This window comes from Mizuhopecten yessoensis, unplaced genomic scaffold (genome assembly GCF_002113885.1).
Source record: "Mizuhopecten yessoensis strain PY_sf001 unplaced genomic scaffold, ASM211388v2 scaffold2711.2, whole genome shotgun sequence".
NCBI lineage: Eukaryota > Metazoa > Mollusca > Bivalvia > Pectinida > Pectinidae > Mizuhopecten > Mizuhopecten yessoensis.
The window spans coordinates 258,164-330,252 of NW_018485984.1; the positions used below are offsets into that span (position 1 = coordinate 258,164).

General features: G+C 34.9%; 1 protein-coding gene across 1 annotated transcript; it reads right to left on the bottom strand.

The window, feature by feature from the left end:
• Positions 1–3,013: 3,013 nt before the first annotated feature.
• On the bottom strand, positions 3,014–43,434 carry LOC110445098 (uncharacterized protein DDB_G0283357-like). Its single transcript, XM_021489490.1, has 2 exons — positions 42,480–43,434; positions 3,014–6,295 (listed from the first exon to the last, which is right to left on the bottom strand). Exons 1-2 carry the CDS (start codon positions 42,844–42,846, stop codon positions 4,341–4,343), a joined length of 2,322 nt encoding a protein of 773 aa, XP_021345165.1. The 5' UTR covers positions 42,847–43,434; the 3' UTR covers positions 3,014–4,340.
• Between the last annotated feature and the right edge of the window lie 28,655 nt (positions 43,435–72,089).

Below are 72,089 nucleotides of genomic sequence, written 5' to 3' on the forward strand. Positions count from 1 at the left end.
TTTAAATGATCATTAAATGTTTTTGCAATTAAATTGAGCAATCATGACATATTGATGATTTATGTTGGGATGCATTTATCAATTCCAAAAATAAAACAATATTTGTTATCTAATTAAAGTATATTATCTTATAGTATGCAGTATGACGACACATTATCACTCTTAGTATCTGTATAATGCTAAACCTGAAACATTTACGAAGTCAAACACAGAACGTGTCTTGCACCTATTGCATCACTAAACAAGAAGTTGACGAAAGTCCACAACACCTTTATAAATGTTCTCGAATTTAAAAAAGTTTTGGTTGAACCTATAGTATCGGGTTCCATTACATGACAGTGAGTTTCTGAAATATTCGTTCCTTTGTAGATTTTGACACAAATTACATTCACAACAAACAAATGTGTTTCTTTGACGTAGTAATTGTCTATGGCGTAACGGCCATTCTGTACAAAAGTTGCTCAAACAAATCCAAAAATAATTCTCCATCGTTTCAAAACTCAAAAGCATTTAACTTTAAGGTCACAATTATCGTTGGCGTTACGACCACTTGCTTACCAAATAATCAAATATCAAACAGACTAAAATGGTGGAGAGGTCATGGGTCGAGGGTCCAGTAAACTACACGGTCTATGAAATGGTTACAAACAATCCTCATATTACAATAAGAAATGTGATATTTGTGAATAGCTTGGTCCGGGAGGGAGTTCAGAGTGCGTGATTTATGAACGAAGAGTAATGTTCTTATTGTATAACAATGGTGGTATCATGGTACCCGTCACACGCGTCAGCCACGTCTTTACCTGTGTGACCAGTACTGAGTGGCTTGAATATTACGTGCCGTACTTGTGTGGCCGGTATCCGACTTTATTATTACGTGCCGAGTGTTTTCGTACTCGGTACTTTTGAAATATGTACCCACATTCCACCAATTACATGCAATTACACGATCATAAGTAACCATTGGAACGCCACGTGTTTAGTCTAAAGCCACTTTCAACAGATTTTCCATTTATAAACAACAGTTAACGTCAGTCGTTGATATGAAAGTTTTGTCATGTTTTATATTTTACTAAACAGCATCGTATATTACCAAGTGATTTAAAATTTAAAACTGCTTCAAGGTGTTGTTCTACAGTTAAATAAATGGTTGCATTTATGTAGTCTTCGTCGCATCATGTTAATGCACTTATGTTTGTTATCTTAAAATTTCAGATTGTTAAAGAAGTGTACTGTGAAGCGGTTATCAAAAACTAGTTTTTCGTTCACTTAAATTATAATTTCATTCTATAACACCTAATACGAATAATTGTGTTAGCAAACATTCGTAATAGAATCATATGCATACATCCAACGTTGATACAGTGAATGATAAATGATTATCAAAGGAAAATTCCGGGGAAAGAAGCATGCATGGAAAATCATTGTTAGGTCCTCACCGGCAATACATGTAACTTACATCTGTAGAAAATATTATATATGGACTATATGAATTTATAAAAGCATGCGTTGTCTATTAGCGGAGGTTGTGTTGCAAATTTAACAACCCGACCATCATTATATAACATAAAACTTATTTTAATAAAAATATAACTATACTCAAATACAAAAAAGCCGTGCGCACTACAATATCGGGTTTCGGATCCAATTATAAAATGAATTTAAGAACGAATTATGGAAAATTAAAGATACTGGCATAAATATCTAGTTTTCCTAAAATTGCATTTATAGTAAAGAAGTGTTGTTCTAATCTAGAAGTGATATTGTGCTGATAAAGAAGTTGTTTTAAATAAGATTTTATGTTTAAAATTGAGAAATTTACTCAACTGTTTATTTATTTTTTTAAATATATTTTAGGAAGTCGTTGTATTTGAGGTTTTCTGTTAATAGAAATATATTATTATTTTACTGACGATTTTATATTTGCAATATATATAGAGTTGTATTACTGGTGGTAACAAGATAAATTATAATGGCGTGTCGATGGAACGCATATGAGCCATTCAAATATATATTCAAATATAAATATATTCCAACGTCATGTAATTGCAAGTATGTAGATTCCCCCAAGCTGTGTGTGTATCTATCATTCTCCTACTTCGACGAAAACTACGTGTGATGTGAGCACTTCAATGACACATATCAGTTATGTTCTCATTCTTAAATCTCATTCACCGATACAATCTAAAATGGAAAACGACATTTTTATTTAAAGGCAAGAATTGCATGAAAGCTGACACCCACAGTTTCTATGAATCTATATTTTAAATTGTTGAATAGCCAGTACCAAGCAAGTGACTGCGTTTTTTTTCTGTAAAACATAAAATTCCTGCTCAGTAGCAGTGAATATAACAATGAAAATAATACAAACATCGACGAATTATTTGTGTTATCCATAACTATTATCACACTTGATATTTGTTATCGTGGTGTAAAATCATAAAACGAAAATTTTCGTTTAATTATTTCAACCAATTTTTGATATCGGTATCCTTTTTGTATTAATGACATAATTAAATGGTTGCTTAAATTTTGCGTTTTACAGAGCATGGAAATGTCGTTTTTTTTAGCTCGAAACTATATTTCAAAAAAGATCGCATATTTTGATATATTTCTTTCGTTTTCATTATTACTTTAATATTTTTTGTCGCTATATTTTTTTTCATTAAAAATTGTTGCATTTAAAGTTAACCATATGTGCAGCATTTTCTTATTTTCTTTTCTTTCTCTAGTATATATTATTTCATTTATATTTACTCAACTAATATCGCCATAGCTAATCTGCGATATGTGGAACCCATAGGCAAAACTTGTAATACAAAAATAATAGTAAAGACAATTTTTATCAAAAATGTTTGATATCATTATATTTTGTAAATACTCCATATCCTTACTTTTACTACAAGTAGTTTTTATATTTATGGCATCAACAAAAAATAACATAAAATTCGAAATAATTTTGTTAAAAGGGTTTTAACGCCGGTATGGCTCAATCTTTTTTGCATCTCAAGAAATTCAAAATAATATTCATAATATATGAATAAGAACTAATTGAATAAATATTAGGATATAAAAGAAGTTACCTTATATGGAAGTGAACAAACGGTGTAGTCACATGATAAATATGCGTTTATCCTATCATAGCGCACTACAGAATATCAAGCAGAAGTTGTTATGAAGTCAGGTCAGGTGCACCCTCACTAATTCGATATATAATACATAATACGGCATTAATGTTTGGAACATTTATTCTTTTGTTGTATGATTCACTCAGCTGTTACTAGCAGTTAACGCTTTACTTCTATGGTTGTTTTAATATCTGATAAAATAAAAACACTGTAGAAAAGCTAAACCTATCAAACTTTATCATTTGTTTCTATAAAACATAAACTGTGCAGAAAAAAATAATGTATTTCTTCAATTTATCACTTTTTTGAAATTAATATCAGCTTACAATATTTGTTTTATCACGTTTTATAGAATTTATTTAGTTCAAGAGTGAACAAATTGTATGGCTTGAAAATTAATAGCCCAGCATTTGCCATACAAACCAATATTTCAAAATATAATTGCGGTTTTTCATTACGTGTTTTAAAAGCTGTGTATATTTGTATGGGCAACTAATTAACGAATCGATAATAAATAAACTGTTATTTCGTTTCCATCTCAAGTCGCGAAAGTATTTATATAACGCCGGAAAAAATGTTTTCATAATTCCGCGTTTACCTGGATTTCACATTTTTTATTAAGATATTTTTTTTGGAAATAACAACGAATATGACTTTTTCATCAGAACTTAATTTATATATGTACCATTAAATAACAAAGATTTTCAGCGACAGAATGAAAATGATTTACGACATATCGAAATATACATAAACGAATATCTCAACCGTTCCTATTACATCTGTATCAACGAAAATATCTCCACTTTAACAATAAAATAAAAAATGTAATTGAATGTAAATCAATATCACTGTCGGGCATGTAGGCTGTAAAGACACGATAAATACCTATATATTTTTTCACGATGAGGTGGTACATTGGCGATACACAACACAAAACCGCATTATACTACTTGAGCGTCAATACGAGATCTGTAATTGGCCATAGACATTGCTTTATTGCCTTTTTCGACAGTATACCACTTCTCAGGCCATCTTAATTATCACTGACAAATATTTACTGCCACCCGTTTTTGTCCAATTTCTCATAAACTTGAGTGGCAAAGGCGACTAAGTGTGCTGTTTTACGACAGAAAAACATAAAATTTGTCAAAGATTATTGAGCGTCAAGAACGTGAACTCAAGATCAAATTTCATGACCACTACACGGCCATTTTATATGGTCTGATATTCTGTTTGTTGGGTATTAAAATACTCATTAAATATACCACTCAGGTCCGAGGATCCCGGGTCGTTACACACCATATTAGCAGAGTATTGTTCCGAAGGGTAATCAGAGTCAGAGCTGTGGTGGCCGGCTAACGTTCGTATTGACGTTTCGGTCGAGAGTTGGCGAGAGTTCATTACGTGATTAACGTCCTGCGAGTAACCCTCACCATAATTGATACCATAAAGTGAATTTGATGAATTCTGTTCCATACGATGAGACAGCTGGGGATATGTCGGTTGCTTTGCCATATAACCGCCGTTATGGCTACCATGTCGGGTTGCTATGCTATTGTTCTCAGATGGCGCTACATGGTTATATCGAGATGGCGGCTGCGTGTAGGAAGTCTGACAGTGCATTCCGGTGTTAACTCTGTATTGGTATAATGGACTAATGGATGCACTGTGCTCGTTGTTACCGAAACCGTCACTGGCTACTGGAGAATGTGCTGTCTCATTATTCCATGAATCTGCTGCAGCCAAACCACTGGTACGAAACTGAATGCTGGGAAATGAATACACAGAGGACGAACCACGCATGCTCCGTTTCATGTTGTTACCATAGTTATTGTTGTTTAGGGAATCAAATTGTCCGGAATTGTAGTTACCCATATGTTGCTGTTGCTGAAGTGAAGAACGACCAGAATCGGTTTGCTTGACTTCAGTTTGTCCCATTCTTGTTGTTTGGTACGGGTATGGAGACATATTAGCCATATCATGGGGTTTTGTTGGAGGAAATCCTGAGTTGTAGTGTAATGGGGCCGTCGTGTATCGTGTTTGATCCATGTATGTATTACCGTAAGACCCAAAGTGTTGAGACATCGTGGACAAATTTTCCGTTCCTGGACAAGCATCAAGGCGACCCTTGTTATTTGTATAGCCATTCTCATGTCTATTTCTACTCGCACAAACATCTCGCTGAACCGGGCTAGACTTAAGAGACGACGATGAGTATTGGGGAGTTCCGTGACTCATATCAGGATTAGAATTAGTTGGGTTAAAATCAACACAATTAGAGACCAGAGATTTAATAGAGCTAGGAGGCGTACTACACGGTAATAATACAGGCGAATACTCTAATCCCGTCCTACCTGTCAAAACTTCACTTGACACCTCCGTAACGTCATCAAGCACATGCATCTTCGAATCGTCCAAGCTATCTTTACTATTCGAGATATTGCACGCACAGGCTGAATCAGGACTGTTAAGTGTTTGGAAGTCAAACGATTGAGCCGAGTGTTGATTTCCGTTGGGGTCGGCGGTGTCCTTTGATGTATGAGTTTTCTCTAAATCAATGACCTCGTCTGTCTCATTCACATTTCGATCATCAGCAATGTCTATTCCATTTGTTATGGTAGCATCTCTGTTGTTATCGTTACCCGGGGGTTCACTGTTTCCCTCGTCACTACTTCCAGGGGAGCTAGCCTTTAGAATATGTTCTAGTGTTTTTGTTTCGTTTCCATCAGAAGAATACTGTCCGTTGTTTTCCATGTTTTCGTGTTTACTTTCAGCATTCTCCAATCTCTCACAACTTTCTTCAGATGATGTAGGACTATCCATACCACAATCCATCGAAAATGATTTTGCGCCATTTTCCACTTTCTGCCTTTGTGACTGGGTTTGTCGTTTGTATTTCATCCGCCTGTTTTGAAACCAAACTTTGACCTGTCTTTCCGTGAGATCCAAAGAGGCTGCTATCTCAATCCTCCGTGGTCTACACAAATACTTGTTAAAATGGAACTCCTTTTCCAATTCCAATAGTTGAGTGTTTGTATAAGCCGTTCGTAGTCTACGTGTGCCGCCACTACCACTACTTCCGTTACTATTTCCACTTCCGGTTCCACCATTACCATTACTTGTTGGCGTCGTGGCATTTTGTGGATGGATCGGGACAAACTCGGAAGCTACAACGTAAAACAGAAAACGATATGATATTTTCAATCGAATTTAAAATCATGACTTAAATTGTGATCAAAATGATTCACCCTTCGTTTAACCCAGTAAAAGTATTTACGTAAACACTACATTTTTTGAATAAAAATGGCATGACCATGGCGAATTATTGTAATCACGGGATATTTATTCATCTACATTGCTCACAAATTACATACAGTACATACTGATAAAATGAACTCATAATAACAATTATATAAACTACTCTTTACCTCAGGCTTTGAAAGGTTAATACACTATATTTCGATTGCAAGATTTAATACATATGTTTATGCCATTAAATTTACATAATTGCTTTAGATATTCAATCAAGAAAAAAGGAAAGTAATGATAAAGTAATTAATCAAATGACAAATAAAACATATACTTTATATATTATATTTGTAATTTTGGGCGATTTTGCTATATTCTATCTTGTTTACCAAAAATGAAGAAGATGATTCAAACGATATAATTACAGTCAATGATAAAAACGATATAATAACAGTCAATGATAAAAACTTAAAAACCATTAAATAAATAAAACGTTGACTGGATAATGAATGCATTAATGTATTGATAAACATATTTACAGACTAACAAGGAACTAGATTGTATTTAGATGATAGAACCGATGGTCAACCACGACAAGTAGTTACATAGATACAATATTAATTTGAACTGATAACCAGTTATAACCAATACCACCTGGATATCGCGTATGTAAGTTTACTGTCACACCCTAGCTGAGACAAACGCGTGTGTAACCACATGTCAATCGCGTGTGTAGTTTTAATGTAACATCCTAGCTGGGACACACGTGTGTGTAACCACATGTCAATCACGTGTGTAGTTTTACTGTCACACCCTAGCTGAGACAACCGCGTGTGTAACCATATGTCATCCATGTGTGTAATTCTACTGTCACACCCTAGCTGAGACAACCGCGTACTGTGGCGTTATAAATAAACATAAATAATATGACGTCATATAAAAACAACACACTATTTGGAAACTATACAACTAATCACTACATGCGTATGAGATGAAACATCTCGATCCAAAGGTTTAAATAGTGCATCCACCACTTGGCAAGCTTGCCAATGATCAATAACTATTATAAACCGTCAGATTGGAGATTTCTGCTCCAATGCATTGACTAGCGACAGTATATATTCTTTTATCAAAAATACAGTGATCGTAGGTGAAATATACATACGGTCAAATACATAATCATCTTTACATCAGCTACTTCTTTCATACTGAATCTTATTGCCAAATATCTAAGTTTGGATAACAGCTCTACTCCTTGTTGTGAATATATATATAATATGGATACGGTTGAATATTTCTTGATAGTTTGTTAAAAACGCGTTTTGCTAATGAAGCATTTAGAAAATTGCACAAAACATATACAGGTCCTGTAGTGGTCAGCATTTCTGGCCTTATAGTTTGATATTTACATTGACCATCTATTGTAGTTCAATTGTTTTTGATATTAACGTAAGTGCCTTTCCATTCACACGGAAACTTTATAAAACAATTCTAGACGTTTTCATTTTAGCATCGATCTGCCGAGCTGCAAACAAAACGTCGAGACTTGATGAATAATTCTCATATGTCTTGGAAATGAATATCTATTTATGCACATACTCAAAACTTAACCCGAATATTCTCGAAAAAAGTCTATTGTCTTTATTCTGACGTCTACATAAATGCTACCATATAAGGTAATATGCTACATTATATGACAAGTTGCTTTCACTTAATGCAAAAGCTGCAAGATTTGACTATGTAACAAAACTATGGATAGAGTACTCATTTCAATAATGTTCTATAGATTCGTACCGAAACAGTCGTGATAAACCTAGAATAACTATGTTTTTTCTCAATAAAACTGTATTTATGAATACCTAATTTTATTAATAAGGATACTTTTGTAAATGTTAACATAAATATATTGTTATAGATATCAGATAATCAACATGTAACTAAACGCCTCGTTATATCGGCATCAATTACCAAGATAATATTGGCGTTTTTTGGCGAATGTGTAGCAATACACCGAAAAAGCCTTTAATAACAATAGTTGTTAAGAAAACAAGAAAACAGGACAATGGAATCTGTTTGCGATTATCGCGATTGAAAAAAAAAATCGTACTTGTACAAACTGTACAAGACGCGCACGCGGTTATAGATAAAAAGAAAGATGTATGTTAATTATGAAAAAGTAGCACAGTCCGTACATGTAAGTTTAAAGTATGACTCGTGATTTGAAAAACAACTAGATAGATTAATTCTTTATTCAGCATTAATATATATGATCCCACAGGTATTAAAAAAGGACGAATTAATCGTTCAAACTTTAAAATAAATCCGTTTTCATTACCATTTATCCAGTTTATTACATAGTCAATGATACATAACAATTATAATATGTATTAAAGATGAAAGATACTGTTATCGTAGATTCTCGATATTTTAGTATTATTGATAACTTAGACCGTATAGATAAACATATACCTAACCTAACAAACTGACTGTGTGGTACTGTGAAAAACATCTCATTATTTTTTTACGTCCCATCCCGACAGGCTTAAGACTACCTGAAAACACATAACTATGTGTCTGGTAGCAAAAGATGAGAATCCTTGGATTTGAATGGAGACCGGTTATCTATCAGAGAAATAATTATGTGTTTTCAGTTAGTCTACTCTTTAGATATTACTGATCTCCTTTCAAATCCAAGGATTCTCATCTTTTGCTAGCAGCCAATATGTGCCACCTCTACCATTCCTTTAATATTTCCTTTCATTTAATTAAGATAACCGTATTAAAAGTAAACAAATAAAAAATAACATTTGAATAAATATAATATAAATATGTTTTTGTCCATAATCTAATATCTTTTATTTTTCAAGCTGTAGAATAGTTTGCTACAGGTAGCCTCTGCGGAAGCTCTGTGTTTTTTTTAATACTGGGAAAATCTCTATCTTCTTTTTTAAAATGATGAAATATCATGAAATTGTCGCAGAACAAAAATATCTTGCTTTAAAGTTATTTAAAACCATTGAGCTCCTTCATTAACAGTTGTAAGCAAATAAAACAAGGTTAGACGCGTGCTTAGAATATTTGTGTTTCGTGCTGCTATATGTATGACGTCACACAGGAAATTGGCACCAGTTCGCGTGACATCTGTCAATGAGAATATATGATATTAATATATTAATATCTCGCACATAATTGAGATCGGTAAATCTACCAGGAATCTGTTGGTTTCTATATTTGGTCTTCAATTGTTGAAACATGGTAAAATAAACACAATGCTCGATGCAACAGTAACACAACATGTAATGCTGTGTATTGATTCAGATGGTCATTCGTTGAATAAATAGGTCAAATGATAACCTGAGGATGTGCGTGTGCTACAGAGTGTATGAGCTATCATCACTGCGGATATACAGTACGGCACAGGTGATACTTCTCGCTGATCAGGCATCGTACGTTGACCTATATATATATACTGTAAACCAAGTCGATATGGTACGGGCAAAGTACGCTGGAAACCTGCGTTATAGGTTCAAATACATATTTATACTTTACTTATCTGACTTACTACAAATCGCCAATGCACTTCGGTGCGAATATGATGTCTTTTTCAAACAGCTTTTCTTGCAAAAGCTTATAATTGTATAATATTTATGTATAGCGGTTATTAGTCAACAATGATGCAACAATCAAATAAAAAACTAATTTTGTATCTAAAAAAAAAATAATTGTTCTGAAGTTACGAAAAATTTGAATTTGGGAAATGTGAGTGAAAAGTTAAAAAAAACCACAGTTTTATAGTAAATCTCAGAATATATGGACAACACAAATAATGTTTACAAAATATGTTACTTCAAATTATATGCGCAAAATATTCATACTATTCGAGGCAGCGTTAACTTGTGTAGGCCAGTGATTGAACTGTTTATCGCGTTGCTGTGATATACAGTGCCAACTATGAAATGTTATCGCAATTAAAGCGCGATTCCGAAAATAACTGATATCAGGATATTATTGATAAGTAAACAAAGGTAAGTGGACGCGAGGTGTTGAGAAGTATGATCAGGAAAGGAAGTCAGATAGGCAGCGCTAGGTAACAACTGTTGACAGAAACAAAGGTGATATCTAAAGAAAAAGAGAAGGATGAGAGAGTCAATGAGAACGTCCACGACAGACAAAGGTTATAGGCGGTGTGATTGTCAATTTATATTGGCCAAGCTTTGACTTAAGGGCGTTGAGTATATGTGAATAAAAAAATAAATCAATTTCTGGTTTAAAATATAGAAAAACGTGTTGGATATATCGATATGAGTGATAGAGGTTAAAATATGTTTTGGCGGGGACAGACTTAGAGATAGCTTATCTATAAAAAGTACATAACACAAAAAGGCACGTGTAATCGAAATCAGGTTCGTATTTCCACATCTGATGCGTTTCCCACTTACACGTTTGCTATATGTAATCGCATCTGTAACCAGAGGCCACACAGGCGTTTAGGTAGCAACGTTCAATTACTCGTATGTATCAGTATTTTTGAAATGATCAGGTTATGAAATCCGAACTTAAATATTATTACGCGAAAGATTAGGTGTATATTTACTTAAATTCCTCCCATGTATCCCCGATAGACACACACGTTTAGTTGGCTGGGCGTCGAATCTATGGCCCGCTGAGTTACTCTTAGGTAGTATGTATCGGTAGCAGACCCTCCAGAAATATCCGAATGATAAATGCGTACTAGATCATATCGTTGTATTTCATTTGTGATAAAAAGAGTGCTGAGAAGAATTTCCTATTAATGATAAAAATGTAAATATAATCACAAAGCTCTGTCGAGTGTACGCCTGCGGTCTGACTGGTGTGAGCGCGTTACACAGCATCGCCCTTTTACTCATATAGGCTACCACACAAAGGCACAAAATCGAATACATTTCACTTCTAGAATTGAAATTGACAAAATTCATATTTCAGCTGACTCAGAGATACAGGGGTTCAAAAGGGGATATTTCTATACGACAGTTTATTTTGATATTGTATGTGTTCAAATTAAATAATTCAGTTCACCTGCTGCCTGACATCTTTCCTATTCACCGAATTGTAGATGATTTGTTCTTGAAATCAAAGTGAAATTTTGATTGATATTATAATTACTATTTACGCACTCGATGCGAAAGTTTCACATTTACATTATTTATGACATTTCATAATATATTGTCATTCATAAAACGATCTTCAAATCTTCAAATGCATATTGCGCTAAGCTAAAATTATACCCACGATTTGTGTTATAAACGTTTTAGTCATATGTATTATACAGCACATGGCGGTAATGTTGGAGCGAGACAAACCGCGGATTCATTTCTATCAATGGTTTAAAAAAACTAGAAATGTTCTGCTGAACAGAGAGGGTTTTAATTACAAACCTTCTTTGTTTGCAAAACATCTAGGTTACAGAGTGTTTTCTGCATCAGTGGTGCCCTGTTCACTTTCATGGTGGGGTACAATTAAGGGCAACTGATGACGGACCATGTGGTAGCTCTCACAGTCAATAAGTCTCGAATCCATTTGTTGCTTTTTCATATGAGGTACAGATTTTATACTAAAAATAGCTTATCAATCCATATAACTATCATATTAACTCACCTATCATGTTTTTGAATATACATTACCAGTTAAAGAAATTATTTTAATTAAGTCCTTGTCAATATTGTATAAATGCTACGCAGTCATTTGCTATGAGAAACAACATATCAATGCGATTATGCTATCTAGAAGGTTTCAATCCAATTGACACATATTTAATTATGAAATGTGTAGTTATAATTTCATAATTAATGACTATAGTTAATAACACTATCGGGTATATAAAGCTATTTAACAAGCTTGGTATCAATTATTGTAGTTATCTATAGTTTTGATCTTCATTCCACTAAACGGACGTACAACACGTATAGTAAACTGTTAAATATTAGAAAGTGAAGGCAATTGTTCAAATCCCCTGAGCTCCCCTTCTAATTTTCAAATCTTGCATCGGTGATCGTATCTTAGGTTTTGATCAGCAGCAGAGGTACACGTGCATGTGACGTCACACCATGACGTCCAGGTTAATTGTGCTACAGCATCACCATCTGCACCACAAAGACATCCTATGTGCAAAGTAAACATTCCTACCTCTTAGTGTGGTAGAACCTCCCCTCGGATTTCCTGTTACATAGTACAATGCTATTTGAACTATTCTTTAACGAAGTATTGTTGTACATGTATATATAACGATTTTCGTAGAGTTAGTGTTCTTTTTCAAATTAAATTAGTCTAATTATAAGTAATTTCTCAATATGATATTTTAAGGGATTTCTTCTTTTCCACTATTTGCATTCCGTAGTTTTATGATCCGTCGCAATATATCATGCATGATTCGATCTGTAAACCAATCATAATTTACACCAATACCTTTCTAAGTTACCTAGTAACATCTTCAACAAATCAAGGAGAAAACACCCTCAAAGACGATAGGACAAAACCGTAACTTAGAAGACACCGAAACCAGAAACCCCAGAAGAGTTCGCGTGTCCGATATGGCATGTCATACCGGTCCTTGTGTCTTTTTAATACATGCAAACATTTAGGTCACCAACGATCCAGGATATACTCAACAACAATATGATTCGGACAGAGTCAAAAAGTTCATAGCAAGATATCAGGTCATACCGACGACCATAAAATGTAGCCGCGTGTATCGAACCTCTCCCGGTAGAAAACCCTGTGTGCATAAAACAGTACATAACTACTCAAATATCAACCTAAATCTATTTTAAAATGGGTGTTTCTCTTTCTTTAAACACTTGTCTTATTGAATACCACAGGTAATATGCTCATATTTACACGTACCAGTATAATGGAATGGAAAATGAAGGACATAAAAGAACGCTCAAAACACCACGACACGAAGAATATTTTTGCAACTAAATGGCCCAATATTTTTTTTTAAATTCCATACTTTGCTTTTCTAATCGAACATACCTAGAACATTGTATTTCTGCTGTCTGATGACGTAATTTCTTGTATGTGATTTGAAAACTACCTGACAAGTTCTTCCATTGCACTTATAATCTCCAAATCCCGCCTGTCAGGGGACTTCATTTTGACACGTAACACAAGTAAATGGGGATTCAAAATCCCCGGAGAAAGGTTTATATCACAATAAAAGATGGTCGATAAGACCCATCACTCTTCATGTATAAAGTTTATTGTTTTCAGAACCTAATCTTCTGCATTTTCAATCAATTTTTTTCAGCATATTATTGTCTTATCTAGAATCATCGCTTATCAACGGATATCGATGGGTAACAATGAATGCATTGGAATCAAAGTTTTAATATAACTTATTAGTAACCGAATTCATGCACATGCACTAATAAGGTCACGCACAAAAGGAAAGTAGATGAAGAACAGGTCTAACATTTTTGGAAGGATACTTTAATCTTAAAGCACATTGGTCGCCTTCATCAACGGGCAATCGTCCAAATAAGCATTTTCTGCAGCACAATTGTAACATTTTGTGATCTGGGCTAAATATTTCAGCCTATAAACACTATGATTATTTATCCCACAACAGGATAGAGTCAAGAGTAGTTCATCCAAACATAAACGTTCCTAGAAGCGAAATATAGGAAAGTATGAATATAAAAAAAACGAAAAACAAATAAAGACATGCCTTCTGGCAGAGACAGCCGTAGTACTATTTGTTGATAGATAGTTTAAATTGTGAACAACAAACAGTCGTTTTATGTGAACAAATTGCAATTATCAGAACATTGCACAGCTATTGGGGAGACGTCTCTTGCGAAATAAATTGTTAATAAAACAAGGTATATAGGCAATAAATCTGCTAACGGGAGCGAAGGGGACGTATAACTGTACTAAAACACTACTTATCCTCATTGTTACAAGTCAGCTATCTACACAGTAAATCTCAATGTATTTCTAAAAATCATAGCAGCTTGACGTCGCCAATTGTGTCCCTCGGAGCGTGTAGAAAAACCAAGAGGTGTTCCACGGAGGTGGTCTCAGTGTTGGGTATCATACACTGTTCCAGGTGCTTGGGGCAAAGATAGTTTTACTAGATAGAATCGTTGTCGTTTTTTTCACGGGCTAAATATTTGTGTTTCAGACAACTTCTATGTACCTGGGCAACTTGACACTGAGAGCACGTCAGTTGTCATAGACGACGATACTAACAATCAAACAGTAATTTATACTTATCTAAAAATATACAGACAGTAACAAATACTACAAAGTCACACAGTTGCTTAGAACACAATGGTTGATCAAAAGGAACAGCAAAAACGAAACCAATTGACAATATGTTTCAACAAAAAATACGCTTCAGTAATTGCAAGCGATGAGCAAGTCGATGTACTATATTTGAACTCTTTCGCAGTTACTGCCAATTTTCAAAACATGAATTAAAACGCGACATTTAACCTGTTTATTTTCAACCCATAAATATGGGTTGATTATTCTTTTCCTGCATTTTTTTCATTGAAACAAAGGAAACGAATAGATTATAGTTAGTTATTGCCTTTCATTGGTACAGTCAATAGTATTTGAGCTGAGGTGCTTGTAGCTGACTATGTGTTATATTGTACCAAGCAAAATAAAACATAAGGTCAACTACAAGCACCGAGGAACGAACTATTTTATCCCATAGTAAGCAATGATATAACATACTCAAAATAATAAAACATAATATATCGATAATACACATATCTATACAAATGATATGAACAGATTGGAAGTGTATACCTAAATGGTAAAAAAATATATGTAATTTTATGGAAGAAATCATTTCGAAAGCGAATCTTCGTTTTTTATCAATAATATTTTGCACACTGGTAATACCTGTCTCTACATACCCATCATGCATTCCCTATTCATACACGATCATAATTGGGGGAGAGTTATTTTGATGAGCAGTATTTAGATTCCTTAAAATTACATTTAGGAGTAAAAAATGCCGATTAGCATGAAGATTACGGTTAATTATCATGGATGTGAAATGATATTGGTCAACAACGTAACAAACTTCTGATCTTAAATGTAACAATAAAACATATTTCGAAAGCATGTACTGTATAAAATGTATCATATCGTAATGATTGTTTTTCTGAAATTGCGTTTTAACAACCAGGACACAGTGACGTCGTCATGACAACCACATCACCGTAACAATTCAAAAAGTGACAATATTTTTATCATTTTTGGTTTCAACATTGATTAGGGTGAAGCAACCAATAATTTCTAACCAGAAAAGAATTCCTATTGGATAATGCATTAAAAATGTGTGTGCTACTAGATAATATATATAGGAAAAATGAATGCATCAATGTAATTATATTACCAGGTACAACATATGTGCTTAGACATCCGAGCGGACAACTCTGATGTTTTGCCCATTCGTTGATTATCTAAACAACTACACGGGACAGTTTAGTATGAAACATAAGTAGGGTGTTTGTAATAGATACATGTAAAACATGCTAAAACTGTTTGTTGTAGGTTTCTGTCAAATATGTAAAGGATATATGGTTAAATGCAGGACAAAAGATGCAAAGGATATTTGGTTAGGTGCAGGACAGAATATGTACAGGATATTTGGATGAGAGTAGGACAATACACGTACATGCTATTTGGTTTAATACAGGACAAAATATGTAAAGGATGTTTGATTAAGCACAAGACAACATGTAAAGGATGATAGATGTAGTTAAGAGTGAAACGTGAAAAGGTTGTTGTCATAGTTCAATGTAACGGTGGTTTAGTGACTATTTGTTTATTAATAATAATGTTTGTCCTTTGACTTCCAATTCAAGAACCTGCCAATCAAAGTTATAAATGGACCTCGGCCATACCTAATTAACATTCGCATTCGTTAGCTTCATAGTGATGGTATTATGTAGCCATGTTTCAATTGATCTATATCGTTGCATTTCATCTGAACCAGATCAGGTATAGGTGATATCAGGTGCAAGTTTCTTGTATTGAACGGATGTTTGTAAATTTCAGGAGCAAACTAATTTTGGAGTTTGTATAGGGTACTCTCTGTTTAATCAACTAGTTTTTACTGTTGTCGTTTAGAAATATTGCAGTTTCGTTGTAGAGTTCGTTCTTTTCTGATGTTGTTATGGAGCCATGAATTCCAAATATTTTGTTGCAGTTACGTTGTCCAGTTGCGTATGAGCTATTCAGCTCTGCTTTACTTTAAAATAAAATACTTTAATGTCAACACACAAGGACGATGTACGACTTTTGCACCTCTCCTTCTGTTTTAGCAGTAGTAAAGGCCTATTTGGATGTCTAACCTTTCGGCTGCTAGCTTCATCGATGAGTCCAAGATGGATGAAACAGCTGCACGGTGCAATAGAATTAATTTCGTTTTGTATACTGTATTTACAACCTATGTTAAAGGCGTTGTCCCATGTGTGTTTTTTAGTTTAATCTTTTAATACAGCAAGACAAAGACCATTCCCTGTGTTGCAGGTTCTGTTTTCTTATTAAAACAATTGAAAATAATGATTTAACGTCAACAAAGAAAAACGAAATGCGAACTGAATACGAAAAGACAAAGAGAACCAAGGACACACCAAGCCAGGCAGAAATACATGAACTTCTAAACCAAAAGCGCAAACGGTGTTGCATAGGTGTATATCTGAACCACATGTGGTTCTGTATCCGAATACTGTTGTCTATCAAATCAGTGGAGTTGTGCTGTCAGATGCTAACATTAATAATTTTTTCGTGTTTGTCACTTTTTCGTTTCTTTCATTTGTTATGAATACGTACTGCAGTTGCTTTATTTTCAGTAGTAGAGACCTTTGTTCTCTGAAGTACTACGCACATCATGGCGATCACACTATTGTGTACGTAGCTATAAACTAAAGAAGATGCGCTAAGCCGATGTTCTGTCGAGGAAAACATTTACCTACGGTAGACGACCTGGGTCTGTATTCATGAAACCGTTTTCATGCAAAAGCATACATTCTGGGCTCAAACCAACTTTCTTTTAACTCGCTTATAAAATCATATGTGTAACATTTAATCGGCATTCAAATTGAAATCTCTTTAAAATTCTTCCAAATCATAGACCAGATATTATGTTTAGATCTATTAATCACCGAAACAAGAAATTGGGCTTGAGCACGGTTCTGAGTGTGATCATGAGTGTGATCATGAGAACGGTTCTCTAAATACGGGCCCAGGTCAAATTCAACAGAAAATAATTAAACAGACGGCAGACATGTAATTGCGTTATTTATGATATTGTCTAAACATAATGATTTGAATCGGGTTTATGTACATATTACAGTGAGAGCTTGAACGCGCAGTTTAATCTACAAATTACATTGATTAAAGTTTATACTCTGCACACTTCTTGATGAAAGAAAGTGTTTAAATTTGACGTCATTAAATGATATGCAATTCAGTTTTTGGCACTCAAGATTAAATCGAATTTTCACATTACCGTTTCATATTTCTGCTTAATACATACAGAATCAAATCTGTCGACGAGTGGACCGTATCTAGCATCTCTTTGGATATCCAATATCTTCCACACAAACAGTTGTACATCACATATGGTTATCTCTGATAATTAGTAATACAATATTAAGCTACGTCCTTCCCTTGTTTAGTATGTATATTACGGAGAGGTTACAGCAGGCATCATTATACCAATTGAGCAACAAATGGTCTGATATAAGATACAGTTCCAGCATCGGCCTATCTACAATTTGTTACAGCCAAGGTTATACTTTTTAAAATTGATATCGATAACGATAATCATTAAATGATATGCAAATTTTCACATTTCCGTTTCATATTTCTGCTCAATATATACAGAATCAAATCTGTCGACGAGTGGACCGTATCTAGTATCAGTGAAGGTTATCCTGTTTAAAGATGATATCGATAACGAAACGTCGATAGTTAATATATAATTACCATGCCTTATATGTTGTATGATGTTGTCATATTATATGAATAACAGTCTTGGTTATTTTTTATATATAATTCGGAAAAAATCGTTTCACAATACTTGATAAAATATAATTACAATTATTTTAAGATGCATTCAACCCCAACCTGAATTAAGTTGAAAAATTATATAAATGCAATGCATTCAAATATATCGTATAAGCAATAAAATTAGATTTCATTATAAGACGTAAAGAAATATTTCAAATTTCGTACAGAAGCACTATCCACATATCACATAAACTGTATACTAGTTTTCTGTTCCTTCTTTGATTGTCCGATGAAATACTTGAAATACGGTCCCGACCAGAAATTACATAATTCGTTCACAAAAACAGATTCACCAATGAATAACATACAAACGTATGCAATTATACATAACATAAAAAAAGCAAAGGCTCGAATAACGGTCTATTCATCGTTCATTAAAATACTTGTGGTGAATTGATAAAAATGGAATCCCGAATCCTTCAGCATGTTGTTCGGCCCCACTAGAGAACTCCTGGCACACCTGTCCGAGGCCGACAGACGATGTGCTAGCACTGTCAGGATCACTTGTCTGTTGTATATAAATATGTATGCTCTATTACAAAATAATCCGTGCGTGCAAACATAGAAAAGGGAATACACATGGCTTTGTTTTGCAGAATTGCCTCGTAAAGATGGTGCAGACCTGCGAAATAACTTCCGCTAGGTGACGCCAACCCATGGGGAGTTACCCGCAGTTCTCATGGCTATGATAAGTAAGGCAATCTATACGAGTCAGAAGCATACATTTCAGTTTCTTGAGAAGACAACCATCTCTGTCGAATTATCTACTTTCAATATCATACGATATCGGTTCTCTGTTTTAATTAGTATTTGATTTTAAATAATTATAAAAATATCAAGTATGTTAGGAATTACATATCGCAACTAATCTAGTGAATGTGTTACTCAACTCCCATATAAATGTTTCAGTTTATGTCTTACTAATATTTTTTTCTGATTAGAAAACTTTTACACGAATTTCAATACAATTATTATAATTGCATTCAACTGTCCAAGTCACAAGAACATCAAAAACTATAAAACTAAAAGCAACAAAAACAGAGAGCATAAGCCTATAGATGACTTATGATTGACTACTAAATACTTTGGCAGTCACCTGGGTTTTGAGTTAGAAGGGTTTGAAGGTATTTTACAAAATTTTACTGTAACTTTTAGCTCTAATTGTAGAACACACATATAATAACAATAAATAATATACAGCATTTGATATAGAGCCCTATTTAGCTAACATAACCCACTCTAAAGCGCTTAACAGTACATAGATATACAATTAATTCAATTAGCATATATATTAATCAATACAATTTTGAGGAATTCGCAGGAGCTGCCTTATCAGGCGCTAACTACTAGTCCTATGCCACCTGGCTAATATCTCCCTATGTGTGTATGCCTGCGTGTGTGCTGGAGATGTTATGTGTTCTGTGTTTGTAGTGGGACCGTTCTTCCAACGGCTTCATGTATAGTGCCACCTCAATTGAATGCTACAGCACAGATACCGCAATATTCACCCGAGACCAAATTTATACTCCACCTAGGTTGTTGGAGTTGTATATGAAATAAATATTTTCTTTGAATGTTGATTATTAAAGTGTAATTATTTAAACAGATTTCACTCAATCAGGTTAAATGTGGCTCATGACTACCAAGAGACTGCAATTTCAACAAATATGGATTTTGTATAAAGAACACCAGTTACAAATAAGACCAAGAGAGGTGGAAACTATTTCGGAATTAATTCATTAAACATTAGGAGTGTGTATCAAATTTTGCATTTTCATATCGGTATTTATCTGGTATTCAAATAATCATAAAAATGCACTAAAATGGTATAGACTTACAAACTACATATGTTCTGATGATATCAAATCAGTCATATGTAAAGCATAGTTAGCTTAACTGCAGTATATCAAGCAACATAGGTTATAGTAACCCGATGGCCATCAGCTGAATTTAACGTCTTAATCAGACTTGTGAAATTAAAAGAAGATTGCTTACACTTTAGATGTGTTTTGAGAAGTATAATGACTGTTAACAATGTACCCTGCACATTGACATAACATGTTCACCTAGCTATGAACCAACCATTTCGATAGTTCGGTCATATTGCTATAATTTCAATAATTTCGCTTCAAATAAGGTTGCATCTGGCTGTTCATGAATAGTTTAAATGACGATGGTTTTTAATGCTGCATCGTCAATATCGTTTCACTGACGGTACACATGACAAAACATAGTGAGCTTAATGTATAATGATGATGATTTTTTATAATACAAATATACAGATGGCCAGTATTGTATGTTAAACTGATATGCAGATGCGACCTGTCATGTCAGACATACATATATACAATGGAATGATGACTTTTATGTATAAAATTCACTATCTGAATATCAATTCGTATTCAGTGTTGATATGTCAGTACACTTAAACAAGTATAATTTCAAAAAAGAATCTTTACCATTTAACTTATTACATGAAAATATTTTCAAAAACACAGTGATTGAGTTTGAAAATTCTTGATTTCACAAATTTAAAAGATGATAGACGAATTAAAAGAAGAAAAGAGTTGGCGATCTACAAAAAAAACCATTCTACGTAAACTGGCTGATAATAAAGGAAACAGGTTTTAGTATTGTCTCAAATGAATCTGTAGATATGCAGTTAAATGTTTATTTAATTTTATGACTCACTTCCAGTAGAATATAACCTTGTGGTAAATTTTAAATATCAACACTGTTTGAAATCTACAAAACGTATGGGGAAATATGAATCGGAAGCGATGATCAAACACTTTTATGTATGCGATATTAATAATATAGTGGGACTGTTTTTCGTAATTGGGTACTTTGAAAGTAAAATGTGTTCGGGAAACCTAAAAAAGTATTGATCAATTGAAAATCATTGTAAAGGACTCACTGAATGACTCATAACGGACAGATGGACAGACGCACGGACGACGAAGGACACAAGAACGATTATATGCAACAACTATATCATAGACTGTGCAATATCAGAATATGCGCACTTATACAATTACATTCTGTTAAAAAAATCCTTGTTTTTTTCTCTCAATGTTTTGCAAGATTTTCTTTATAAAGCCAACATTGCTAAGGACAGCCAGTGCCATTAAAATGAGCTTTTATTCTTTGTATATATGTAATGACTAAACAGCATTCATGATGCGATTAGAACCAGTATTCATTTGTCTTGAGGTAAAAGGTTAAGGTTTAGTTTGCAATAATGCACAGATTTGTCTACCATATAAACATGCATATTTAAATAAGCTATTTGCATATTTCATGAATGTGTTACGTGTCTAGTTAAGTCAATGCCATGTCATAGAGGTGACCTATCAAGGTAAACAACTTCCCGCTCATTTATCTTTAGGAGGATAAATTTGAAATGCACAAGAAGATGACATAATTATATATGGTAATGCTTTTAGACTAAAACTTAGCCAAGGTAGTAAACAAGATGATTTGTGTTGCGTTGTGAAAAAAATACATATAAGAAACGTAACAACGATCTAGTTATTGGATAATTTCGAGTACCTACCTGCGATTCTTCTATTATAATACATGTCATTAGTAAAATTATCATGCCGAAAGTCATGAATATTGAGTCTTTTAAACAAATTGTGAATAAGCAAAACTATGTTAAACTTATCATTCAATAAGAATTGCTCAAGCTTCCTTGGTGTGTAACTCTTCTAGTCAGACGATACATGACGAGGTAGCATTATTCTTTAGTTTTCTTTATTATTTTTTTACGGATCATGGACGACGTCACGACATCTAAGGTAACAATAAATTGTGAATTGTGAATTGTGTTGTTTAACGACATCAAAACCAGAGGACGACGCAAAGCATTCATAGGGAAACCAAGAAAGCCAAGGCCAATACAGATGTAGCCGGTAACACGGATTCTGATAAGTACACACTGTCCAGGTACAAACAGAAAAGAAAAGAGATCACACTGAAAACCTCTACAAAGACAAGATTCCAACACAAACTTGACAAAAAAACGGGACAACTTTCTGATCACGTCATTTTCCTGCCATCCATATTGGATCCATCAAGGAACAATCCCATTGGGTTATTAGGTTACTGGTCAACACAACACACTTATACAGAAAACCCTGAGGATTAGACAAGCTCTGGATTAGCTAACCAATAGTAGCATGTAAGCTGCATAGACAGGCGATACTGAAATGTAACAACAGTATTAATGCAGCTTAATTCTTGACATTGAAAAGAAGAAATGCACTAGAAGTGGTGCATAGTTAGTCCCTATCGAATGCCTGCTGAAATATTCTTCCACGAAATCGACTAAAACTCTTGTCTACAATTACCCTGATCATGCGGACAGTGTTATCCTTACATCGTAGGGTATCTCCTAGACTGGGCCCCGTCTATAGAATATTGAATTAATAAAACAAAATAACTTATGATTTTGATAACTTCGACCCATGATTTTAGATTTCTGGATTCTCAAACTAGGGGGAGATAAGCTAGTAGTAAACTGCAGCTGGGAAATTCTTCATTGGGCAGGCAGCAAGTCTCGCCATTAAAGACTGTTCTCTCCACCAAATCGTTGCAGCTTAGAAGAGTACAAACTTATCTGTTCACAGTAGGTGTGTATGCCTGTCAGATGAATTTCTGAAGCAATGCATTTTTATTTATTGAATGCCAAATAAAAGTGATGTTAGGCCGGATTCAGGTCGTTACATGAAAGTTAAGTTACCAAGAAATGAAGAGGAAATATGTATAGAAAGACTGATTGACGGTGCTTTCCTACTGTCATAAAAGATTAAATATGAACTTTCCTAATCAATATGAAATATAGATAAAGATCAAGAGTAAAGGACACAACCGATAAAAAAAAATATATTGATAAAGCGTTCACCATTCAAAAAATGACGATGTCCTCTGACACTCTAGGGAAATGCACCATACTGATTGTTGAAGTATATGCGTTATTTTTTATGAAGACGTGACGTGGTGTTCATAACAATTTCCTTCCGACTAAACATGCACATGAACGCATATGGAGGTGACGGTCAGAGGCCTGTAACTCGTGTTAATTATTCAATTATTTAATTGTATTTAACATGTCATAATAATTTCATATTTTAACATAAGCAATCCGTCTTAATGATGTGTTACGTTGTCATACACAGACAAATATATGCATTAGATTCTCAGTTTTTTTGCATGTTCATGACAGTCGTTGTATTATTAAAAATACACCAACACAAAAACAAAGCGAATCCGCATGCAAGTCACATGCACATTAACTGACAGTTCTTGATGTCAGCGCCTAACGTGCAAAATACAAACAAAAAAGCTATTTCCTTCACATTAAATCTTACTTCTTGATGGGATCGAATTCCGTTTAAACTACACAACCAATATCTGAAGCAAGTATTGGCGAAACAATCACTCGAAAGACAAAGTAAGGAAAATGTCCATTAAAAACAAAGACATTATTTGCATCATGGGATCATTTCGTCCATTTAGGAGTGCTTCTATGTATCGGCAAACTTGCAGCCTCATCCGCCAAGTGTCCATGACTAAATGCATATTGCCCTTATTATGACGTCAACACCAAGTCTTCAATGACAGCCAATCGATATAGAATACCTTTAAACTAGTGTGCTATCAATAGGTGTTACATTCATGACTTACCGGAACTTAAATTCGGGATATAACAATGAGTTCAATCGGAAGTATACTACCAGAAAAGAGGAGAATATATTGTGTATACCTACTTTTGAATATGCAATACCATAACAAGGAGTAAGTCAAAAGTAGTTTGTTTATTAAATAATTCATATGTTTTATGCAAGATTTCGTGGAACCTTTGTGAGTTCGACCACAGCTTCACAGATGTCATATATTTTTAAAATAAAAAAAGTTTGGATAAACATGATATCAACAAAACTATCAAGAAGATTTCAAACTCAGCATAAAGTATAAAAATGGCACAGAACAATCATTCCTCTCGAACAGCTCACTTTGATTTGTGTGAGCTAATCGAAATAAATACTCGTTACAATAAATAAATAATAAGAAATCTACTATATTAAAGTTTAAACGTGGTTATGTTTAGCAAATGGAAAAATTGATCAATGAAAAGTGGATACTACAAATGACATCTTGGTGAAAAGGGTTTTGTATTCACTTAGCTCGCAGTAACTCACTTTATGTACCACTGTATACTATGTAAACTGGATGTATATGTTTGTAGCACAACGCGTTGCTGACTATTGCAGACTAAAGGTTTCATTCAAGCATTTAGCATTACAACTACTAAGGTAAACTATGGTTACGCAAGAAAGATATAAAATGAACGCCATTTTGTAACCAACAAGTAACTGAAATTATTATTTGCTTATGCATGCATTTATGGCTCCAGGCTCCATTTTATTAGCTATTACTTGACATTGTTTTAAACGGTGTCGACAGGAATAATATACCAGTATATAATATATATAGTATATCAGTATACACCGTACGTTGTATATTTAATGATGTAAGGATCCTGAGAAAACTCGAGGTAAAAATGATGTCTTTTCGGTCTAAATTCCCTGCAATTATTACCACGTGACGTTTAAGCCATACTTTCATTATCAAAACGGCACCAAAAGTACTTGATCTTCAAAGCATACTTAACAAGGTATACATCCTGTACTAGTTTACAATCAATGAGCGGTATTCCCATCGGCATTAACTTGTATTCGTGAAACTGCTCTAATGCTCTAACGTGAATACTCTGCTTTGTCTGCTTTTTTTAGCTTGCGTCAATCATGCGACACAGTCAAAACCATTTTTGACAATTTATTTCATAGTTAAACTGGTAATCTACTTCAATATTCTCCGAAATTCCTCTCAGTCATTGAAAAACTGTGGAATCTCCGGAACAAACTTGGCCTGGGCAGTTTGTTCATGAGTATGTGTTCATGAAAACAAACCCTAGGTTGTGTATTAGTACTAAAACGCATAAGAATGCGCAATGAGGCAGGTATCTTCAATAATATTGCCGGTTTGTGACTGATTGGTTGAACTTTCATACGACCAATTAGTTGACTGTTTTAGACTTGCGGATATAGTGATAACTATTTTTCAGTATTGCATAAATCAATTCCCCTTGCTTATATTTCACATTCTTATTGTGGCCAAGGAAATGACCATGCATTCTTTCCGAAGCTTCAATTTTAGAAAATACATGAAATTTACAACTAACCAATACAACCGAAACACAATAATCTTCTGGAAAATGTACTAAGTGAAACTGTTGCAAGATATTAACATTATTAAATCATCCAATGATTTTTTGGAAATATCCAATTCTATCTTCTTTGAATCTGCATAACAGGATCAGTACAAGGACGTTCCGTACTATAGGCATGGTACAAATGAACGGTGGTACGGAGGTGGTTAACCACTTAGTTCTAATTGGGGGAGGAAATTACCCAGTTTTGGGAAACGCTTACAGATAGGATCAGTGTTGATGATTTTTCAGGATAAAAGAAATTAGTTTTCACGCTATTATTAAAATTATTTTGGCAAAATGTTTGCTTCCAATGAAATCGCAATGAAATCAATTTACTATTTATCAAAACCCCAAACATGTATGCGATGTTGCTCAAACAATATGATTTATCAGTGTATGTGTGACGTCGGCATTTAGAAGGTGTGGTTACAATATATATCCCATGTGATACCCCGTAGTTGGTTGGTTGGTTGAAGGGTTTCGCGCCTACATGAATCCGCCCTTACGGGTTTCATCTCACTGACGGAAGTCGGTGTTCTGTCGGCGTGAGGGAAGTTGCCTTCCCTCAGGGGGTGGGTCCGAAATGGTTTGTCGCGCCGGTTGATGCAGCTTTGGCTGTTGTTCCTAACTAGTGTTTTGGTATCGTTGGGGAGGTCAAAAATTGGCCATTATGGCGTATATTAATGTGTATAAAAAAAATATAAAAAAATGCATATTTTTGAAAGTGTATTTATTACATATATTCCCGTTCTTTTAGGGAAGTATATATATTGTATTTGTTATGTACCTCGGGTCTCTAACTGCCGGTTGTGCCCGACAGTAGAGAAACGTCTCTGCTTCCGTTAGGTACAGTTCTTTCTTTTTGTCTGAGATTATCCGAGGGGTCCCTATAGTGTATGCGTGTTTTTATCTTTTATTTAATGGTGTATGTTTATATATTTTAGAAGAAAGAAAAAAATGAAAATTTAGATAGATATTTTAACAAGAAAAATAGGAAAAAATAAAATAAGTAAAAATTGGCTGAAATTAAGATGGTCTTAAGGGGGGATCTATAAGTTACTGGGCTAATAAAAAATATATGTTACAAATTCTATTATTATATTAAAAGATGGGAGGGTCACTGGTCGTATTGTATCATGATGTCTTATATGGCGAGGGTCTAAGGCTCTGGCGTATTTAAATAGTGTTCTCGATGTCACGTGACGTCAGCTATTGCAAACATAACTTTACAAGTTTAACGCATTGAGTATAAGAAATACTCGTATATATTTTTCCCGTAGTAAATCGTTTCAATGTCAACTTTATCTTCACAGCATATAGTATCGTGTTATACCATGATTAACAGTATAAAACAATGACAGATCGATAGTTGCGCCCTCTGGTACACGACAACAAACTTGTATCAGATTTTATTAAGTAATACAGCTTGTTCGCCAATGTTCACTCCCGGTATTGTGAAACCTTCGTTTCGGACGTTTTTGCTAGCGGAGAAGGTCGTACCAGTTTTGATGATAGCTACGTTGTGTTTGCTTTCGTTTCCAATCAGAATTACGCTTTTAAACTTCAAAACCAATGCTATCAAATCAAAAACAAAAAAATAAACAAAACTCTCAGAGTCATTATTCAGCAATGCTCAAGTTAAGATATGCTTTCGAAATTTTTCAGTGAGGCAACTTTTCAACATGGCACTTTTAGATAACTTCAAGACCCACAAGTAAAGCTATGGTATCTTAGTTTCGTATTGTTTCTGTTTCCAGTCCCACTAGATTCAACATGTCGTATCAAAAGTGAATTATCAATATCTAATTTTTGCAATATACACCGTTGTTCTCTGAAGTTCGCACTATTTTGATAAGGAATACATTTTTAAATACGAACAATTTTCTTTTTACTGTCTCTTTCTGTTTTCTCTTTTTGACGTTTAGATATAAAGAAAACATCACGAATTCAAGAAATTAAAGTTTTTTTTAACCTTTTAATGGCGATTTGATTCCTTGTTAGGTGTAACAGATTGATTGTACGGTCCTGTTCCGGTTTTAGCCGAGCTAAGAAATAAAAATTTGAAAGGAATACTTCAAGCCTTTTTTAGAACAGTAATTTTAACTAGGCATTTGGCCACGTAGAAACAGCACGAACCCCTGTCGGCGCCTCCATTAGTCAGGCAACCGCCATCCGTGTTCAATTCTAAATGTCTGTTTACAATGCGAAATATTCTTTATGGCGCCAATCAAGAGACCATTTACAAAGGCGACAATTACCAGATCGTAGAAGATATACCTGCTCACTCTAAACAGTTCTTCCCCAACGCTTTACTTCAATTAAAACGACTCAGATTAAAGAAAAACACCCACACGCTCACTCTCATATTGCGTTTTAAAAGTAAAATCTTCCAAAAGAAAGAATTCGTAGTTGATGACGGGAAAAGTAACCAAAAACAGAATCATTAGGTCAAAAAACTAGTTATAGAATTATCATTTGTAATTCAGATCAAGATGGGAGTGTATTCCTTCAAAATACAGCTACATAGCTAGGCCTGGTTACACACATGGTCACATTTGATATACGAAAATGCTATAATGACGTCACATTCACAAAGAAAAATGTTGCTGACATCGTCTTTCCAAATGTCAATTTGTAAGTAAAATCAATATCTTTTGTAAGTATATGGCGTTATCAAGATATAAAAGTCGAACTAAAATAGTTTTATATAAGAAACATCCAAGTTCAAAGGAAAAGTATAAAATCAAAAATCAAAAAAAATAAAGTCGTTTATTTATATGGCATGCATCATAAAATTACAAACTACAGTTAAAATAATGGCATTTAAAACATCGGACTTAGTTAAGGTAAAGCGTACCACTGCATAAGCTATACTCGGTAAGAAGAGTTCCAGTCTGAGTTATTCTGAATAGTCTCCCTTCTATATGGAAGATGAAACAACCGAATACTGACTTCCCGGCTAAGATTAACTTCCCTGTCAACTTAGCCTTAGTCTTTGCAGTAAATACATTGGCCACTGATTTCGATGTGTTTCATTTCTTATTCCCGGATGGAAATATTGGTAACGTGTTCATTTTGCAAAATTAAAGTCCCCTGTTCGACCGTTGCAGTCTTTCTGTGTTTGGGTGTTATTTTTCATTTTTATTTTAAAACATTCAAATTTCGAACAACCATAATTGTATAAAATGTATCGCAATAGGTTATTTTTATTGAATATTTTTTTTGAAAAGCATTTTTAAATATTTCACATCAGTGACAATGGTATTTTGTATAAAATAGTTTCGCTTATTGGTACCCTTTACAATAAATGTGATTCCTACCCGAATACTGCTTATGAGACAAATATTATATTATGTACCTCATATAAAACTATTTATCTGAAAAGAAAGCCAGTAAGTAAGCTTCCTATACAGGTAATGGTGATGTGAAAAGTGACGGGATCTTGTTGACAAAGTGAACCCGACATATTTATTTTGCATTAATTTAACATCGTGCTAGTGTTGTTTGTTGTTTGTGTGTTACATTTCACGCAACTTGTAATCAACAAATAGTTGATTAATGATAATGAATTTCAACGCAGACGCTAAAATCAAAGTTGCTACAGTGTTTAATATCCATCAATCAAAAGCCACATTATCAGACGCGGTATCGAATGTAAATATTGAACTCAATCGTAGTCAAAAGAACTAGTAGCATTTCAGCTTTTTCTGTATAATGCCCTTCCCTCGTGCATGACAGGAGACGTCTAACTCGCGCGACACGATCACGTGCGTTGTTGTTTCAGTAGGTGTCGATTGTCAGGTATCTGTTACCATTATACCTAAATCTATTTTCCGTCCGCTTTCAATGTAATTGTGTGCTATTATACCCGTCTAGGAATTACAACGCGACAAAATACTCTCACTTACGTCCCTTGTTAACAGCTCTCTAACGCCAAGGAAATGAATCGGTTTCTCCGCTCATTTTGACAGCTCTGCAGCAAATACTGATAGAAACTTGACAGCTTCGCAGCAAATGCTGATGGAAATTGGATTGAGACGGTATTTAACCTAGTGGCTTACTGCTGAAAGGGAATACCCTATTCATTTAGTCACGTTGACCTGTAACAGTCAATGGAAGTATTATTGGCGGCTAAACGTCATATGAACCTGATTTATCGAGAATTAGTTCTATTAATATCATGTTTACAATACGCTACAGAAATCGACTTACATTATACATAGTAGCTATAAAAGATATAGTATGAGCATGTTCATTCATATTCAAAGGTGTGTATGCATAATGTAAGTGTAAGAAATTATGAGGAAATGAACATTACTGTAGTGCTGTATTACTTATCTCGTGAATGTCAATGAACAGTCCAGTCCGTCTCTATAGCGTTAATAAATATTATACTTATGTCAGGTAATATATTTATGTAAATTGCTGGATATATGTCTTACCGTACGGACAGGTATAAGAATCCGATGGTTAGGTATAAACGTTTCTTACATGAACAGGTTTTACAACTTGAAGAAAACGCTAAACTAATAAGTCAGTGTCGTCATAAATAGTTCACATCACGCAATACAACCAAAACATATGCGTTAGTTTCGTATTGTACAATACTTTGTTAGAGACATGAGACGTGTTAAAAAACGGTTTTCTGTGGGTGTAAAACGCCTTGTCGGTTAAGACAAGGCAAGATCGCTTTGAAGACTAGCAATCAAGACTGGTCTCATGGAACAAACACATGTATATGGCGCTAAACATCTGTTGTTCGATGCTCCTCGGGATTTTATACAGTAATGTAATGGTTGGTGCCTGTTAATCACTTCACACCACGACCCATTTAATGTTACAGCACTGATAAAAGAGGAGGCTATCCGCGTCTAGCTACGCCGTAGTGTATCGTAAGCCTTAATAGGCTGGGTGCCAATCATGTATTGTTTGTACATTTTTAGACCATGCTTATATATGTGAACTTTATGTAAATTTGACATGTGACAAATTTAAATAAAATAAATTGTACTATTGCTGACGTGTTGCCTCCACTCATTTGCGAAGGTTTGTGTAATGTGAAAGATATTTGAAATAGGTTTTCAGCTGTTATGAAATGGCCTCAAATACCTGAACTATAGTTGTGGGAACGCACAACGTTACACGATGTGCGGTGCACGCACGGAGTGTGCACGATGTATGCACGATGGGCGAGCGATTGAAATCTGGACGATTATTGCTTGCGCACTTTTGTGCGGACGATGGACGAACGATGTGCGATGACAATCGTGGTTGGTGTAAATTGAGTAATGGCTAAACGATAAATACGGCCTCGTGTTTAAACATAAACTTGCTTTTTAGGTTTATTCTATATTTTAGCTACATATATAAGCTGATCTCTCTATCTATATATTTTTTTAAATCAGAAATTATGTTTTCTGTGTTTTTAAACGACCCAAATCGACACATGTAAAAAAGCACATACATGTGTTGACACGGTCACGGATACAGGTAAAAAAAACTTTGTATCTGTACCTGGACCATGGTTTTCCCCGCCCGGGGCACTTACGTAACTCGCCAAGGTGTGAAAATCCAGGTGAAGGAATGATATAGATGAAAACGAATGCAAATAACAAATACCTAATGTCCAGTTATATTTTCATTACGTTCATAAGGTATCACATATCAGCTCTTTTTGTAAGGCACAGGCCAGGTAAAACTCCGGTCAAACATCAAAATGTTATTTACCTGTTCTGTTACCTGGGAGCTTAAACCCATTCTTGACAGTCTAACGGTCAGTGTAATGCTGTGTAACACGCATTGTAAAATTAAACATAATCCTAATTAATTTGATGAGCAATTTATATGTATGTTCCTTATTCCATACGAGGGCTCCGGGTTTTTTTCATTCCGTAATATTGATCAACCAATTCTACCAAATCGCCGTTTGTGCGAAGAGAAGCGCACAATGGGGCGAACGGTTGTTAAATCACACAGTTGTGCGCACCATATGTGGACGATGTACGATGTGCGCACGCTATATTTGTTGCGTTGTGCGGTCCCACAACTGTAGTACTAACGTGTGTAATCCTGTGTATTTGTTGAGCATTGTCCATGTAATGCTGCCTACTATTCTAGTGAAATAAAAAATATGTTTTCACTGAAATAATGTTTACATGTTTCGATTGTTTTAGTACAACTTTCGTCATTTTCATTGCTATTTAACCCAATTAGAAAGAAGCCTTTGCATCTGAAATAACATTTTTTTTTCTTTTCTTGTGCAAACACAATTGTCTCCCATTGCTCAAATTTGTCCACTTCCGATTCGACAATTAAACCAATCAAATCTGATTCATTATTTTCGCTATTAAAATCTATGGTTTGAACCATTTTTTTTTTAAAACACTTTCATATTTTTCATATAAACCCGGACCCTTTACACTTTTCCTTCGGAAGATATTTTGTTTTCATAGCAAACGCAGATTTTCGAGTTATACATCTGGCGATTATTTTGATATCCTCCAAGCCCTGTATAAGGCCAAACAAAAATAACTGTTTCCTGTAACATATTTGAATAACTTTTGGTAAGTAAGGGAAAATTTAATAATGTATACGGTTAATTTAGGAGAGTGATATTGGCTTTAACAATGCTTCTTTGAGAACTGACTAAAAATTAAGGGTAGGCACTGAAAACTATGTTAGGTAGGGTTACCGGGAACATATTTTTTTTTGCTTGGCCTAAGTGAATTAATACCGATGAGTAATTATGAATAATAGCATGTAGCATGTACCCGTTTGCTTTTGTGTATATATACTCTATTGTATTTCACTAAATTTTCGCGAAAATCTTATTCACGATTCCGCATAAAACGACCTTTCAAAGGGAGGTTGAATTTGAATTTCGTGATGCAGTTTTTATCATGAATTTTCATAACTCGGAATAAGTATTCGAAAGATATTTTGAATTCATGATTCACTTTATCGCAGATTTACTTGAAAATGAATGCCTCGCAAAATGTAACCTTCAGAATTACTACATGTAACAGATTAATTATCTTAACAAGCACGTTAAATCGACATCGTTTTAATCATTTTAAGCATTTTTCAGCATATTTTTTCAGTTGTTCTTTTTTGTTATCACGAGCCTTCATGTAAAATTATCAACAGATGCTTGCAAGAATTTTTACCGATTTTTCAAAAGAAAGATACATCTTCCTACATTATTCGAGCTGTCGACGTGAGACAGTTTAATACTTGTCCAAAACAATATGCCATTCCAACTAATGTTTTATGGCAAATGTTGAAATAGCTACCACGAAATTGTTTGAAAGTGGCCAATATGCACCTAAAATGGCAGTTATGACATGGTCCTGACAAGCTTGGACACGAACTTCATCATGAACACATGTTAAATTATATATTATATTATTATAATTTACGACTACGTTCGAAATCCATATTAATCTCTCACTCTCCTTCATAATATTATGTTTTGATAAATGTGTAAAACTACAAATGTCATTGTTCCTGTCTTGAAAACTCTCGAGAATGACAATCTAGTGACAAAGCAACACTGTCATGATGGTGTCACTAATTGCACATTAATATATGGACCAAAACCCACCACCGGAAGTGACGTACATGACATGTTGTTTTAATTATGCAATACATTTAATAATACAATAATAAGGTATAAAATAATAGAAATTGTTTCGTAAAATAATAAAGTGTATATTAAATTTAAGGTGTATTGTCTGTATTCAACACTGAACGAGTCTTGCTTCAGATGTTGTGTAAAAGATTGAGACTGAACTGCATAACACTTATGCAGTTATGCATGTACATTTTGTATTCTTTTTCAGATTTTTACGTCTTGCATTAATCGATTTATTTTTTAAATATTGGCATCTTAATCTTTTATTTGCGAATTATATTCATAGTGTATGGTATTTTGATTGTAAGAGACGAAAATACCGAATGCTATTTAAAATAAAACAACTGAAAAACAAACACTGTGGAAGTTTATTTGACAGAAAACTGATCGCATGTCCATCACCGTACTCAATTAATACACCTCTTGTTCTATTAAAAAAGTACTTTTATTTCTTTCTTGACATCCTATAAATTCAAGTTTAAACTTGTCTAAAATGTATATCATACAGCGAAAAGAATATTTTAATATTATTAGAATAACTTGTTTTCACGTAATATGCAAAACTCGCCAAAGAAGCGTTATGTCTTGAAGTAAACTTGTTTTGTTCTGTTGAATCAAGAGCATATACAAAGTGAATCCTAATCATTTAATGTACTTTGTCATTTGCACAAGAGCAGTCATACTACTTTAGGTGTTGAATGGCGTTAATAAGATCATAAAATGATCATGTGTTTTGGATTCCTCTGCAAGCATTAACATTTGATTTTTATCATGTATCGTTTACATTGTTTATAAACACTAGTGATAAATACTTGGCACTCTGAAATTTAGTACGATTGACATGGAAAACTGCTGGATCAAAGATATCGGTTTATTTTGACTTCTTCTGTGAAGAAATTATATAGCATAGCTTTAATCATGGAATACAGCGACACATCTAAAGGGGAGGTAATACTTATTATGATAACAACAACAACATTTCCTCTAGTCGGGAAATGTTCATTAAAAAGAAATGTCTTTTCCTTTGTATTAGTGCTACAAATATATAAATAGCCTCTAAATATCTTCTGAACATTAATAAGTCTGACAGTTCAAAATCAGTATGACAAGAGGGTGTAGTACTATTTCTACAGTCATTTTGGTTTTTGATATTATTGCGATCCGTTCTGTTTATGAACGAAGTTGTACCGGTATGTGTATCTAAAACGGTTTGTAGTCACGCGAGGATTTCATGGAATAGGACCAAGTATTTCTTTCTTTTCCAACGTATGTGGATATTGAACTTTTTACGCACGTAATATGACAACAGATCGGTATAGATTTGAAATGCGCTAGTAAAACACTGGTATACAACGTAAACAAAGCGAGTCTAAACAATTGTTACAATTAATACAGATGGAACATATTTCAAATTAACACAGATAAACAGGAGAGAAACGGTCGCTTTATGTAACAAAGTGTCCGAGAAATGTACATTTCAGCTGAAATTGATTAGTTTTGTCACATATGCCTTATAATTTGTCATGTATATCATAAGCAAAACCACATAATTTGAAACATAAATGACAAATACAAGGGTTAATATTTTACTTATAGTAAGGTAATAATTTTCAGGCGCTTTTATTTTCATGCTACTCACAAATATAAATTATTCATAAGTTTTCATTAACATAACTATATCTGATAAGTACTCTCTAATTAAAACGTGTGTTAATAAATTAAACTTTTATCACATCAGCCTAACATGCATAAATGACACTATTTTGTAACGTGATAAATAATTGTTATTATAATTTTTCTAGCATTATTCATTATTCACGAATACCTGTGCCTTAAAATTACTAAATTCCATGTTCTAATTAATATGATCTTTTGAATATTCATGATTTGAGCCGGTGGTGATGGTTACAAAGTTGCGCTATGGTGTCGTTTATCGTCGAGGTTTAGGGAGACCTAGGTGATAAACACAGCAGGGATAAACTACCTACAGCACAGACCTGATTTATTGGTCTCGTTCCGTTACTGTTTCGGTGTAATTTGACAGGTTAAAGTTGAATAAAGTTTACATACGTCTCATAAAAGTTAAAAATAAAAAATAAAAAATGCATATCTATCTGAATACTGAAGTATTTCAATCATTATTATTTCATTCGACATATTGTCATAAAAATTGGAATACTATTTTAATACTTTTTTATTTTCCGTATAGAATATATTGTTTATCAGTTACCAATTTTATACATAACATTTTCCTTAAACTTTTATTTAAATTTAGATTTTTTTTAGAAAAGTTATTCCTGTCCAAGGAAATTGCGGAAAATTTGCTAGCGTGACAAGATAGGACGCGAATGTTTCAAAAGGAAATGAAATTCGGAGGTCTCGATCAAATTGGAAAGAACGTTCCTGTACATAAATTTAAACTGATAACTTTAAACAAAATATTTTCGGCTAATACAAAATACAATAAACGGATCATTTGAACGAATTTAGTATTTAAAAAGTCCCAAGGTCGCCAGGATACCGTAATTAAATATAATGATCCTCGGAGAAACATTGATTTAGATGACAGAATCACAGCATTGTGACAGCTATCTAATATTGTAACAATAGCGATTGATATCTGCTGGAAACAAAATAATTCGAAGGCATAAGAAATGTGATCACCATGCAATCTATTAATGAGGTTATATTAACAATCTCTTATATTTCAAATGAAGCCATGTTTTATTTCTATTCCACGTTTTTCCCATATTACTATTTCTCTTGAGAATATATCTGTACTATTTATTGATTGGCTATTTTTTCATGCGAATAATGTCGATAATAATCGTTTGTTTATGAAACATTTGGGAACTCCGATATTTGACCAAGACAAAAGTTGGAACTTGCTTACACACGTTTTCTTGAAAATAACGTCTTTTTTAATGGTCAATCCATAACTATTTGAAAAGAAAATTATTACTTTTCCAGTGAAGTCAGGTTGCTGGTAATTCTCCAAGTCGTATTAAATAGAATGCAACAAGTTCTAACCAATTATTGTTAATATTCTGGAGTTGCCCCGGAAAACACATATAAATATGAGAAATATTGCTTTAAAGAGACGATCGTCTATATAAACTTGTGAAGAATAAACCTGCAGTATATTTAATACTATCGAATAAGGATATAGATGTTTGGACGAATTTTACCAGCAAATGTAAATAGAAAAACATATCAAATTAATATCTTCATTAAATTTCAGGGGTTCTAATTGAACGGTTTGACGTGGTATTCAAATGCTAACTGACCTGTGAAACTCTGGTAAATATCTATTGGTAAAAATCTACGAATTGAGCAGAATAGACTGTCGAATGTTCATTTTTGGGATGGGAAAATCAGAAAACGATAGGTGGGTATCTCTATTGATTCATGTCGATATTATCATTGAAAAAAAAGTAATATTTTCGCAGTGTCTTCTGTAATAAAATGAAAGAGTGACCACATTTAGGCCGTTCGTATCCTCTGGACTACACAATCAAAATAGTATTTGTCTTTTTCTGTGTTTTTTTTAAAATGTATATTTTGCGAAAACCATGAGGAAAAGGAGACAAATAGAAAAATTTGTAAAGAGAATAGAGATCGGTAATACAAAATTGTAGGTGTTTACTTCGTGCCGAAAAGTTTCATATTAACGTCACCTGTTTCTGTATAAATAGCCAGAATATTCATCAGAACGAACTCTGTCAGTTTTTTTCTACTTTCACCCCCTCTTAACATCTGTTGACATTTACTATTTTTAATCAACATAAATATCAATAAAAACATATGTATATACATACATTTCATTTTGACTACGTACTTCCGTATAATTTTATTTATTTATAGATAAAAACATGTGTTCAAACCACTAATGAAAAACCCCATTCACGGGACTTAAACATCTTTACGACAAATTAATAGGTTTGGTGAAAACAGATAGACTATAAGCGAAAACACACTTGGTATTGATATTAGTTTGATTGTGGCAAGCAATCTATACAGACAATTTGATGTTTAATAAATTACGGCCTATTTTTTACTCCCTGTAATACATATATATGATACACCTTGTCATATTTATACGCTCAGATGGTGAAAACATTGACATTGAAACGTCTACATGCCAATTAGGTGTGATAAATGGACTATCGCACGATTACATCTTGTTAGACACTCGCCCCAACACTCCTCCCTCCTCTACACGTGCTGATGTGGAGAATTATTTACAGCCCAATCTATCCCTCACTTACACATAAACAATACTAATCAGCATTAATGTACACAGGTATATACTTTGCTACCCACCCTAAAATTAATAACATGCAGATCCTCATTTAAACATGCACACGTGCAGTTCAGTCCCAGTCCGCACTTACACACGTGCAACGTCATCCATCTTTCACTTGTACAGTCCACGCCCCACAGGGGCATGACAGTTAAAACATTATGTTGTTGGTATATTGGGACCTCTCCTTATGTGTACAATGAATAACTAAAAAAAACGGTTACGGGGGTTCAGATCGACATTATGTAAAAATTTCCCTGTGGTCTAACCTTCCCCTCAGTTACACGTGTTACCCGACCTCATCTACACATTCACTACCCACTCCTTACTTACACACGTGCAACTCTATTCATCCCTCACCTAAACACGTGACACTCTATTCACACACGTGCCAACCAACCCATCCATAAATTGCACAAGTGAACGTTTACATTTGATTTATAAATACTTGCACACGTACATCAATACACGAGAACCCTTACTCACACATGTGCCCTCTTATTCATCCCTAATCTAAAATTGTACACATGCAATGTATTGACTTGGGGATATATATATTTCATAGCATTCACATGAACAATCCCCAACATTGTGTATAGGCTCCCTGTCTCACTCCGCATAGAGAAGAGAGGTACATGTATAGTACCTCAATGGCGATTCATTACTAATTAGGATATCGACGTGTCACCCTTATATGTCATCATTAAAAGGGTAGGTAAAATAAAACATGTATTGATAAACAAATATGTGTCACGTTAACTGAATATGAAATGATTTAAAAAGAAAAAGAAAAAAAAAATAAGTTCACGAAAACAAAATACGGGAGCTATCGAAATGACCTCAATATTTTCATTTTTTATGACGATTCTGTTCTTTTGCAGTCACAGATCTTTGTCACTTTTTTAGTCGATTAAAAAGATGTAAACAATTAAGAAATACCCCACAGTTTCTACCCAAGTAATAGTACGATAAAACAATTCAGTATAAAAAAAAAGAACGATGCAAGATATAAAAACTTTCTGTGTCTGATCAAATAAGCGTATCGACTATTTCTAAACACACCCGACCCTCTGCCTTGTATATTTACATATTAATAGAAACATTTCTCTCCTGTCGTAGATCAAAACCTACCGTTATAGTTTATACTGTAGGTATGTCGACCTCGTAATGAAGTCGTCATGTGATAGTTTTACGGGAAACATCTTTCTGACTTCATCTATTCACGACCCCTTGGATATCTCGAGTGACACTTTCAATATATTCAATTATGATAAAAAAAAATGATCAGTTCATTTTCTTCGACAGATAGCGTGCGAGTATATGAGTTAATTAAGCTTTCGTGTCAGTCGTAACGTAGACTATAATACTATAATACTCCGACGAGTAGGTCGAGTCTGAAGTATGTGAAACCTGAGATGTACACGAGTATCATTCAATTCCAAATTTAGACAAAAACATGAGGTATTTTTTTGATATTTTTCTTATCCATTTTTTTCAGAACATCGAGATCCTTCTTTTTGAAACATTGTGTGGCCAGTGGGGAGGGCCCAGTGGGGAGGGGTCGAGGGCTTTTGGAACAGTCCATGCCTAAAACCCTACCCCACCCCACCTAACTAAACCTTTCACGTTTATTTATTCCTTTTTTGCGGGTTTTTTCTCATTTGGAAACCCCCTAAGACGTTTTTCAAACCCTTCTCTCAGATCAGTTTCTGAATCCGCCACAATAACGTCCAAATCAGCATCAACAATTAATGAAGCAGGGGCTACGTCAGAGTAAGAGATGCTATGTTATGCAGCCTGGAATTAATATGCTGAATACACAGCAGGATATTATTTTTTATGTTATGTTTTTAATTATGAAATTACCATAAGTTCGTGGACATTATATGGTATAATGAATCATTTCTAAACTGCGAAGGATTTCATTAATCGATCTATTTATAAATTGATAATAGAATTCTCGGAGTCTCTCGTGAGAAATGTAGTGTGGCCAGATGACGATCTTTGACCCCTCCTCCCTCACATGGCGGGCAAACTGACAGTGGGTCGGGGCCTTTCTCCCACATAGCCGCCTGTTCCTACCAGGATTGGGGTCAGAGCGCCTTTAATAGATGGTTGTTTACCAAGTAATAGGGGCTAATATAACCCATCATTGACTTGGAGATCACCATAACATATAATTATGTAAACGCTAAAAAATATATAGCCCTGCTCCCCTCCAATCCTTACAGCCTGGTCTAGATCTATACGTTTGTCATCGTGCAGTTTATTAAAATTGTAATATATTCTGCATCTCTTTTAACATATAGTTTGAACATTTAATTACGTCTAGTGCTTACCTACAAGAACAGTTAAATGTTATAGGTTTATAATAGAGGGTGATACAAACATAACAATTTTCTCACGAGTAAACTTGGAACTCGATTCTCCCTCGATACTGTATCTTAAATTACACACAAGGAGAATCGAAATAAATATAGGAAATACTCAATTTATGGTAAGATCTTATAGTTACTATTCCTTTTTAACAAATGATTTATTTTGTAATTGTTGGATACAGTGCCAATTTCTTAAAATTACCAGTGCAATTTAGGTTAGAAAAAAAAGATTGAAATATATATTGTTAATCGACTTCAACACTTTTGTAGTATTTTTCATATGAAATAAAAACGAGATAAAATTATTTTTGATCTAACTTTCTTTGTTATATTGAATTCCGTTGCAATAAAGCGAGGATTATGAGTTAAAAACAACAATTTTATCTTTATTTTAAATTACAGTTAGAACTAGATACGATACTTGGTGATTTTTTTTCTCACAAAGAAAAGTTTAAACATGTGTCGCAGAACTCTTTATAAATATGAAATACTTAGGTGGTTATGTGCTTTTTTAGCTTGCCGTGTTAAGATATTTTCCAGCCAGTGTGTGGTATACCATAGGTGAATTACTCGACCTAGCATTGCGCCTTTATCTCCGAAAATCTCAACATTTGAAATGTCACTTGCGCTGCTAAACCATCGTTTGATTAATGGATTCTGAGGCGCGGTGTAGAAATATTCTACAAATACTAAAGACCACACTCAACTCCTTATACATTAAAGCGAATCTTTATTTGTAGCAGAATTTAATGATACCCCCTTCCTCGAAATGTAATTACAGTAAAATCCACTTCTTTGTAAACATATGGCGAATCATCATTCTGCTCTTACACGTTAACTTCAATCCGAATTACAAATATCTTTCTTTCATTACTCCAAAGGGAAAATTAAGTAATTGAATGGTTAAAAAATTAATGATTTCTCTCATTTTTTATTTACGTTTTTAACACATAAATCTTAACGGTAAATAGAACGACAGCTTTCAATTTTTGTTGTGTGAAAAAGTAACTTGCATTCTTGTTTAGTAAATAATATATATACTTGTTGAAATTAACAACATAAACATAGTTTAAATTATTTGAAACATTAATAGGATTATTTCAAACTTTGATATTAGTTTCTAAATGAAATAGGCAAAACTGATATAACTGATATACATGTTAGGAAACATTATCATATTTAAAATAAACCGGCTTGCAATGTATTCCTCAGTCCAATGTAGATATCTTTTTACGCTAACTTCAGTCCCAATGTTGCCACTTGTTGCCGTCTTTTGTTGATTATGAAGGATGTTTAGGGTCACTTAACAGCGGTCATTTCTGCCAGTTACTCATCATCAAACAATACTTTTACATAACCGTGACCACTAGCTCCCAGACTTACGCTGTCAGTCTCAACATCTGACAACTATCCAGCTTATATATTCTGACAATGTACGGTTCATCTATCCTTATAAAGATTAGCCTGGTCAATTTGATACATATTTAAAACATTTAGATGTGCTGACAACCAAAAATTATCTCCTATTTTCTTATGCATACAAATTTCTAATGTTAGCTATCAAGTTGATCTCAATTAAAAATTATTTAAGATAATTTATCTGTTGAATCAATTATAGAGCTAGTGAATTATAGTTCACACTCCGATGTAATTTTCAATTCGTTGATTGTAAATTTCTTTATAGCCCACTGGCAAACATGTGTCAATATTTGATCATTAATATTAATTTAGAATGTCCTTTGCTCAAGAATGTAACACATATAATATACAAGTAAATATTTATATATTAAATAATGAGTTTACACTGAAAGATACTTACAGGAGTCGTGTAGGTGATTTTCTAAACTGGCACCATTTCATAAAAGACACATTAACAAATTTCCTGGGGAGAATGATTTTGACAAATGATTTGTGCAAAAAGAAAAAGAAGAGATGACCTTAGCTAAGAAAAAATATCTAGCCTGCATTCAACGAGTAAAGCGGGTTTGTGGTAGATTTAAATGTTTTGCCAACGATTGGTACACAGAATAAAAGATCAGTGCTTAAACAATGGGTATCAGTGACGGATCTTCACGATTTGTAGCTCGGGGTATTTTTACCCAGGTTCATTAAGGTTACGCCAAACGTCACTGCACGGGTGTTGGAAGAAAAAACGATACAATACCCGCTAGGAAATTAATACCCGAACGTTTTATATGTGAAGGGGTTTTTTTTCGTTGAGATTTTACCTGCAGATTTTAGAAATACAACAAAATGTAAAGAACAGCAATGCAGTTTTACTGTAAACTGGTACTAGGTACGGATAGGCCCCCTCGAACGTGGGTGTCTATATGGACACAGATATCTTCACATACCTGTTGGTCATCGATACCTGGGATGCTTCGTATCTCATACAAAAAAAAGAAAGATTAGAAATGCTTAATAAAAATTGTACCTATATCAGATTGACCTCCGGGGCTTGGATCTCCGGGGGACTGTTTCCGGATAGGTTTCTTCTCCTTCATCCATGCGTACTCCTGAAATTTTAGTCCGGACCCATCTCCGAGTCCTACTCCGGACGGGTCCCGTCCCGTGAGGTCTGCCCCAATGGCCCGGGGGTCATCCTGTGGGGTGAGGCCGGCCTGTGGGTGGGTGTTGGCAGCGAAGGGCTGACAGTAGGCCCCCCGTAACCCTAGCTCCTGGACAGTGATGGATGGGGGAGGCACGACACTTTCATTGATACTTCCAACACAAGTCATAAATTCTGCGATACTCGGTTGACTGTTGATAAAACCAGATTCCCTGCCGTCGTCCATCGTCATCACACTCAGTGTAAAAAAGAGAATAATTCCACTCCTAGCACCCGACCCTCTATTGCCGGCATCTGATTAAGAAGTTTATATTTGTTGATCGACATCCGTATAGCATTTGGCTAAATGCATTAAAAAGTACAGTGCGTCTATGGTCCAACTCGAGACTAACCAACTGCTACCGGGGTCACATGACCTTACCAGCCAATCGTCATAGCCAAGACATACTCCGTATGGGCCATGTACAGCCTACAAACGTAACTATGGCATACAAACTGGAATTATCTTTTAATTTTCTAGAGATGTCTTTCAGTCATTTTACTTACATGTCTCTCGAATTCCAGTGTTCAAATTTTTATTCAACTGTTGATTATTCTGCGCGCGACTGGGCCGGCGATGATAGATGAGTGTGTCTGCTACGGGGGAGAGACGTGTATTATGATCGGACGGAAGTAATTACTAGCAATAATTTTGTTATTTTTCATGGCCTGTCACAAGCAGAAGGGCCGACTCACAAATCACCACAAGGCCAATTTTTCACGTGGTATTAAAATCACCAGTTACTTGTGACTTGGAGAGGGGGTTTCACTAATGATCGCGGGCTATGTTTCACTATCGGGCTGATTTCGAGTCAGTCATGTGCCCGGTTTGCCCCAGCCGTGGCAGGTAGGATTTTTTTACTTAACGCGAGGATAACATCTTAAAACGGCAGATTGGATTAACTTTCGTTTCCAGACCCGTTTCAATCTATGCCTGATGGTGGTTTGGTGAGAACCAGTGCTACTCTGATATCTACAGTTTTGAAAATGAAAGGGATTTTAGTTGTTAATCGGGACACCTTTGTGGTTTTTGTGATTTTACCTGTGTGTGTGAGCTTTTGATTAATGTTTACGTGGAGATGTGTAATTAAAAAAGGATTTTCATGACTTGTAAGTATAGTTTATTCTGTATCAAACACATTGTTATATAGTGTAACGCCGATCGGGATCAATCTGTATGTGTGTATGTATAGCAGTGCTTCATGTAAATTACTCAAAATATTGAAAACATGGCGATCACTGACCTAGCACGTAGGTCTCGTACAGATTTTGGCTGGCGCTGTGCTAACTATACAGCATCATCTTAACATTACTGTGCGATACAAATGAGACACCCTACCACAAGTTCATGCTAAAAAAATAAACGTTTTCGACGAGTTGTTGTTCCATCCATGGTTGCCACACGTACACCAGCTATAACATATATGTGTGTTTGTGTTTCGTGTGTCGCTACTCAGATATGTTCTACATGTGGCTTACGAAATAAGATCCCGCAGACAAGTTAAATGTGGACAAAGAGGGGTGGACAAAAGGACATTTAAAGTCACGGTAGGGGTCAGCTTGCACCAGGTACGGACGGTCCTACTTCGGTCAAATCGCGTGTGGAGAGAAGTCCCGCCGTGTATGTAACACGTACAACAAGTAAAAGACGTCTAATTGCATCAAACAAGTCGGCATAGACCAAATAACTCTCTTCTATACGGTATTACACCCTCATAATAGTCCTCACTTCTGTCTCTGTAAAATGGCCTAATTCAATCAAACAGCTCGGCGGCACCGTCCACAGAAATAGCTGTCTGTTTTCTGAGAGTCTCGGTAATTGTCACGGTAAATTACTAATTATATCATAATATCGGTTACCATGTAAACATACCGTTTTCTAAAGCAGGGATAGATCAAATTAACAGGTTCTCGTTTAGATAAATAAAGTCTTTGTATAGTCTTATTCGGACGTCTTTTATTTAAATACGTAAACTTGTTGCAATTATATTAAATTAAATTAATCGTTATCTAACGTTTTATAACTTAACTTGGCATTTAAATCGTTTATCACTTAAACAGTAAAACCCGTGGCAAAATCGAAGTAATATTTTGTTTGTTTCTGTCGAAATATATTGAGTAAAATAACGTTAAATGAACTATGTAAACACACGTACACATGTTTACACATTTAAAATTCAAATATTTATTTTCTAAATACAAACAATGCGGTTTTGTGGATGAATAGGCATTTTAAAACGAAATTATGTGATTAAATTAAATACATTTCTATATCGATGCCTACTGCTTACAAAATACATCGATTCCGGCAGAATTATTTTTGTATAGACGTCTTGTAAACAATACAAGACTGTTACCTTTTTTTGATAAGAAAGAATCACGCTGTCAATACCTGAACTGGTCTACATTACTTTTAGGTCAAAATTGTTCTGCTGTAAATACATAAACATGAGAGATCTGATGTATCTAGTATAAACATGGGTTTTAAAGTGTAGATTTTAAGTTAAATTTTTATTTATTCACTGTAATATATTTTTGCGACCACTAGAAATTTGTAACCATAGAGTATTTTTTACAACATAAAAGGCCAGGCCAGTGATTCAATTTTCACTAAATAAATGGAACATTTCCCAAGAACAATATTAATTTTAATATAATTTAAAAGTAAGTACTAAATAAAAATCAAAACCAGTATATTGCTATATGTATATATAAGCATAGAACTTACTTAAAACATCATCATACTCATCATAGATAAAATTAATTTAATTTTGTGATACATTTCACAATGACAAATTATAAACGTCTTAATTGTTATTTATGTGATGAACATATATGCAGTATTCATACTTGACGAAAGCTTCAAGTAACAAGTGTTAAGTAAAAAATAATACGATAAACCTTTTTGTTGTATAAATTACACGGTATATCATGGAGCAACAGATCCATGTAAAATAGCCTATTATTTATTTCTTCTGTCGGTGTAAACCTAATTTATTGTACCTTGAATTAAACACAAACCGCGTGTAGTAAAAATAGTCGTAAAATATCGCCCGGATCCGCTCCCATCATAGCGTAAAGCCGCCGGGCCAGACAACACTGATTCAAAACAGTCCCGACATTTAGTTCGCTAGACTTTACAAAGGAAAAACAGTTTACGGTATGAAATATGTCGAAATGACAGACAAGAATATCTTTTAATTTATGATAGAAACTATTGAGAAATCATTTTATTTTTGTGTGTTAAACATGACAATATTTAAGAATATTCCATGGCCCGTCCGAGTTTAAACAAATTGCACAATATTGGAGAAACACAAATATGTTTTAGATGTATTGTACTTCTCCTGATGTAATGTTTAAAAAATATTTATTTCTAATTAGTTATGCATAAATTATTATAAAGTATGTGTTTATATTTTCTATTTGAAAATAAATAATTTAATTAATAGATAAATAAATAAAAATATATAGATAGAAAATTACGTTGAAATATTACAATTTGATTTTTAAATATTAAGAATATTCTCTCGTAATAGGAATTAAAAGATTTCTTTAAACAATAAATTGTGATAATATGAATTGTCACAAAAACAAATTATTATCTATTTTACAGTAAAATAATGCATAAAATAACACTTAAATTCAAGTAAAAAACTCGTAATGAAATGTTATCATATAAAACAACGTTGAAGACAGGGGGAGAATCGTGGATAATAATATGATAATGTATTCAAAATATCAACATGAGATCGGAGTGTATTTCACAGGAGATAAATATATGAAGCCTTTGTGATGATAAATCAAAAAATTTGACGGAAAAACAGCCGGAGGTGTATCTCCCGATTCTGTACTACAAAATGGCGTCTAAATACAGTTGACACACACATCGTTGACCGTGTAGTGTCTACATCTGTGGCTGGTCGAGGAGTCAAAGCTAACTGTAAACACTGTCCTCCCCTAGCGAGAACCCCGGGGTGCCCCAGCCCGCGCGGCATCCCCTGGGGAGGCAGAGGTTTGTTGTCGGAACCGAGGTATAGAGATCGGGAACAGAATATGTCAAAGAAAATAATATTTGATGAGAAATTGATGGGATTTTCATCGAGTTATGATATAACTTTGGGTTTCTGTTACTTCAGATACTCCGGTATTACGAATGTCGGAAAACACTGACACCCCAGTGTAACGAGCAAATGATATAAGGGATATCACCGCACGTGTTGATTTTCTTTACATTTACATATATATATAGAGAGAGAGAGATAGCAAAAATACATAGGTACTAGTAAATGAAATTGATTTTACTAATTATTCATTGAAACATATTTACATAAACATGTGAAATAGATATTCGATTACTTGTAATTCGTAGAGATCAAAAGATAAAAAAATACTTGAAACATTTTGCATAAACAAATGGTCAGGGAAATGTAAAATTAAAATAAAATGTTCCTTCGCCCATAATCATCATCATACTAGAAACTTATACACGAACACACAACGGCCATCTGTTTTAAATAATAAAAAAAATATTACAAATATTTTACAATATTCTAAATGACTCATTGACGTTTTTGTTACTGTTGAGTGATAAATATAGGTCTGTACGCCAGAGCAATAGTAATAACCCTGCACACGATACGACTGAAATAGTTTAAACTTAATTTCCATTAGACATGCTATTCATTGTCTACCCTTGAAACACAGTGTATAGTTTAACCTTTGACCCTTCACACTTGCCAGCCAGTATTTATAATATGCAACTGTATGCATCCATCTATAACATTTTATACAACAAACCACAAATAGATACGTGTGTGTGTGTGTCCGTGTGTGTAGTACCCCACACGCTTGCCAAAACTTTATAGACTTCAGCGTGTCAAATGAAAAAGATATTATCAACTGGCTGTATTATATATATTGGACGAGTAAATCATTACGGGGCCATTTGGAAAACGATTAACACTACTTTAAGGAAAGTAGCGTGTAAAAATACTATACGACCCATCAGTTCAGCAGTAAATCCTGATGACATCGCCTTTAATGGCAGTGATTGCAAACAATTACAGGCCCTTTATACCTGCTAGATTAGTAAGTAGTGGCGAGGGGCCTGGTAACCGGTTATTAGACTCGCTAACTTCCCATTATTTGCGTCATATCATGTTAGGGACAATTTCGTCAAACCGTGTCTACCGGTCTAGGTAGAGATACTGTGTACCGTACTATAAGGGGCGACAATTCCTTGTTTTATTTACTTAGTACGGAGCGTGACTGGAACCCCAACCAACCGATGGGGCTTGATGATCAATTTCATATTCATATTATAATTATTTGCTTGTGCCTTTACGATACATCGACGACCAGGTATAAGATATATATAAAAATATCAACAGGACAATACATTGCAATGTATTATAATAGTACAGTACAATACAGGGACACACAACTTAATAGTACTGCACAAAACAATGAAATAAACAATAATCAATCACAGTATGATACATCGAAATACATCAATTACAATCGAATATAATGACATCCATTATAATGTATATAATGGAATACAATGTCTTACCATATACATTATGATAATACAATGGCTTACAGCATAGTAGTAACGTAAAACATAATAAAATACATTGTAGTACAATATACGATGTCTGTGTGGAAAACATTGTAGTACAATATACGATGTCTGTGTGGAAAACATTATAGTACAGTATACTATGTCTGTGTGGAAAACATTGTAGTACAATATACTATGTCTGTGTGGAAAACATTGTAGTACAATATACGATGTCTGTGTGGAAAACATTGTAGTACAATATACGATGTCTGTGTGGTCTATCTTTGCTATCGCTACACTAAATCTCTTGAAGCCTGAACAAAATACCCTACCATATAGTCTCGTTGCAAAAAGACGTGTCATTTGTGGAGTGGAGATCGGTTATATTTTCTCTGAATAACCTATGTCCAGGGGAAATGTGCTTTCTCTATAGGCATGTTTCATCTCCGTTTTCGACCAAAACACACCAGTTGGTTGGTTCAAAATTGTGTTGCCAGCTCTACACAGAAATAATACGACAAGATTATGTACAGTACGAATACAAGCATGTGACATTTGTTGTATGACAAAATCAAGGCAGGGAGATCTAAGCAAAATTTGTAATCAAAACAGTAAACCATTGTACGATGAAGTTGATTTATTACCCAAAAGACACGTAGAGCCATTTGCGATTCACCAAATTACCAAATTGGATACAACACACAATAGTGGCATATTGTGTCAGTCGACCCGGCGATCGTCTAGGGAATATTTCTTCTACTGGACACTCAATTCAAATCGATTAAATGGAGTTAAGTAGGCTATTTTTGATACATTAGTATAAAACCATTCATATAGCATAGAAGTTGTATTAGACATTCTGACTTGTTACACGGATTCGCGTGTTTCTGGTCTTGCTCTGTTGGACTGCTCTGCTACGCCATGCCCATCACTGCAAATTGTAAGTAAATTCATGTGCTACACCGTGATACAGTTTGGGAACGGGTGATATCAGTGCTAAACTGTAGGCTACATTCAGCGATACGTGCAATGGTTATCTGATAGTTATAGTAAACTTTGACGTCAAACATCCAAAACTTATCAACGTATATAGGTTGTATAATATCATATTTTGAAGTCGGAAAAATGTTATATCGAGACATTTAACAATGGGTAACAAAACACTTCTCTATCAAGTATACCAATGCATTGCTGACATTACTATAAAACTACTCCTCCAAAACGGAAGAGATATATATGACATAATGTTGTTTAGGTGATTATGTATTGCTTATATTGACTATGACATTTTAACCAATGTAAAATATATCAAAAGCCTACAATATAAAACTGGTGCATTACTTGATATTTGCAGTTTAAATCTCACTTTATGCTGAGTTTAAAAAGGTCGTTGGAACACAAAGTATATATAGTCAGTTGTGCATCTATGATAATGTATAGTACAGTTGATCTCATTTGATAACATAAAACATCAGATTATCTTTTCTTAGTCTTTCGAACGCATAAATATCTGAATTGAAGAACACTCCAGTTCCACTCCAGTTTGTAGGTTACGCATGAGTTACATTTGAATAGTATTGATTTGTAACCGTGTAAGCTTAAGTGAGTTTCATGGAGTAATTTCCGATTTTTCATTTTTCATGTGAGATGCTGAGCTGAACCGCAGAACACGTTGTCTTTTTAATCAAAGTAACACCATATCTTGATGTTTAACTGCCATTTTTGTCGTGATTACTTTTTGTATATTTGATCTTTTAATCAAATTTTCGTATGCATCACTGAAATAAAATGAAATATTATCTTTTTCATTATGTGTGGAACTTCATTAAACATGTACATCCTTGCACAAATTCTTCTGGTAGGTAGACATTTCAATGAGTAATTATCAAGATAGTTATTGTGTGAGGTTGAACTATCATTTTGTGTTAATTAATAAGCAGGATCAAAATGAGAAGTACTCTTATTTAAAACGCTTTATTCTGATACTAACTATTGCATAGGGTAACACCGTTAGTGGAAAAAATGCCATGCAGTTTTTATATAGTAATGGTTGTTAGGTTGTATAGCCACTTGGGCAACCACGCATTTGGGAGATTAATTTAAACACCTTGGTTGCTGAGTTGACTCGTCCGACTAAACACATGGCATGGCTCATTATTGACTTGATGGGGGAGGAAGAAGAGGCTGTTGTCGGCCTGTTGGGCGCCTTATAAGGCTGAGAGGTTAACTGTTGACTGTAAAGTACATGTACCTGGTATATGTGGTGTTTGTATACTGCTATACTTAGTGTGTATCTGTTGACTGTTGGCTGTAGCCTGGTTAGTACACACGCATCACAAACATATGGCCTCAGACTACAGTTAATGCTTCCGGTTCGTTGTAAACGATTGTAATGCATTTCTCAACTTTAGGCTCGTTTTTAAATGAGTTTTATTTTGTTTCATGTGAATGAAATGAAACTATATGTCATACCAAATATGAAGCATGACCTTTCCCCCTTTAATTTACGTGGTTGGTTAATTTGTGTGAAATCTATTTTGGCGGACGGATAGGGAATGTTGTTGTTGATTTTCAGGATCATATCATTGTAATAACGGGGTTATGTTGACATAATTAAAATGATCTCTAACAAATGCCGGTCATGTGTAGTTTTCCCAGCTCACCCACAAATGTGTCTTGGGCAGCTGAACAGGTATCGAGCAAAATAATATAAAATGTGTCGACACGTACTATGGTAGTCAATCTTAAATCGTACACAAGAAATCCATTGTCTTAAATAAGTCATTTATGTTATCCGCGAAATTATATGTCTCATATTGTAACAATGTTATACATATACATGTTTGTTACGAAATAAGCCGAACCCAAATATATTGCAGTAATTATGAATGATCAACTTAGGTATTACCGATTAAATTTTAGGCGTTGCAAAATATCTTTGCTTTGATCATACCTATTGGGAGTGACCTATACACATCGACCGAACAATTGAACCAAATCACTACGATGCAAACAAAATACTAACGTTTGCATCAAGCCTGCTATTAGGTGCAAATGTTGTTCGGGAAGAGTTGTTATCAACTTCACAAAATATATACACATGGCTTAATATGTGATGGGGATTATCGAAGCATTACTATATTATTTATATGTAAGAGTTGTGTTCTGAAGTAGAGGATAAGGAGAGAGGATAGAGCGGAGGGCCGCCTGGAGAATCAAAGGAAAGATCAGGTATGCACGAATCTCTCTGACATGCCACTGACATCGCACGGTTGACTGACAGGCTATCGATATCAGTAACTTGCTAATGAACACCTGATCAATATTGCAGTTTAATATTTCTATATCTTTGTAATGACAGTGCGCTTCACCTGCTGTCGAATCACGAACTCTGACAGAACGTGTCACGAGGGCCGACACATCGCAGGCTGACATAGACCAAAATGTTTTACTTCATCTGTGGCACGATAAACTAACCTAAATGCTAAAGTCAAGCTCACTCAATATTGTAATTCTTGATCCTGTACCCATTTGTGTGTTTACCAACCAACGTTACGGATGAAAGAATCTATGGGACCAATAGTACATTTAGACTGTGATGCCGATGATCGTCGCTTGTGATTAGTTGGGATGTCCCCGACGCTTTCTCTATGTCTCATTTGGTTTTTATTAAACCGACTATTAATTTCAATTTTGTCGTGTGGTATTTTATTTTCTATCAAAAAAATATTTCAAATGTGTGTGGTGCGATGAAATGGCACAAATACAATGACAAACGTAAATGAAACGTAATCTCCGTGATTTGCAAATATAACTTGACACTTAAGAATAAATTATATTTCCTCTGTTTAATTTACATTTTCGTTTCGTGCATCGACAATGAGATGTATTTTTCATTTTACTTAACACCCGATGAAGTATGCGGACCGCGTGTTCTCTTGTGACGTCATACTTGCAATGCTATGATACTGTCAGCCTGTTCGACGAGAACTACCGTGTAGTTTACAATATCGTCTTTAGTAATGCTACCTATTTTTAACATTTCTTACCAGTGAAAGTCAGGTTCATATTCTGCTGACGTGTTACACAACATCTGTCATTTTTTCTCAGTTGTCTGACTGATCAGAGAGCAGTACTTTCTGAGAAAAACAGCAGCATTTATTGTTGCGTCATACTCATATGACGCGGAAGAATAATAATATGCTTTCATTTTGTCAGCTGCAACATATCAGTACCTACTGATAATAAGTACATATCACTCTGATTTGCTACAGCGTTAACCAGGGTTCCTAGACTGAAGTGGACCAAAAAGTAAAACATTTTTACCGCAGATTCTTTTATTGACGCTGCAAATTGTATGGAGGTCATAATGAATCGATGTTTTCCCTTGTGATTTAATGGTCAATCGCTCTTACAGACTTGTTCGTTGTGTTTAAGCCCCGTAGAGACACATGCACGCATCGCATTCCATGGTAAACATCATAGCATGTGCCTTATGTGCTGCACGAACAGCTTACCCTTCTGACACACCAATAGACTGGCTACCAGCCACTCAGTTTTTAGGTAGAATTTCGTGGCTGCATTTCACTTCTAGCTCTAGTTTAGAACTTAGAATCAGACATCTAAGTGATCAAAATCATTAGAGTTTATTTCGTTCTAAATGATTCAATATTCTGAGACGAGGGCCAGAAATCCAGTTCATGATATATTCTCTTTATCTTGTTGTCTGTAAAGTCCATGTTGTTACTTTTCGTATCAATATTGATGACTGTTTTTTTGCCTGTATGTTGGAGACGCTTACCCTTCCAGAACACCTGGTTTTATCCTCCTTTTACTATTTAAAGGGTCCCCACGTAAATCTTTCTTTTGTTCATATGTTGACTTTGTGTTTTTCATTTTTCTTTCTCTTGTACGCTGTGTATTTTTTTCAGCTTTATCCATAAAGAGAGCATGCATTTTTGCTACTACCAGCGATCGATAAAATATTGATGCATTAACATGAAATGTCCATGTGATATTGGAGATATTAAACCTGTCCGACTGTATAGTGTTTTATGATATAATTAGGTCATACAAATTCAAATGTCAACTTAATTATGCAACGAATGCAATGTACCGTTTTGAATTTACTATTTCTAATTATTGTGATTGGCTAAGTGTAAAGTGGTCACATTTCGAATGAGAGAGTATTCCTTGGCGTAATCAGTATATAGCTAATATGTATAAATGCTCAGGGCTACACGTGGCTGGATACATTGACACACGAATGATTGTCCGGCACATGTTCCTGGGCCACAATGGATTGTGTGGTTACTCAGCCACGGCATGAATGAAACTGGAAGGTTAAAGTACTGCCACGTTACTAAGGCGCCGTAAATTGATAGTTAATCAACATTTTATATAAAACTCTTCATCATTTAGGTGGTCAAGAAACTTTTTTGTAAAGAAAGAACACATGAAACAGGATTATGTTTTAATGTCGATCCCCAAATACAATCAAATACATGCATCAACAATAATCTAAGACACTTTGATCGGGTCTCGAGTCTTGAAAAATGTTGTAAATTTCCTTAGCGAAGATATAAACCGCCTCCACAGAAAATGTGGGCTGTGTTTTTAATCAATGATCAGGATATAATATGTATCCTCATGCTTAGAACAGGTTCAGAAATAACGAAGAATCAATTTTAAGTGTGTCGTGTAAACTCCATGAGCAGAGTTGAGACCTGAATGTTATTACTACCGAGGAAAGTGTAGATAGCGATCGTCGTCCAAATTGTGATATTTCAGCGTGGGCACGATACAATAAGTAAACTCCGGGGATTACCCGAAGTCAAGTATTATCACATCGGAGCACGCGAGATGGTACAGTGACAGGTACGATGTGGCGGAATGAAGGCAAGGTCAGTTAGAACAACTGTTCAAATAGAACAAACCATTTGCATCAATAATGCTTGTCCAAGTATCCTATGTCCCTACTACTCGAGGCCGTAGATACTTTGACAGGCCTATAATATGATCGAGGCTGGTACATCAACAAAGTAAGGCGAAAGGCCAGCCGAGTATCTAAGAAAACAAATCGGTTTCACCTAAAAGGTTTTCGACAATAGCAAACCCAGAAATTGTGTATCGGATCAGAACGGGATAGGGCAAGCGTATTGCGGTACATATTTCAACTGGGTATCTCTTGACACCAATTGAATACATCAGAAAGAGCATCAATGGCCCTTTCAAGATATATATTTTTGCTTAAAATTGTAGGGACATTGGTATGACGTCACGGTTATTTTTATCGTCAAAATACGTGGTTTATCATATATATATATATATATACTAATTAAGGAAATATTTATTCAAAAGTTAATGTAATAATAATTTATTTTGTATTAAATAACATGGTGCATGAGCTCATTAACACGTGACAATTCGCTTACAATTGGTTATTGTTCCAACTTCAAAAATAAATATAAATATAGTTGCGTCTTCTCGAATGTGTCTCTCAACAACTCTTGACTGTGTAATACGTACATATATATGATTGTATATCATTACATATACCAAGGTAGGGTTTGGAAAATAATCTAAAGAAGTTTAGCGCCGACGCAGAAAGCAAAACAAAGTTAACAGTTACTGCACTACATACTCACTCACTACATACTCACATACTACATACTCACACACTACATACCCACTCACTACTTACTCACATACTACATACTCACATACTACATACTCACATACTACATACTCACTCACTCACTCACTCACTACATACTCACACACTATATACTCACACACTACATACTCACACATTACATACTGACACATTACATACTCACTCATTACATACTGACACATTACATACTCACTCATTACATACTCACACACTACATACTCACTCACTACATACTCACACACTACATACTCACACACTACATACTCACTCACTACATACTCACACACTACATACTCACTCACTACATACTGACACATTACATACTCACTCGCTACATACTGACACATTACATACTCACTCACTACATACTGACACACTACATAATCCCTCACTACATACTCACACACTACATACTCACTACATACTCACACACTACATACTCACTACATACTCACACACTACATACTCACTACATACTGACACACTACATACTCACTCATTACATACTCACACACTACATACTCACTCACTCACTACATACTCACACATTACATACTCACATACTACATACTCACACACTACATACTCACTCACTTACTACATACTCACACATTACATACTGACACATTACATACTCACTCATTACATACTCACACACTACATACTCACACACTACATACTCACTCGCTACATACTGACACATTACATACTCATTCACACATACTCACTCACTTATACTCACACATTACATACTCACTCACTACATACTCACACACTACATACTCACTCACTACATACTCACACACTACATACTCACTCACTACATACTCACACACTACATACTCACTACATACTCACTATATACTCACACACTACATATTCACTCACTACATACTCACTCACTACATACTCACACACTTCATACTCACACATTGCATACTTACACACCACTACATACTCACTCACTTCACCATTTAGAGCTTAAAAGTTAACCTAAATTTTAAAAGAATATATGCATAAAAATGTTTTCCGAAATATATACACAGATACAGCAAAATGGGAAAGGTGGCTATAAAGCACACTGCTTTGTCACCAACAGAAAAAAATAAACAACAAACAACAACAGCACTACGTCGAACTCTACAGGAGGAAATGGAACTAAGAAGACACCAAAACAAATGAAATACGTCGTAAAACAAATCGGAAATCTGGAAAGGTAAGTGTTTCCTCCTGCACGGAATGTGGCCCCGGTAATGATGTTGCCTTCTCAACTCCAGAAAGCATTGAGGTCACCAACAATTCAAGACATGGTGGACACGTATTTGACCATGGTAGATGCTGAATTCTCAAAGATTGCAATCATATGAATATGACGACGGAGGATGTCCTCGGCTACTTGTAAATTTAGTCTTTGTGTAATTTAGACAACATTGAGATCAGAATGATCGGCAGTAAAAGCTCGTTATGCTGTCACCATTTGTCAACAAAAAGACGTTATAAAGGGGTTTGTCGATCAATTGAGAAAAAATGTATAACTGAAGTCGTAAGCAACCACGAAAAAGGGACATTGACATATGTTGGTGGTAAACGAGGTGGCAATGAAACAAGGTCTTTACTTTGTGATTTTGCTGTATAAAATATTTGTTTGACGGCATGGGTATTTATATATTGTAAGATTTTATTTTGTCCCTTCATTGATAATGTATATATTTGTACTTACTGTATTGAGATCGCTTAATATTAAATACATAGCTATTAGGGTATTTTGCACTTGGAGATAACTCTAAAAATGTCTTAGTGGTATCCAAAATACACCATTCTCCCTCATTTAGTCTTTTGGATTACACAGCATAGCTTTACATTACATTGCATCTAGTGAACGCACAGTAGTGCTTGTCACGTCTAGATGCTAATTGCAGAGTACATGGTCTTCTATTTGTGTGCGATACATCACTGTCCAATATTTCCTTTTGATATATGACTTCAGATCTAATCACATGTACAAAGTCCTACATGGGTTTTTTTTCACAAAAGATCCCGGTTTACAGAAGGGGCCGGTTAAAACAAATATGTAAACATGTTCCTCAACCTTGAACAATTTTGTTCTCTGAGAACTAATGCAGTACACATTTATTATTGACCTTGGTTTGGAATTTAAGGTATCCTATGTTTCAGAAGACGTAGATGCAGAATGCTGAATCCTGAAAACAAATTGGATAAGATAATAAACAGAATTTCCTTCTTCTTTTTTTATTTGCCACAATGTTTATTTTTATTGATGCATACCTTTGGGAACCAACTATCAATAGCTGTAATATTGTAAATCTAACACAGATGGAATTGTTAGGCTCATCTGAAATCATCGGGATCTAGACAAGCATTACACTACTTTTGCATCAAATGTTTATAGCGCAATTTTCCACACCGCATTGTTCATTTCATATCATAGATTATAAGGCAGACGAAGGAGTTATTTAAGACGGGGCTGGTGATCAATTGGGAGTCTGAGAAAATAAGGCCTGTTCTAAAATTTTCGATTAACTGATAACACATATAATCTTGATTTGTAGCTGTTTCTCTTTACTCGATTCGTTAGTTAGTTACACAATAATGATAGGATAATTATTTCCTTCAGTTATCAATACTTATGAAAAAGTAAATATTTACATTTTTGTAAAAGAAAGTATTAAAAGGGAAACTACATAAGCGCGTAAATATCGATAAAGCTTCCCTAAGACTTAATAAATATAACGAAAGGGATCAGCGGGCATGTTACCTAGAAGTAAATTAATTAACTAGACCATTCGCAGTCGATATAATTACAAAAAAATAATAATTAAACGAATGCTATATAGACAGTTGATGCATGCTAGAATTCCGAGCTGCAAATTCTATGCCGGAGATGTGCCTACAATGTATATTAGCGTATTTCCGCGCATTTGTAACAGTTATGTAGTTGAATGTATCACTCATGATATTCCGTTTTTGCGTATTGCAGAGTTATCTTCTCTTATGAGCAGGTATTGATTGTTACGTAATTGGTTTGTGTGAAAAAATTACGTCGTTTTCTCAAAAATTAATGACGTTACTCTCACAAACAAATGATGTAAGAGTCAATACCTGTTCACAAGAGAAGATAACTCTGCAATACGCAAAGACGGAATAGTGCTACAACTATCTAGATAACGTACAGCAAGCAATACAGTGATGTACTATCTAGCTGCTATCATGATTGTTAGTATTTGATTTAGCGAAAATTTCGCTAAAATATTTCAATTTGACCACATTAGGCTGTCGGAAATGTGTAAAACAAGTCATTCTAAAAACACTTTAACAAACAGGTCTTTAAGGTTAACATGTACAAAGGTTTTACTTTCATGTATATCAACGTTTCTACGCTGTTTGGGCCGTGATCAAGTAGGTCATTACTGTTGTAGCTCTAATTGCTATTCAGATCATTGTAAACTGAGGATCTTGACTTCTGACTGCAAATATCGCGTTAAACACTGATTTTGGTTTGGAAATGACATTAAACCGATAAAAACGAAGAAACCAAGTGCATTTTAGTCATAGGTGTTATTTAGTAGAACTGAATTTTGATTTGCTACCTTTCAAGCCTCGTTTTGGTTATAAACATTTCTTGCGTCGTGAATTTACTCTATGCGCACAGGGAGATGTTAAAATGATTCTGCATAAGCGTACAACTGACAATGGTAAACATGTATATCATTTTAGCCAGAATGTTCATTTGTTTTGACCTAGCTTCAAATGTGAGGCTACAGTATTATAATCATAATTCACCTCCCAGATATGCACCCCGAATACCCTTTTAACAAACAAGAAATATTCGACAAGTGATTAAGTATGGTGAATCATTATATAACAACGTTTATTATAGAAATGGTAAATTGATACCCCAAAGAAAAGGTTATTGTCCCCCAAGTTCATTACCGACTTGTGTAAGCGCTCTGATCCGAATACCTCTTGCCATGTTGCTTGATGTTGTCGATTTTCGGTAGAAAATGCCCAAGACGTATTAGATTTACCAGATATTTCTTTTCAAACAATGTCATTGTCCCGAAGACAACACCTTCGTTTTAATAGCAGTTTTCAATACCTGGTGCTAGAGATTGTTATAGACTACCAAACATTTAAAAGGGCGTTCCAAATCAATCGTAATATTCGTTTAGATTTATATTCATCAATTTCTTTTGGAATTCTGGGTCTATCGTTCTATACTGAGCAGATACATACGTATTATCTCGCAAGTGAGGCCATACCCGGATTCAAACCCATGACCCTTTGAACTTTCAACGGACGCTCTACCAACAGAGCTACCTGGCCGCCGACGATCGACCCTGTACACTAAAACTGCAACATAGTGCCCCTCATTCCATTTGCCACCTCGTTTACCGTCAACTAATTTCAAGGTTCCCTTTTCTTTCTCTTTCAAAGAATATTTTTTAATGTTTCCCTCAATTGATCACCGAGCCCCTTTATTATACCAGAAAGTTTCTTGATGAAAAATGACAGTATAACGAGGATTTACTTTACTTTCTACCCCAATACGCTGTGTTAGTCCACTCTCAGATCATTGTATAAACACGCAGACTGTTAGATAAATATGAGTTATATACCACACGTGGTATATGACCTTCAAGAGTTTTGATTGGTCGAGAAGATGAACTTTGACCGGGAAGACTTTTTCCACGTGCTTTTTGCCACCTGCTGTTTTGTTTACGTCGTCGGCTGTCAACATCCGACAAATGTTGGTGACGTTGTGAAGTTATGTGGAAAGGCAATATTTAAAGATAATACTTAAAGATTTGATCGCTAGTTTCAGGCAAAATTGCTACAGGCACACGATATCGTTTCGACGTCACACCGTCGCGTGTCCAGGTCGTGAAACCAAAACAAGATCTGTCACAGTGTCGGGAAAAATTTCGTTCTCCCAACGTCCCGTTATCGCTATTTAGACGGTCTGACTATGGCTGAACTTTCACTATAAACGTCAACCATAGAACCGTCACGAAGAAACGTAGGCCTAGAAACGTAGGCCAATGGTTTTGGATATTGACAGCGATAAGTTTGTCTACAACGGTTCATCACTTGGCGGGAGGCAGACTTCGTACGATATGCTTACGCGCATATAGTCCGTGGTTAATTTATATAAATTAATGCAATACTGCTACTCTCAATATTTAAAGTCGTTCATCTATTTTATTTTTTCACGAAGTTGTTGCCGAACAATAATTTTGACAATAATTAAATTTGTAAACAAAGAAGTCATTTTTGAATATTAATGAGTGACTTTTTACATATGGGGCATATATATCACTACGCCAGCCTTGTCAACAAACACATGTGTGTATGTTATTTCCGACCGATCATGATATTGTGGTAGAAACAGATCACACGACTCGTGGGTTGTTGAGTATGGTATTTATTTCACTCGAGGTAGTTAATTTTCAAAAGTTACAGAAAGCCACTCGCTAAAGCTCGTGTCTTTTGTAACTTTTGAAAATTAACTAACTCGAGTGAAATAAATACCATATTCAACAACCACTCGTTGTGTAACCTCTATCTATTACCATAAACTTTGAAACATGTGAATGTATTCTTAGAAAACAGTTTGATAACTCGATCTGCAAGGTTTTCGTGAAACATAGATATACTGTATAGAGGTTATACTTCGCGGTTTTTTTTATTTTCGCTATATTCGCGCTTTGAATAATATCCGCGAATTCTAAATACCAGCAAATTATTGAAAATGTTAACCACTTTTACGGACCTTATCACAACATGTTGAAATAATCATAACCCAACACTGTATTGCAAGCTTAAATGAACTCAGATCAGATTATCACCGGACAGCTGTCTGAGTTTATTCAAGGATATTGAGTGTTTCGGGTTTTTTAGCCTCTAGATTTATTTTTTTTATTGAAGGGTTCATTATGAATTCACAATAGCATCGAAGACTGGAACTATGCTCACGTCTTTGATATCAAAATGTTAGAATTGTAGTAAGCGACAATACAGTCAGTTTATTATGACTATAAACTGTTAATAGGAAATATCGCTATTCATGCAACACTGAAAACATGATTTTGTACTTCAGGAGGTCACATTTGCAATATGATTTTTCACGTTATAACATGTTCTAATCAAAACTACTAAAATTAAAACACGAATACATTAATAAGAGTGAATTGCAGGTATCGTTGCTCTCCAATTCTCTCTCATTCATCAAAGAACTGTACCTGATATTGGGTTCCTAAATGATTCGTTTCGTGGTAGTGACATCGCGTGAGGCTCAATATCAGATAATGCGTGTCATCACGTGATGAAGAGTACAATATCGGAAACTCTCTAACCAGACTACATACATCCGTATTAATTACATGTACATGTCATATGGAGCCTTACAATTATTTATGTGTTATCTCTCGGACGTTTTCATGTACTTTACTTTGATACGTGAGACTACTAAAATGATCTGCTCCTCTCGTATGCGACCCACGTATGTTTGGACGTTTAACTGTATCTGCAGACCCAGATTTGCGTTGTTAAACCAAACAAATTTGATGATTTGTGAGGGGTTTTATATGACGTTTTTGTTACCAAAATATCCAAACATTAGATGTCTGTATTGCATGTTTATGAGCATCTCGTAGATAATCTATCTCAACTCGAAATCCAAAGTGCACGGTCGATACGCTAGGTACAGCCACCCAGCGCGCTCTATCAGACATCACCACATACAAACCAAACACAAAACTGCACGTGCATAATATCTGCTCTGATGTTGCTCATTGGTCGATGTCGTTCATGTTTATGTAAGGACTTCACATCTCATAATTATTCGAAATTCTTTTTTTTTTTTGTCACTAAGTTCATGTGTTTATTGATAAATGAAATATATACACATGAACAACGTATTGTTTATATACTGTTTTTTTTTACAATCCTCAGATTTGTTATGCAATCTATACCTCACCCTATCTTGATGATACACGTGCTATCTTTAAAGATCCAACATAAACGAATTCTAAACTAGCTATTATACAATGTAGCAGCTGATAATGACAAACTGACTTAAACACGTAACACTTCATGTTAATTTCAAAGTGTACTATTACATTATTCTGTTACAAAGCTACGATATACATATTGATACTGAATCTGATTATCGTTTTCAAGCAAATACGCATTGATATTAGATATCATAAATGTTACTATAGTATATCTAACTGCAGGGATATTTCGAGATCGATTCATCATCAGTACGTTCAGGTGGTCTATAGTCTCGAGACATATCTTATATATCTTATTCCACAAGACCCATTGCGCTTTATAAATATATCTAATAAACCACAGAACACATGATTAAATCCTTATATTTTCATTCAGTGCGATATTAGTATTCTGTTAATCATTTCTTAAATATCGGACTTGTGCAAGTCTAATCCTCCGGAAGCTGCCTAAACATGTGATGCCATCTCTAGCTGTGTGATGTCGTCCTTGTAAGATAAACAACTGTTTCATATTCATTACAAAGTCAAAAACATCTTAAATAATGTAAATTCAAATTTATTCCAGTCGGAAACGTCTGAAAACCAAACTGAAAGCAATCTATAAATGGGACTTCTTCCCACACTAACTTGCTGACGTATTAACACTCTAATTGGAAGTCTATAGAAGAATAACCGCGGATATTCGAGTAGGTAAACATACATTAAGTCCAACTTCAGTAGAAACGTATGTTTTTTAATAATCCTCACGACTTTCAAAATAAGAAAATATGTAGATACATGTAACTTGAACAATTGATATCTTTATTATAATCTTTATTTGTAACGATCGTCTCCTCTCCGAGAAGTGAGAACAACACGACTCCAGTACCCCCTCTAGAATATTGCGATCGGGCTAGGTGGTTGCTACTTGTCATATAATCTAAAACCCCTTGCACAGCATAGTATTGAGACAGGATAATCTAACAGCCCGTTCAGAGCATAAACACGATACTGGAGTATCTAGCAGCGCTAATGCAGCGTAGCGTTGAAGATAATTTTTAGATAATTTAGCAACCCTTCCACAGCATAGCAGTGAGGTTAGATAATCTAGCAGCCCTTCTACAGCATAGCATGGGGATATCGAGTCTGATTGTAAGATAATGTGGCACCGAGACTAGACAATCTAGCAGCGCTTATGCAGCGTAGCATTGAAGATAATTTTTAGATAATTTAGCAACCCTTCCACAGCATAGCAACTGAGGTTAGACAATCTAGCAGCTTTATGCTGCATATCATTCGAACCATGTGTTATATAATCTAGAAACCCTTACACAGCAGCATAGCTATGCGACTATAGGTGATAGAACGACAGTATGCCTATCCTTGGCAGAGAATTACTGAATCACACTCAGCCTTGAAATATACCACCACCCTAAATCCCCAGTGAAATAGAATTAAAAGATATTCATGTTTTGTTAATGAACACACAAGTCTCTAGCTAGTATTATTAGATGTTTCATTCCCAACCCTTTGATGAAACGCCCATTTTGATTTTATATAAAATTATCTTTATGTAAGGCGATCGTCCTGATAAGGCTTATACAGTAAGACGATTGGTTTAACTTCAGAGTGTTTATATGTAGTTATTCATATTGTGATGATGAAATATTAATTGTAGAATTTCCGCGCCACGTAGTAAACTGCGTCTCTTGAGCCCTACCTGAACCTCATGACGCGTTACCTGTCCTAGATGAAATGAGTTCCCGTGATTATAGATATGTTCCAGATTCTCGTTAAATAATTTATCCAAGGTCGCATAGATTCTATTGCCAGTACTACAGTATCTACAATAGATCACAGAATAGAAACGTCCGCTTAAATGTTTCATTTATCTACTTTTATCGATGGATGACAATGGTCATTCATCAATGGTGGTCCCCTTTATCAATTATTTAGGTTCCGAATGAAAATGAAATACGTTTTTCTCTGCGTTTTACTTTACATCAAAGCTTATGTAACAAATAATGCGTTAGAAATCTTTAAGAGCAGGCGTAGTACACAGAATGAAAATCAGTACACGTATTGGTGCCGATAGCAGACGAAACATAAATACTCCTCTGTATACGTTCTGGTGCTGTTCACTGATGTAACACTAATGCTCAATGGTTTCGTGGAAATTGATTTCTAAAATTGTTCAGCAACATAAATATCAAATAAAAAAGTGTGACTCATGTACATCAGGGATTTATTTATGTATTTAGACGATGAAAAGCTCGTAATTTTAACTAAAATCTGGAGATAACCGGAACAGAGGCCCAATGTGGTATCTATATGCTGGTTTCATTGCTGATGCTAGTACCGTCGACTGTTCATCTATAATAAACAGTGATATGATCGGTCGCTGGAGCTTGTGTAAAGCTTTTAGGAAATAATTGATCTTTTATCATTCGCAGATTGAGTGGAAAGCGCAGTGTCCCCTGCAAACAGCAACCTGTAAGCCCAGTCAGGAGGAGTTGGTAAAAGAACAGGAGGTGGTCATATACGACGGTTCGTTGGGTATTACATGTATTGACAAGGCTAATGAGGAAGTAGAAGGGTACACGGGGAAAGTGGTACGCAAAGAGAGCATGTAAACGGAAAGGATGGTTGAGGAGAGGAAAAGGAAAAGGCAAGGTCATAGAAATATAGAAAGAGGGAACTCTTGAGAGAAGGAGATTGGTGATAAGGTCTACGTAGGTTGGGAAACAGAATGTTAATTGGAATGAAGAGTGGGTGAGGTGGGAACTTAGGACAGAAGAAGATGAACGAAGTAGACGAAAAGACGAAAGGTAAGGGAGGAAGAAGAGAAGGAAGAGACGAAGAAACCGAAGTTCACAGGTGCATAATGAGAGTAGCGTATGAGATGGATAACAACGAGAAGATGGAAGAAAAGAAGGGGATGTAAAGGTAAGGGTAATGTAATTAGGGGATGGTAAAGTAGACTTGGGGATACTCGACAGGTGGTTGGGGAGTTACTGTATTAAACAGGTATAACTGTGTTTTTACATGAAAAGTCCATGCATATATTATGTAAATTGCCTAAATGTTAAGACAGTAGAAAATGCATTTATACGTTAAAGCTATTAGGTGATATACAAATGAAGTTTGATCTTGTATGACACATTAACGTGAAGTCTGCTTGCAGACACATCAGCAGCTGAAATTGCCTTATGTCGGAAAAAAAATGACAAATCTGAGTCCTGATCCTATGGAAGCGGTGATACTGAAACCAGAAGCGACCTCTTGTCTAACAGTGTATTTACAACAATGATAAAATCGAGTTCGTATGGTGCTTATCTCACTGATGCTAAACCATAACAACCTATTAGTGATTTCCGAATAGTTGGGATAAAATAAACTGCCATAAATATGAAAATATGCTTTCCTCATGATATGTACAATGTAGGTGCTTATTTAAGCATTATTAAGCATAGATTACACACTGGTGACACTTCCCTTTTTCTGTTGACAGTTGCATATACGACTCCAACAACAAAATCAAAGACAGCAAACTGTCAAAGTGGCTGTAACGTGTTGACTTTCATCAACATTTGATCAATGACATCGACCGTGTACCATGATGTATATCATGTTTGGTATAAGTACAGATCCCTCCTCGGATGTCAACATCGAAATCGTAAATGAATTTCATCAAAATAATTAAAGAACTAACTTTGATATTTGATATCCTCACATGTCTCTAAATGTCTTTAAAATATATTGCATGGTGTGATTTTTCCATTCTAACTGATTAACTGCTTATTTACAACACTCGACAAGCTTCGTGTTGAAAGTGTCAGCTACGCAACACGATTGGATAAATGAAGCGCCTACACTCGTATGTGATAACCTCATTGACACAAATGGGATACCTTGATTCTCGTACAAAAACACATAGCATAGTTTGTGTGAGTCATGCAAACAACTGAGATTTGCTCGGGTGAAACTGTAAAACTGATAAAACAAGATCAAATTAAATTGTTGTTTAGAAAAATAAACGAGGTGAAATCTGATTGCAATGTGAAGGCCAAAGAGATTTTTTATAACCAACTGTAATAACATTTCTATGGAACCGTCTTCTGTGAGAGACGTTGTATACTATATACAGTCAAATGCCCTCGTTTGATTTGCAACTTCGCTTATTTTATTTCCAGGTTCTATTTTCCATTTTTTTTAATAACAATTCTATAAAACGTCATGCTTGAAATATCGACAAACCCCTTTATATCTCCATAACGTTGAAGAACAAATGCTTGCAGAATAACGAGATTTTACCGCGTACATAACAAGATACAAAAAACATACTCCCTCCCATCCATGATTGGATAAATAAAGTACGATTCTGTGACACAAAGTACTGTATTGTTCTCCGAGGATAACATAGCGTTTATCCGGCGTCACGAAGTGTTCAAGTGGTAGGGTTACCACTTACAAACCATGCCAGTAGACATGACTGCAGATGGAGAAACAGATATTGTAGCAAACAAATGGTTGTGCATACGTAAATGTACTATATATAGGAAACCACAAATATACATGTTTATCTATCCTATGCACTATGATAACATGTTACCTGAATTATCCCTCTACTATAACAAGACCTGTACCTTTACCACAAAACCGGCTGTTTGTTATCATAACAACGTCAGGTTGCTACAGCAATGCACGTGTCGGCGAAGTCGAAGACCGTGCAAACATATGTCAGTCGGACACCACGTGGTTTACACAGTGTAAACGGTCGTACGTCTGCTCTGTAGTATTCTCTATGAGGTTTTGGTCAAGTTTATAGTATTTCAATACTGTAGAATCATTTGTTTTACAATTTGGTGGTTTCCATTTACTAGCCTGTTTCAAGGACATTATATTTCGCTGATATATATTTTCCCCCTATTTATATCGATTAAATTTCGTGGACTTTTGTTATCCACGAAATAAACGAAATTTAATGTCCCACGAAAATTTATGATTTTACAGTATTACATAATTGATTCAATATGTAAAATATATCAATCCATACTTTTCTTGTAAGTTTGCATGTCTCATTACATAACTTGACCAAGTAAGTGGTTAGCATGATAACTATACAATAACATCAGAGGGTAGGGATTGGGCTTGTTTTAAATTTTCAATTATGTAAATATGGTATTTTGCCTTGCCACCACAATACATGTTTGCACAAATGTGTATAAGGAAGACTAGCAAAATAATACACAACTAATATGCACACAGTAATTTGAAGCGGATTAAAATTGAACACTTCATGAAGAGTCTATTGTGTTATCTTATCATCAGAGATGATATGCAATATGGAATTAAATTTGAAGCAATACTATTGCTTTCAATAACATTCATCAGTTTGGAAATTTGTAATATCAGAATGTAACTAAAACATAAACAGTGTTCGTATTTAACGTGTCGCAAAGAGTAAAAACCGACTAGAGATCTAGATCAACACCCTACCAGGTAAAAAGGTAGGGTGTAGATCTAGCCCCTAGTTCGATTTTGAATTGCTGGTAGGGTGTAGATCTAGACCCTAGTCGGTTTTGGAACGTTGCGACTCGTTTCATACGAACACTTTTAGTGTATAAAGTGAAACTTTGATAATATTATTGCCGAAACCATCGACATATATGTTAGTGTATGTCCAGAGAATAGTAAATTTGGATTTCTAACTTACGAAGAGATCCTGTTCACGTCAATGCGGAAATTTGGTTTAGCGGAAACGATTGTATCTATTGTTGATGGCACTTCAAGTGCAGGGTCTGTGTCTGAAACGTCCAATTTAACATTATGGCTTCGGAACATCACGGTCTGTAGCAATACGTTGACTGCGTTAGTGTTTGACACTGCACTACGTAATCCGACAACTACAACACATGCGCATATCAGCTATGTTGACAGGCAATTTTATTGTGGCAGTTTCCAAACTCCTATATTATTCAAGATTTGGCATCTCCATGGTACAAAGAGAACCAAGAATCCGCATCATTCACAACCTTGTAAGGCATGTTGTATTTTATAGCCTCGTGAAAATGTTTTAAGGGCAAAGTAATTGACTATTAATGAAAAGAACCTCTTGACTCGTGGTAATCCGAATTGTCAAGCAAGGGACATAACTCTGCCAAGATTCAAAGCCGGAGAATTGTTGTTCTTCGACGAGTTAAATCATGACGTAAATCAGAGTAATCTGTATACTTTATTTTATAGTAAAACTCTATTGCAACATTCCTGATCACTGTTTACGGCGAAGTAAACAGGTTAGAGCTAGTGGTATCGCGTTCATACTAGTATACTATAATTTATTTGGCATTCCGCCAGATTGTAATCTCGATGTTTTACTGAATCAATATGATACAAAAGATGTTGTGTCCACATGTACTGCTTCATTAAGAATATGATGTTGTTTTCAGAAACGTTTACAAAGTGACTTAACACGTAAATTCTAAATCAGTACTTATACAATCCTGAACCAATATGCAATTCAATAAACACGTTTTTGTTACCATTGTAAATTTAGGCATTAACTCTAGCTGTGTAATTCACACAGAGTAATATCAATATGAATACGACTATTTGATCTGGGGCAATGCCCACGTGTCGCATATAAATGACGTTTTCTACTGGTAAACAGGGCAGGTATGCAAATTAAGAAACACCTTAGCTGTCATGCTCACTCGAGGTCATTGTCAGACAGAGTAGGACGTGTTTGGTTAGGCTACTGGTGTTGTTAGGTACAGGTGAAGCAAGGATCAGTCAGTGCATATGAAAGAGGATTGGGGGAAACGTTTATAAGAACGGCGGGAAAAACTATCATACGTGTGCTGAACGATTAATAATTTTCCTCCTAGCTTTACTATAATAAAGAAGACTCTTATCTTGCTCTGATGTACTCTAGTAACAATGGATCTGTTATAGCGAAACAGTTGTAAATACAATTGTAACGTTATGATATAGGGCTTATTGACACCTTTTCCCGTTTGCTTTATTTCTGCTATCCTCGATAATCAAGAGGTTACGCTCACTTTCGCTCTCTGCACCCCTGGAACATGTCAAAGCAATATTGAAGGCCCAGTGTGCACCACCTTGTAGATGAGACGAGAAGAATAGTTTGATCCTTTCATGTAAAGGTAAAATTGTAATCTTCAAAGGGCAGGTACCAGTCAAGGGATTGGTCAGGTGTTTTTATTTGAGACCGATCAAATAGCTAGCCGCATGCCTTCAATTTTTCTATGATATGTTGCAGGGTTGAAGAGAGCGAATGTGAGCGTAACCCCATGGAGTATCGAGGATGCATTTTTACATATGTTTTGGAACACTTTAGACATGAACTTGGCATTCTTTTCATCATGTAGTAAAAAAACACTGATGATACCTCGATGGACGAAATGGCTTTATGGTGTAGTAAAATGCTTACTTTGTTTGTCTTTCGGCATTGACAAACCAAATCTTCAAATAAGTGCTTCCTGTCTTCGCATTTCTAGTTGGTATTTCTCATACATGTCCTCATCTGTCATGATTCAGGCACCGCTCTTAAGTTATTTGTTTATCACATGACGAGCGTCTATTCTAATAACATCCGTGTATCACCGTGGTTTACATTACATCGAATTGGAGATTGTTAGCTAACACAGTCTAAATAAACAGCTTCACCAATTGAGTCAACAGTTCGATTGTCATAACTGTTCACTAGGATTGAAATGGAACTCCTTAAACATTTTATTTGTTTCTCAAAATAAATGTTTGCTTCCACGGTCGATATTTCCTTTTGATATCAGACGCTCAATAACACAATAAAATCGTACAAGGCTACTGATATATGTCACACGGCAGAGGACGCCAGAAAAGGCTCAAGGAACCAAAACAGGGCACTGTATAAAAAGTAAAAAAACAAACAGACAAGTTGAAAGGTTTGTACATCTAAATATTTGGCTTGTCTAGTATGAATAGAATATCGATATGCATTGAAGGTAACTATTTTCCAAGAACCCCCCGTAGTTAAAGCCGGTATACATAAAACAAGCCAATTGCTATATCGATTGAGCCCAAGGAAAAATACCTCTGGTCAGTCGCTGGTCAGTAACAATTGACTACATGTTAATGTACGGATAGCAATTTTATTTCGAATGTTCAATATTCTACGACATTAATATTTTAAAGTAAGGTAAGATTTTCCTATTGTAAACTTTCCCTACCTCGATATCAATATCCCTGCTTTCCCTACCTACGTCATGATTACGTGCAAAGATAAATACAAATACTTAGAATTTAATTTATCAGACGTGATATGACGGTATACACAGATTTTTATTTGATGGTGAAGAAGACACACTGACAATCCTAATCAGGTAAACATGCTTTTTTGAGAGATTGGAGCACAATCTGGTACGATAGCTTCCGGAGAAGCTGCGCCATAATCTGGTCCAATAACTCATTCATAGCATGAGACAAATTCTTATACAAAACTTCAATGAAATACATTCTAGTACGAAACTGCATTGAAAGGCTGTGCAATCATTTCGTACGATAGTGAGGCTGAATAACGATCGTGTAAGATACTACACTGAAAGTATGAACTACACAGAGCAGTGATAAAAGTGATGATTTCAAATTCACTAGCCGTTAATTGCGACACAAGATTAGAGGTATAAAGATAAAACAAAGTAAAATCACCTGTAAAACAAGCAATATACACGCTTTTATCTACTTAGGACAGCAATTACAATAAATAAAACTGTGTGATCCTAGAAATGAGATAATTTATTATAGCATGGCAGTGTTTTGTCTACTTTCATTTAGTATGGGTACATGTACGGATTGAGCAATGCTGTTCCATGTTTGACTTTCGTTCCCGTCAGTCGAGACTCACGTAACATGTATCATTAAAGGAGATGAACTGTTTTCACAACACATAATACGAAACCTCGGATATGTTGTTCCACCAGACAATCAAAGAGAAACGACGTTGAAGTTCAATGTACCATCAAAATGAACACTGCTCAATGAGATTTTGTGAATGGTGAAAATTAGTAACGTTTTAGTTTATTTTAAGAGTTGAAAAACCATTTAAAATGTTTTGACAAGGTACAAAGAATAAAGAGGAACAAAATTGTATCGACTTTACCAACTAGTCAAAAAATTCTGGAAGTCAATTCACATTTATAATCTCGCAAACAACCTCAGTATCAGTACTTGTGCCGACATGTCAGTCAAAATGTATCAACAGAGTGCATCTATATCTTGGATAAATTATTTCAGTTCATCCAAAATATTGGAAATGTCTCCTTTATTATATCTCTCCGTGAATATGAAACCTACACAAGCAATGTGTTTATGGGCCAAATTTGCGATCAATTCAGGCGATATAGTTAAAAAAAGTCTGTGGAATCAAGTTTCAAATTTCTCAAAATCACTCCAAAAGATGCGAGAATTAACACAGGAACAGGAATTTGAGCCTGCGTTCAGTATGATTTAGAGTATGACTATCATAAATGCGAGCCGAAAGTACACGACCTATGGGATAAGTATAGATATATGTAACGTATTTCCGTCATTTCGATCATTTCTGCATCCATTATTTATGAATTCTCACTCACGATTGTGTTAAACAGTTTTGTGGCTATAAAATAAATGTAAGATATATCGTCATTATCGTTCTGTCATAAAAATCACACTATTTGCTTCGTGTCCGTTAAAGATAACTGTTGGCAGTGTCGTGATCACTTTAATATGTATATCAAAACGGTAAAATGCAAACTATTGAATATAAGTGTTAAATCTCGCGGTTTTCTGGCATCATATGTCCATCATCCTGTCTGTCGTCACATAACTCGTTGTCTGACGGGTCAAGAATTACCTGAAATGCCTGTCTTCACCTGCCATAATCTTATTAACATAGGTAGATACAAAACACCTGGACAATACTCTCTCAGTGCATTGTTAGATTCATTTACCTGTGAACATTATTCTTTTACATAGTAAATACATTTTCTAGTCATCAACTTTGTTTTTGATAATCATTTAAATCACTTTATGAAATTTACTGTCAAAGCATTATACATGTATGAACTGAAATCGCCATGTGTATCTATACATTTTATTATCACTACGCCATCGCACAAATTTAATAGTATGTTTACTTGTAT

What these genes read in the sequence shown, in the direction of transcription:
- LOC110445098 (XM_021489490.1), bottom strand. Translation starts at nt 42,846, where the DNA reads ATGACGATGGACGACGGCAGGGAATCTGGTTTTATCAACAGTCAACCG. An exon ending in CGGAGGTCAATCTGATATAG is followed by an intron (nt 6,296 to 42,479) that starts GTACAATTTTTA and finishes TTTACGTTGTAG; the next exon opens with CTTCCGAGTTTGTCCCGATC.